At 31.0% G+C, this 60,091-nt stretch overlaps 2 protein-coding genes and 3 long non-coding RNA genes across 7 annotated transcripts; 3 read left to right on the top strand and 2 right to left on the bottom strand.

Moving 5' to 3' along the window:
- The first annotated feature begins 6,964 nt into the window (after window positions 1-6,964).
- LOC134256918 (putative ferric-chelate reductase 1) lies at window positions 6,965-11,818 on the top strand. Its single transcript, XM_062739593.1, has 6 exons — window positions 6,965-6,976; window positions 7,544-7,691; window positions 8,066-8,185; window positions 8,757-8,872; window positions 10,989-11,075; window positions 11,762-11,818. The coding sequence occupies exons 3-6, from the start codon at window positions 8,071-8,073 to the stop codon at window positions 11,816-11,818; spliced, it is 375 nt and encodes a 124-aa protein (XP_062595577.1). The 5' UTR covers window positions 6,965-6,976; window positions 7,544-7,691; window positions 8,066-8,070.
- Window positions 11,819-12,331: 513 nt separating this feature from the next.
- Window positions 12,332-13,033, top strand: LOC134256916 (uncharacterized). The gene is made up of 3 exons (XR_009989816.1): window positions 12,332-12,481; window positions 12,679-12,755; window positions 12,845-13,033. It is a non-coding gene; the product is annotated as an uncharacterized LOC134256916 (long non-coding RNA).
- A 2,382-nt stretch (window positions 13,034-15,415) lies between these two features.
- On the top strand, window positions 15,416-50,501 carry LOC134256915 (putative ferric-chelate reductase 1 homolog). 2 transcript variants are annotated; one of them, XM_062739592.1, is made up of 12 exons: window positions 15,416-15,769; window positions 17,287-17,484; window positions 24,914-25,009; window positions 25,469-25,616; window positions 26,103-26,222; window positions 26,583-26,698; window positions 26,864-26,950; window positions 27,178-27,258; window positions 27,545-27,644; window positions 27,828-27,974; window positions 28,122-28,195; window positions 50,320-50,501. In XM_062739592.1, the coding sequence occupies exons 1-12, from the start codon at window positions 15,719-15,721 to the stop codon at window positions 50,413-50,415; spliced, it is 1,314 nt and encodes a 437-aa protein (XP_062595576.1). In that variant the 5' UTR covers window positions 15,416-15,718; the 3' UTR covers window positions 50,416-50,501. The 2 variants fall into 2 exon arrangements, with proteins under 2 accessions (XP_062595576.1, XP_062595575.1); XM_062739591.1 differs by lacking the exon at window positions 50,320-50,501 and adding an exon at window positions 29,565-29,993.
- Window positions 35,974-39,340, bottom strand: LOC134256911 (uncharacterized). The gene is made up of 3 exons (XR_009989814.1): window positions 39,181-39,340; window positions 36,253-36,317; window positions 35,974-36,160 (listed from the first exon to the last, which is right to left on the bottom strand). It is a non-coding gene; the product is annotated as an uncharacterized LOC134256911 (long non-coding RNA).
- Window positions 42,225-56,108, bottom strand: LOC134256917 (uncharacterized). Of its 2 annotated transcripts, XR_009989818.1 has the most exons (3): window positions 42,973-43,048; window positions 42,739-42,882; window positions 42,225-42,636 (listed from the first exon to the last, which is right to left on the bottom strand). It is a non-coding gene; the product is annotated as an uncharacterized LOC134256917 (long non-coding RNA). The 2 variants fall into 2 exon arrangements; XR_009989819.1 differs by lacking the exons at window positions 42,739-42,882; window positions 42,973-43,048 and adding an exon at window positions 55,972-56,108.
- Window positions 56,109-60,091: the final 3,983 nt, after the last annotated feature.

Raw genomic sequence — 60,091 nt, 5'->3', positions numbered from 1 at the left:
TATAAATAAACTCTGGACTAGAAAATGGACAATGCCAAGGAATTTAAATATCTTCTTACAGCTGAAAACATTAAAGAGCGGTGAATGGATTTGTGTACGAGATTTCCTTTTTTGGTGAACAAAGGAATCCCTCGTGATACTCGTAAAATACCAATCAAGCAGTTTGTTAGGAGTCATTTGGTTTGGAAGGATGAATGAGGCTTGCAATTTAGGCATTGTTGCCCCCTTCCCCCCTTTTGGTGAAAAAAAAAATATTTTGAAATGCATTTTCGACTGTCAAGCTTTTAGGAAATACATGTACATGGAAATACATATATGTATATATCTCTAAATACATATAAAAGTTATATAATTATCACAGTGTCCGGCAATATATTTGTTTTAAAAGAGTAAAAACGAAAACACAAGTTGTAAAACGTTAGCGCTTTTGTTTTAAGTTCTCTAGACGCGTTTTACTTTAAACTTTTGGCGTTAAAACAATTGTGACAACCAATTTTGCAAATTTTAATATGATATCTTTTCAGCAAAACTCATCGAATTTTAATAATAAAAAAATTACAGGACACCTGAAGGTCTTTTTTTAAAGTCTAGGTTACCCCATGTGAGAGTTTCTCAAGAGTCTATTTTTGACTTTATTTTGTATACAAAGAAAAGTACCCGACGTCTAATTGTAATGAATGAAATAAAAATAGGTTAGTCATATGCATGCGATCTTACATCGAATGCTATCTATATCTTTATGAAAAGATGTCGTGCAGAAAGCTTAAGTTTACGATAATGTTCTACATTATGTTCTGTATTTAAATGTCATTAAAATCCATGATATGTATAGCAACCTATATATAGATAGAACGTGAAACAAAAATATCAGAACTTGAAGTTTTGATCTGTGAAAATGCGGGATGGAACTGCCTTCTTTCTTGCTTTAGTATCACTGTATTGCATTAAGGTAAGGGTTAGATATGTGAACCATTGGTTTTTATATTTTTTGAAATGAGTATGAATTCCAGTTTTCACCAGACTAGTGAGCTTCACATATAGGCGGTCATGTTATACTAGTATTTTTAAGTTACTATCTTTTCAATAGTTATTCAGTATATGTTGTGTTTAAGACCAGTATTCCTTTAAAATCAATATTTGAATCGTCTGCTCGATTCAAACATCTACGCATTAGTAAAAAAAAAACTACATTATAGAAATTTATACGAGTGTTAAAATCGTTTGTGTTATTTAGAAAATAGTTTTTTCCCCAATTGCTTAAAATCGTAAGACCAATGCAAAAATGTGCAGTTTTTAAAAAGTGTTTGCACGGCTCATAAAGAAATTTTAGTACTCTCTGAAGTTTTCGGGGTTTGAAACCTTTTTTACATATTGGAAAATTGTTTGCACAATTGTTTAATTTGTTTTTATGTTTAGAAAAGAAATATTTGTACAGTTTTTTAAAAATTGTTTTCACGGCTTTAAAATCGTGCAAAAAGTTCTCAAATTACAGTGTAATTGTAAAAGAAAAAAAATACCTAGCAAGACATGTAGATATTGATATCTAAGTAGTGGCTCATCCATCAATGAAAAAAAATTGGCGTAGATATCAATGAAAAACATTTAACGTATGAAAAATCATAAAACCCATTGAAGGTTATTTTTTTCTGCATCAGCTGCATCTTTAAACCTTATATTAATACGAAAGGATGCATGGAATTGTTTAACGAAAGTGGTAAAATGTAGTATGAAGTAAATTATTATATTGTTTTAGTTCAGATAAACATTGAAGACTACAACAGCTTTTAATTTGAAACAGTAATTATGCGTTCTAACTTGTATTCACCTTATACTTGATCATGGAATTTTGCTCTTTTCCCTTATTTTTACTTAAATTCTAATGAATTCTACACTAAAATTACACCCGAGATACAACGTTGTGCTTTACCGACATCAAAGGTCGTTGCCCTCTCATCTTATTCAGGTAGCACGTCAGTAAACTGAAGTTATTTGTCCTGTAAATATTTCTGAATTTACTTTTACTGAATTATCGATTGAAAGCAGTAGCCATGAAAAATTGAGATCTTTTAAAACTAATCGTCGCACGGTATATTCGGATTTTCAATTAAAAAAATCCGTATCCTTATGAAATAAAGATTGCATTTGGTTTGGAAAAGGTTTACCATGAATTAAATGGAGATAACGAACAGTGTTCAACCTCAAAAGTTCATTGAACAAAACAAAATACATGTAGGAGCAGAGCAAACACGGACCTCCAAAACACCCATGGGATTTACATTTTTTTTCTTTTTTTTTTTTTTTTTTACAATTCACCATATTGATAGAGCATTTCAGAGTAAAGCTTCCCGTACTCATAATGTAATAGCAGGTGCTCCTCTCTGTGGAACAGAATGTTCAACCAATAATCAAATACACACAGAACATTTATTTCCATTTTAAATAAAAATTAAAATAGACGCTGCGATTCACTATAATTTTTTTTTTGGCATTTGTTGAAAGGCAGGACTGTAAAAGTAGCGTAACATTGCAAAAATAGAAAATAGAAAAAAATGAGAGAAAATATAGAATTACCTGTACTTAAAATTTTCCTCCATTAGAATTTCTGAAATGGGCGACAACAGTGGCAGAAGTATAGACGGCATGTTATACTTTATTGTTTGTTTTCTTTTGGATATGTCGTTTTTTTTGTTTTTAACACTGTTCGTTTTAATTTGTTTTTATATGATTTTTATTCTTACAGTAGCTTTTATGTCTATGTAAAAAACAGAATTTTATTATTCTAAAAAGAAAAGAAAAGAAAAACAAATTTCTATGGTTTTAATGAAATGTGAATTTAGAATGCATTGTAAAATGAATGCTTTTTACTTAATATACATGTATTTGAATAAATACATATTCATGTTTCATTATTTATTATTTATTTTATCTTGAATGCCTAGTTCTTGTTTTAACATTTGCAGTGTGGGGTTGGTCACAGCACTGCCCTTGACTTATTTTAAATTAAAAAATCAATGATGGTACATTTTGATAAATACATATGGTGCAATGATCCTTGCATTTATTCTGCGAATGCTTTAAAATTATTCCTATCTCCATTTAATATGTTGTTGGTTTTATAAAATTAATACAAGGTAATCTTTTGTTGCTCTTAAAATTTTAATCAAGATTAAGATTGGTAATTGAATAATTCGCTGTTGACAATTTATATAAAAAAAATATATATATTGTAAGTTATCAGTATCTAGTACGGATATATAAAATATTGTTAGTAAAGTTGACCCACAAACTAGTGTTTAAAGCAGTATTTGATATTTTTCACGACTGTTTGAGACGCTAGATAATCATTTTGCAATAAAAATATCAAAACTGCAAGCTAGTTGAACTCCGAATGGAGTTCATTTTAAAGTAGACAGAGATCCCTGGTAATGTTACATTCAACAGACTATGCATGTAGGTGTCTTGAAAATAGCAATGTTTGAAGTAAATTTGTAAATATATTTAATTTACTTTAAGTATACATAAATATTTTAAGATGGTAGTTGTTAATAAAAATCAATCAAGTGGCAAGAAAAGTAAAATGACATCCACTATCAAAGAAGTCTTTCACTACGCACCTTTCAAGTTTGAAGGGTTGTTGTAAAAGTAATGTTACTGCTGCATTAATTTCTTTAAAAATCGAATGTTTTCAGCAAAAGTTTCAAACTAATGTTCCTATGCTTTTAAGTTTTTGTTTTAAAATCTCCTTTGCATAAAATGCTTTTTTTAAAATATGGAGATAATGATGGTGTTTTGCATATTGCCGCACGGTGAGAATTTTAATGAAATCGCTCTAACGTACTTTTCAATTCATCCACATTATTTTAACGTCTCATATTTATCTTTTTCAAAAAACTGTTTTTTGACTATAAAGCATATTGTTTTAAGTTGAAGTAAAATATTTTTAAACTCTCCAAATGTTATTTATAAATTCAGTCCTTGCACAAATCTTATTTATTGTCAGATTCATCGGTAAACGACGTTAAAGTTCACTGATCATCCACTCTGTTTGATTTCTAATGCATTTATTATTATACCTCATCCATGCGAGTCATTTGAAATGTTGGAAAGTTTGATTATCTGACTTTACGCCAGACATGACGTCCAAAAATGGAGGGGGAAATAATTATTATCGATATGTAAAAATGCATAAAATAACAAATGTTGGTTGAGATTTCAAGACAGCTGCTTGGAAGAATATTTGCATGGGGGATGAACTTTCACATTACCTTGACAGTAATTATTATATTGTGAAAAGTATTGCTTATAATAAATATGAAAAACAAACACTAATCAAGCTCAAAAACCCATTGAAACGATATAAATTTGGAGCAGAGAAAACCGAACCTCCAAAATTGGGTCCTCCTTGCCATGATGGGACAAAAAATGTAGACAATTTAATTAGTGTGTAAAAATCTAAATGAAAATCTAAAACAGTATTAAAAAATAGAGTATTCCATAACAAAAATGCTGTTAACTATTTTAAATTGTAGTTAGCTATAGTTAATTTCGGTTAACTAAAGTAAACACTTTGATACTTTGTAAATACTTTGACCTACTATGAAACTTAACTCGACAACATTTTAGAAGATTTAAGGCCTTCATGTTTATAAAAGTACATATAAAATCTGCAAATATACAATTACTTTTTCCTTTTGTTATTTGAAAGTTGCTGTAAAAAAAGAAAATTTAGCAATTCGAAAAGTATTGAAAAGATACCTGGTATTTTGATTTTCTATTTGCCAAAAAAAAAATTCTTGATTAAACTGTGATAAAAAAATTCGAAACTATAGTAAATTTTTATAAACTATAGTTTTATTCTGGTACAATTCTTTCTAGGAAGGGTTAAAAATCTGGTACATGTATATATCTTTAAGTTTAACAAATGTGTTTTAAATGATAAAATTGAGATAAACATGTAAATATCTGATCAACACATAAATGATCAAGTTAAAAACATTTAGTTTAAAAAAACTCCTCATCTGAACTATTTTTATCATCTGAAACAATAATGCTTTGTTGAATTGTTATGAAATATTTATGTTCAAATCAAACGTTTATTTACCCCAGAAATTCTTTGAATTAAATTTCTAATGGATTTGTTCATTTTATAAAATATAAAAATGAACCCTTCAAAAGAATGTAAATAAAAATATTCTCTGAAATTGTTGATTGGACAAATTCGAAACAAAAATTATTTCTTTTGACAAGCGAGATCATACTGTATCAACAGAATGATAGAGCTTACGGATTTACAGCTAAAGTGTGAAAAAAATTACTGAAATAATTAAAAAAAAGAAAAGAAACAACTAGCATTTAGGTGATATAAAGTAATCAGTCATGAAAAAAATTATACAATGAAAAGGATGAAATTTGGAATCCTCAATGTTTAAAAGTATTCATATGATATCTGCTCTATCATCATGGAATGGGAATATTTATAGGGGTTTCTTCACTAAGCCTAATATATACTGCAAATATAACATTTTTCTTTTACGAATTGTAATTTTTTAACATTTTTTTCTGTTCATTAGTCCATACACAGTTTTTCTCCGGATGCAGCATGCGGAGTAACAAAAGGCTGCTTCAAATCGTACGAGTGTGCGTCGGGAGATTGCACTTACCAGGTCGCTTGGTACAGAAACGGCGACCAGATGGTATTTGAGTACACTTCTACGATCACCGCAGCTAGTAAATACCTCTGCTTAGGTTTTTCTGATGATGACGAAATGGTTAGTATAAGAGCACAAACCTGAAAAAATAAGAATTTCCTAGGTCTATTATATACTTTGAGATTTGAGTTTATATTGGGACGATGATGCAGACTAATCTCCATTTACATAGCAAAAAGATAAACGATAGGGTACCATAGTGGATGTAAGGTTAATTTGATATGGATAAATGTTATAAATGAAAATATCTGCATTTATAGTTTTACCCTGCAACGTATTAAACTATTAGCTTTAATCGTCGGCTCCCTACTTTTCCATAAAACATTTTAAAACAATTTAATAAATTATCTTTATAAGACAAACAAGTTTCTAATCTCTTGTATAATTATTGAAGGAGACAACCAAAAGACAATGCATGTGAAAGCATTGGCTTCTTTCAACTTCATGGCGTTACGGCATGTATTTTGACAATAGCTACCTGAAAATACACGTTGAAGTAAACTGACAATCTAAAAAAGAAATGATTAAATTTGATTGATTGATTGATTTTATACTGTTTAACGTCCCTCTCCAGAATTTTTTCACTCATATGGAGACGCCACCACTTGCCGGTGGAGAAAAGTTACAAATTTTGTTAGTCCATATGCTTTTTCGGCACTCAGGGCCTTTGAGCATTGTGGTATCTTTTATCCAGCACGACACGAAATTACCATTGTTAATTGACAATACGGGGTCTATCTTGTTGCGTTGAAGGCCACAGCAAGTGTTTTCCGCGTCCCGCAGTGGGACTAATAACGGAGCGCAATTGACGTAAGGATTGTTTGACTCCTTATCAAAAACCATAGAGATATTGTCAATCAGCAGAGCATCTTTTTTAACCACTGCGCCACGTGTGTGCAATCAGATAAAATTTTTGCAAATGATGTTAACAGATTACGGTTCTTTTATTAAAAAGAACTATATAAAATTCAAAAATATTTAAAGCTTCATCTCTTTGTAAAAAAAAAAAATTCACAAAATGCCTAAAAAGCCTCATTAAGATTAGGATAAACCTAAATATTTTTAATAAAATGTAGTTAACACGACTCTCTTTTCATTTAATATATATTCATTGACCTAATTTATTGTATTGTTTCTGTATTTCAGGGCGAAACATATAAAATGGCGTGTAAATATGTATCTGTATTTAGTGTAACTGTTTAGTTAATGGGAGGTTTCAACATTGAAATATATAAATCAATATAGAAAGCTACACTGTTTTGTTCAATGTGAGTGCTTTTATTTTCAAATTAGCAATTTTAAAATTCAAATTAAAGAAACTTTTATGACCTTTAGATATAAATGTGTTTGGGGTTAAAGTACAACTGTAAAGTTCTTGTCTATTCCTTTATTACATTATCTGTCTGCAACTTTAAAGTTGTGGAAACCGTAACGTATAAATAACAACAACAACTTCAAAACCATTAGGTTGATGAAGTTGTAAATCTAATTAAATTCCAAGGGTTTTTCATGACTTTGAATGAAATTCACAGTCCTTGAAAACCATTGTCAGTTCATAACATTGAAATAGAAAAGCAATCAGATTTAGTATCCAGCGCATGTTACCCAATGCATAATATGTTTATTTTTCTCTATCTTAAATCAGATGAATAAAAGAAAATATTGCTTCGAAAAATAAAACCAGCAAATAAAAAATATTTGAATTAACAATTATTATTTATGATGTGAAAATACTTCAAATAAACTGATCAAAGTTTTATCAAAAAAAATATTTTTATAACGTTTATTAATCAAAAAAAAAATTCAAATTGTAATAAATATTTCGTTCTTTTTAGCCACTGGAGAAAATTACTAATGTGGTAACTTCTGCAACTGGATCCTTATTCACGTGTACATTTGACAGACAAATCAATTCAACCAACCCAAAAATATTCGACCTCAATTCAAAATGGTATCTTCTGATTGCAGAAGGATTTATCAGAGGTAAAAATATCATCATATAACATCCATCAGTATTAGTATTTAGCTTACTAAACCATCTGATGTACAACTAGTAAAATATGGAATGAACAAAGAGAATGATTATAAAACTTAAAACCCCCTCTTCTTTTTTTGGTTCAGTTATACTAATATCTTTTCAGTTATACTAATATCTTTTTAATCTAACAGGCTGGTATAATATAATATAATTTTAAAATGTATTGAGTTTCTGTGTTTTCTTTTGCACAATCATAGTAGAAGTAAACGAAAGTAAATGTTAAATGTAGTCACAGTGCTTTTCATTGTCGGTGTTACAATAGTCTATTTGCTACATGTACAATATTTCGAGTTTAAGAAATTTTGTAATTATATTGTAGACGGAATGATGCAGGAACATTATTTCGAACACACTCCCCATTCTGAGAATACTGTTGATATGTTTGGATTCGAAGTGATCACAGGAAAACGACTGAAGGAGCCAATTGTCAAGTTACACGGTTGGTGCAAATAGAATAATACCTTACTAGTGTTGCTCAGAAGAAATGTATAAAAAAAGCTTATTATGGAGCCCATAAATGCCAAAAATATTTATTTTTATTCATTTTCAAATGAAAAATTAATTATTGTTTTCTATTGCTTGATATCTATACAATATTGTTTAGTAAAGAACGATCATCTGACCATAGGAGTTGGATTTGATTTTACTTATGCTACGTATCTATTGGGAAATATGTAAAATTGAAATTTAATTAAAATAAGCGGACAAACTTTGAAACAAATTATTATGGATATATAAATTAAAAAAGAAACCATAAAAAGCCAAAAAGAGAGCTAACTCTCTATATGGAAAATAATACCTTGCTTAGTAAGATATAATCATATCAATAACATTTGAATAGAAAAAAAATCTTTGAAATAAAACATTTTCTCTAGACTACAGCGAAAATTGATGTAAATCATGACCACGGTTCATGAAGATTTTTTTAATCAGATAAATTAGTATACATATGAGACAGTTTTTGGGAATATATAAATCAAAATAGACGCCTCTTTCTTTAATTTTTGCAGGATTAATCATGGTCTTGGCTTGGATGGTTTTCTCCAGTGTAGGCTTACTTATTGCCAGGTACTTCAAATCTCAGTGGAGCGAAAGAACTATCTTAGGACAGAAAGTTTGGTTTCAGGTATCCATAATACACAAACTAAAAAAAATGCAAACGTACATATTCTACATCATTCACAAAAACCATGTACTTGTAGATATCTCATTGATAGAACTTTTTCTTTAAAAATCAAGTAAAATAATGCATGCTTAATACATAAAAGTTTGTAAAAACATATTTTTTTTTATTTTTAGCTCACCTGAGCCTAAGGCTTAAGTGAGCTTTTCTGATCAAAATTTGTCCATCGTCTGTCGTTGTTGTTGTCGTTGTCGTCGTCGTCGTAAACTTTTCACATTTTCATCTTCTTCTCTAGAACCACTGGGCCAATTTCATCCAAACTTGCTACAAAGTGTCCTTGTGTAAAGGGAATTTAAGATTGTTCAAATGAAGGGCCATGCCCTCTTCCAAGGGGAGATAATTATGAATTAGAGAAAAATTAATGGCATTTTAAAAAAAATCTTCTTCTCAAGAACCACTGGGCCAGGAAAGATGAAACTCATGTGGAATCATCCTCAGGTAGTGTAGATGCAAGTTTGTTCAAATCATGACCCCTGGGGGTAGGGTGGGGCCAAAATGGCCGATCAAAGTATTACATAGGAATATATAGGAAAAATCTTTAAAAATCTTCTTCTCAAGAACTACTGGGCCAGGAAAGATGAAACTCATGTGGAATCATCCTCAGGTAATGTAGATTCAAATTTGTTCAAATCATGACCCCCGGGGGTAGGGTGGGGCCAAAATGGCCGATCAAAGTTTTACATAGAAATATATAGGCAAAATCTTTAAAAATCTTCTTCTCAAGAACCACTGGGCCCGGAAAGATGAAACTCATGTGGAAGCATCCTCAGGTAGTGTAGACTCAAGTTTGTTCAAATCATGAATCCCCGGGGCTAGGGTGGGATCAAAATGGCTGATCAAAGTTTATATATAGGAAAAATCTTTTAAAATCTTCTTTTCAAGTACTTCAAAGCCATAATTAGTAATATTTATATGGAATCATCCTCAGGTAGTGTAGATTGAAGTTTGTTCAAATCATGATCCCCTTGGGGGTTAAAATTCAAGCCCCCCCCCCCCACCTCAGTAAACTTTCAGTTCTGATCTGATATGTGCTTTTTCCTAGCCGATGTGCTCAGGTGAGCGCTGTGGCCCCTGGGCCTCTTGTTAATATTATAACAAAAGAGCCATAGCTGCCTTACCGACGATTCGGCCTACTCAAGTATTTAAAAGGAAATCACCTGTTTCTATTTATAGATACATGTACTTTTTCAATGCAAAATCAAACTACATGTATGCAATCATTTGTGGACCAGTGTTATATTTTCATAGTTGCAAGTTTGTTGCATGACAGTATGTTTACTTGTCCAATACTCTTATTCTAAACAAAATCGTTGAAAATTTTAAAAAATAAAACAGGCTAGCAGCTATGACTTTGGGTCATTAAAATAGTTTGACTGTTTTTCCCCAAGATACTTTCAATGTGTAATGTTGTATTATATATCTCTTTTAAAAATCATTTATACATGTATGTATTATAAAATAATAAAAGAAAACATAGGAAAATGCACACAGATTGAGGAAAAAAAATAAAATCGTAGTTAAGTAACACGCACTGAGAGACTCGAACTCACGTTCATTATGTCTTCAATCCAGCAATCATACCACTACGCCACGAAGTCTTGGTAAACAATTGGATAAAATTAAGACATATTGTTGAAGTTTGAAATAATTTTAGAAGAAAAATTAAATACATATTTTCAACATTTTCAATATGAAGACCACCTTTAACCAAAATTATCTAAACGTAATGAAGTGCAGTCATATCCAAAAAAAATTATTCAGAAGTTGTTTTTCTGGTTAAGGGTGGTCTTTTCCTATAGTTTGTCATTGTTTAGGGGGGTACCTCAGTATTTACTATATTCTCCATATAAACTGAACGATTTTTATAACTATCATAAATATAATAATTGAGTATTATTTTTGTGTGAGTTGCTTTAAGGCATGTATAAACTAACATTGTATGACAAAATTTTGGTTAAACAAAGTATTTAAAAAATCACTACTAGGGTAGGCGAAAGTGACTATCAAATGCGCTGTGGCTCTTTGACAGTAAATAATTATATAATTTTGTAATTATCAGGTTCATCGTGGTTGTATGGTTTTAGTGCTTTTATTTACGGTGATTTCATTCTTCATCATTATACTCTCCGCGGGGAAGTACAGAGATGTAAGTTTATACAATATTGATGACTTATTAAAAGTCCCTTACTTATGCAGCAATGTACCTTCATCACCTGCATACGGAGTATATATATCTCAGTTGATTCGATACGCAAGAGCATGCTCTCTTGAACAATTTCTTAAACGAGGTAAATTATTGACAAGCAAGTTGATGAAACAAGAATATCAAAAGTCTATGTCAAATGATTTTTTAAATTCTATGGTCACACAAAACCTTGTCAGCAAATACAATTTGTCATTGAGTAATGTGCTACGTTTTTCAAAATTGTTAGTCCATTATTTATACACTGAATTGACATTTTTTCCGTTATTTCCTGATCATGACATCGAGCACATGGCGGGTGTGACCGGTACAATGTAACTGTTCCATGGCACCTGATACACCTCTGATGTGGACATCACGTGATGGCTCTTGTTTTGTATATTGTTTAATGGACGTTGAGATTGAATACTGTTCGTTATTTCCATATCCTTCATACATGTGCGTAATTGTTCTTTAATTATTTTTATACTGGTAAAAACGATATTAAAAATTTCTTTGCTCTGCTGTATTTTTTTTAATTTATCAAAACTCAGGTATTTGGATGAAGAATTTTATGAATGTATTATTGACTATAGTCCGGCACGAAAAGCTCTTGATTAATACAAGGTATTTATACACTTATTTTTTAGTTGACAATATACAACTACAATCTTGGGAATCGTCATACTGATCTTGACCTGCATTAACGTATGTATCGTATCATATAGAAATATACTAATTTAAATATTAAATATTTTCTTACTTTGATATACCAGTATATTTGTACCATCTGAAAATGACTTCATTACCTGTATGATTAAATTAAATAATTATTATAATTAATAGATTGGTTTTGATTATTTTTGAAGTTAAATGATAACATTTTTTAATTTTGTCCAATTAGGTCGATTTTTTCCTATTCCTAATTCAGTCAAACATGTTGATCGTTTTAAATTCCTATTTCAGCAAATCATTTCGGTTTGTTTCAATCCCTATTTCAGCCAATCAAAGCGTTCTTTTTCTAAAAAATCATGTCACTTTCCGGTGCTCTAACGACAACTTAAATTTAACTGGCATTTTTTTTTTTCTGCCCATATTTTAGCAGGTTGATATTATTTCTTCTAAATCAAACGTAACAAATGTAATCATAATTGAAAATGATTTGAAATGGTTGCTGTTTAAATTTGGTGGAATCAGAGGCAAAATTATATTATTTTTTGCAGTGATAAACATCATTTTTGGTCTACAGTTGACAAAATCTGTAGTAAAAATTGGAGCTACATACGTTATGTATGTTTATATAGCTCTGTATGTACTGTTCGAAGTTGTATTCGAAATTTTAAAGATGCAAGAGAATGGTCAAATTAAAGGTTAGTTATATATAACTTCATATCCCCTGCTCTTTCGCTTTCTCTCTCTCTTTCAAATAATTTTTTTACTCAAGTGCCACATGGGGGATACTACATGGATAACTAATTTAATTCTTATCGAATATGAGCGAAATACTTTTGTATTAATTTTTATTGAATAATGCATAATCATGATTAATTCTTTGTGTATTTCAAAGATAACAAGTCATATGATGTAAGCATGACGAATATAATCGATAGGAAAACAGCTGAAAAAGCGGAGACAACTAATAAGGTATACTGTGATGATTCATAAAGCAAGTAATGTTAAGTTATACAACAAGCGTAAAAAAAAATAAGACTTTTAATTTTTTATTTTTTCAGTTTTCTCGCATGAGGTTTTTTCTTCTGATCGCGCATCTGGTTACCATTGGTGTGTTGTCATTGACCGTTATTGTGTATATCTTCCTGGGCATATGAGAAAACAACATACAGCAAATTATTGGGCTAAATGAAATGATTTATAAAATCATTGATAGTCTATTGAACCTCAATACAATTGGAAGCGTACCAAAAAAAAAAGATAATTTCAAGCAAATTATTAGGCTAAATGAAATGATTTACAAAATCATTGACAGTATATTGAACCTCAATACAATTAGAAATGTACCTACAAAAAGAATATCAAGCAAATTATTGGGCTAAATGAAATGATTTACAAAATCATTGACAGTATATTGAACCTCAATACATTTAGAAATGTACCAGAAATATGTTATAGAAATGTATTTAATTTATACAATCACACAGTATAGAAGTATCATAATACTCATTTTTAACACAGGGAAAGTGTCAAGATAATGATTTTGACTGACAGTTTAAAACTGTTTATAAATCATTTACAGAGTTATTTAGTCTTGAACCCCAGTATTATATATTGAAGGAGGAAGGGTTATATTCATTATAATGTTCAATTTTTTTTACAAACAAATATCAAAATCTTATGTCATTTTGAATTATTCAACTTTAATGAAATGTACATTTTGGACAATTAAAATTATCTAAATCTAAGAAAAAAATATGTGAATGAATATTTTTACAAAATAATTTTGCCAAGTACATTAAAATTTTAATCCAATTGTTGTCAATGATACCAAAATGCCGCAAATTTATCTATTTATATAATGGTTGGTTTTTGAGCTGTTGAAACATATCCATCATGTCTCTAATTTTACGTAACATCTGATTTAGATCTGTATATTGTTGCACAATGCTTGACCTACTTTTTATTTGTCATAATTTTTATATAAAATGTTTGTATATTAAAACAGCATTGTTATGTATTGTATTGTAACTTTGAATTATTATTGATGTACTGTTTTTCAATATGAAATTATTACTATTGTATACTATAAACGAGTGGAGCTGTGATTTTTTATTGAAATATTAAATAACACTTGATTTCATTTTTCACGTTTCCATTATTCAATTTAACTCATTGAAAAAAAGTTATAGTACATGAGATATATGTTACTATTTGTTATTTAATAAATTGATAACCCAAAGTTATATTCTGAATAAACTATATAAATATATTATTTTAATTTTGTGAAATTAAAATTGCTATATATTGTGATTTATTAATATATATATAATTCACGATATATAATGAATTTTGCAAGATGATTTTTTTACGCTGTTTTTCAGTTAACAGGCCATTTTTTTTTATTTTAATTCATCCGTCACAAAGATGATTATGACCTCGAAAAATAGCTTGTTTCGATATTAAAAACACATTTTTTTTTATCACTTTCCATACAGATAATTAATAACCATGTCAGCTCATAAACAACAAAATACAGCATCTTCATATATTTGTAGCAATGCAGATCATTAACTTCAAGGTTCATGCTTACGTCTCCAATAGAATATCCGTTTTATATACAAAAAAAAAAAAAAAAAGATTAGAGGTTTCAGTTAACGCTAAAGTAATTCTTAAGGAAGTATATATGAGACATTATCATAAAGATAACGGAATTTTTCCTGTATATTTTACATCTTATCATTAAAATTCACCCCTTTGCAGATGTACATAAAATGACACAAGAATAGTAATTGATTTCTTGATCCTGCTGTCTTCTGTTGATTTGGAGAGTGTAGGATAGTGAGATGATTTCATCAGTGCTGTGTTTTGTTTCTAAAACAAATTCTAATCCCCTCGTACTGTCTCATGATCATTCCCTTCACATTGATCTGTTTTGGACAGCATTGAAAATTTGCCATATCTTTACACAACACTCTCTACAAACTTTCTTTATTAATTTTTTTATGACGAATGTCCTGAATGTTTCTGTTTTGATATGAGAATGACGAGAAGAATGAATAATATAAAGCAAATAGTACCATACGAAACTAGCTAATTACGTGCGTGTGTTGTAGGTGATCGTAGTTACTAAGCCATCAGTTTACTTTTACCTTGGTGAATTAACTATGCTTATTGGTCTCTGGTTATACTGTGACACAAAAAGTAAATTCAGAAAACGAACTGCACATTTACCATTTTCTCCTCAATGGTACTTGACTCACAATGGCGTTCTAATGTACACATTTAATAATTATATATTTAATATCCCCTAGGCTTGCATTAAAGAAATTAACAACAGATATGTACCACCAAAAAAATACTTTTTCTATCTATCATTTCTCTCATTGTTTCAAAACAAAGAATGAATAAACGAAGGTAATATTACCATGATGCGAAGTTTGAAAAATCATTACTTTTCCGAAACTTCATTCACTTAGCGAATGCGCACTGTACATGCACTTATCAGTCACCAACCAACTAAAAGTAAACATAAAAATCAATACTATGAAGCCGACGACCTTTTACCCGTATGTACTCAAATATTCATCAAGAAATTTAAAAATAAAAAATACCCGATTCACTGGCCAGGTTTTATCTGTTTCTAAGAGAAAGGTTCACCTGAGGATAGTGTAATTTTGTCTTTCATCGGAGACACTTGACTTACCGGGTTATATTGACCAAATCGACCTCAGTTGATTAGGTATCTGAATGTTTACATTGTGAATCATACAAGTTTTAATTTGAAGAGTTGTTGAAGTACTTTATACGTGAAAATATTAGTTGTGTTGAAATTGTCATCGAGAGGAATAATATAAAACTTCGGTTCCATTAAAAACTTACAATGAAGTGACCTCTGCGTACCTTGTCGAATATTACAAGTTCTGAGTGCTGGTATGATGTTCAAGACAGTTATTTTCATAACCATCGCTATAATTCGCATTGAGGTAAGTAAACTTCAACTATTATCCTTGATTTGGCTTAGATAGAGTTAAATGTACATATTATTAATTGTGTAATATGACAGAAATCGTATCAGCCGCATATATCATTCGTATACATATTAAGGAACATAGCATTAGGGAACATAGCATGTGAAATCGAGATTATTACTTTTTTGAACCCATAAGATTTAAGTGTCTGTGTACATTATGTTATTCTTTCTGCTTTAAGAAGTCTTTCGAAACGTTATTCTGACAAATCTTAAAAGTTAATGCATAACTTGAAGCACAATTCATCCTGGACTCCATGCCACTAAACCGGAATGATATCGCAGTATATATTTTACGTAGTTGAAGAAAAGAAACAAAAAAAAAATATGCATGTAAAACTTCATGTACATTATTATGTTACCATATCTGATCAATAAAAAACATTTTTTTTAATACGAAATAATGCCTGATAAGGTCGCTAAGTCTAGCTGTTTGGCTCTTTGTCGACTTGGCTTTTTAGTGATTTAAATTTGGCGCCTTGTAAAAACTTAATTATCTGTCCCAGGTACATATCGTCATATGAGTAAGAAAAAGAATTTTTAAAGTTCTTTTCAATATATTTGAAAAAAAAACTGAATCAAATTACGTTGAACAAATATTTATTTTATTTTATTTGAAAAAAAAACTTTTATAGACGTAAAATATATACTGCGATATCACTTCCAGTTTAGTGGCATGGAGTCCAGGATGAGCTGTCAAAGTGGAAAAATGGCCAGAAACGGCCCGTAGTCGTCAAGCAGATTGAATTTTTCGACTTGAATAAATAACACAAACGCTCCGAATACTGAATTTGTCGGAATTTTTTTCTGGCCAAGCCCAGATCTATTTGTTAAGGAGGGTCCCCCCAAAACACGTTGCCATCCTAGGGTTTTTTTAGTTAAGGGTGGGAATTTTTTTTTGGATTTTTTTGAACGATAACGATGAAGACTTCAGACTTACAAACTCATAACAAATCAAAGAATTTTAACTTATTTTAAGAATGTCAAACTATTGGCTTTAATCACAGATATACAAATGATAGATAAACTCATGTTACATGTCGTTATATTGAGATTGTGAAACAATTTTTAACCGAATATTGAGTGGTATTTTTGCTGTCTTATTTTCTGATTTGAATTTCAGATTTATAAAATTGCAGTACTAATTTATATTTTGGGATTAGTAAATATTAAAATGCATTTCCCGGCACAGAACACATTATTGTAACAGTTGAAGTTATGTCTATGTAATATATTAAGATCAGCTTTCCTTTGCTCAGTGAAGGTGGTGTCTGATAATCGACAATGTTTTGATGCTGTCGTTGTGAAAAATCAGAAAAAAGACAACATACTTCCAAAGAAAGGATATACATGTATATATCAAATTAAAAAAAAAATCATGGCACTTATCTTATTTCTTATGTATGGAAAGAACGTAGTCAAGTAACTAAAATATCAATTTTAATTACATGCGCAAAGGTTTGATATTTGTAGATTATAAAGGGGTTTTCTCCAGATACAACATGTGGAGTATCCAAAGGATGTTTCAAGTCGTACGAGTGTTCATCCGGGGATTGCACGTACTTGGTCACATGGTACAAGAACGGGGACAAGATTACATTTGAGTACACCTCTACCATTAAAGGATCCAGTAAATATCTGTGTTTAGGATTCTCCGATGATGACGACATGGTAACTATTCAAACTACATGTACACTGTATCTTAACATTGAAATACCGGTATTAAAACTATTACCTTCATTAAATTATTGAAAGTGTCTAGGAAATGAAATAAGTTCGATAATTTTTATCATATGACAAAATGTGCGATAGAATGTTTTTTTTTTTTTAAGTTATTCAATTTCTTTTTTTTAAAACAAAATTTGAATAATCTGCTGATGTATTAACAACTGTAAGCATAAATGAGCTTAAATGAAAGTACAGAAAACGTAAAAAGGTACGTGTAGAGTGTTAAAGTGTATTTGCATGACATTGGGAAGTTTTAAGGCATAATAGGACATGCACACAGGTCTAATTCTAGTAATCAATGTTAAATGGACTTGGATTGATATAAGAGTTATCAAAATCTCTGGTCATTTAAATAAAGCACGTACCAGCCAAAGACCACGGAATAATGTAACCTCAATAAGCGACACACTGAACTAGAAATAAATAAGCATTTGAAATACACGTGGAAAAAAAGTCCCATTAAGCAAAGCAGATTAGATTTTTTCTTATATCAGAGAATCTACTGTCAAGTGTTACAACAAGTTCTATAGAACCGAGTTATAGGTCCGACCACTCGATTATTACTTTATGTTTAAAGTTCAATGATTTTAAGAAAGACAAAGGATTATGGAAATTTAATAACTCGCTTTTATACGACGAACAATTTCTAAACTCAGTTAAGGGGGTGATACAAAGGGTTAAAGAGCAGTATGCAGCTCCAGTATACAATATAGATAACTTGCAATCTACTGAAGATGAAAATATTCTATTTTTAGTCAATGACCAGTTATTTTTAGAAACACTTCTTATGGAAATTAGAGGGAAATGTATTTCATATTCGTCTTTTAAAAAAAAAATCCAGACTTTTTTAAAGAAGAGAAACTTATAAAAGAAATAAGTTCCCTTGAGGAATTGGCACATGGATCTACAAGTAATAATGAAATTCTTGAAGATAAAAAAAATATTAGAAACGAAAAAATGGCTGGTGTATATATAAGGTCGAGGGCAAGATGGATAGAAGAAGGGGAGAAACCGACAAAATATTTCTGTAATCTCGAATCAAGAAATTTCTTAAGTAAAATTATTCCAAAAATTGAATTAGAAAGTGGAGAGACAGTTTATAATCAGTCAGATATCTTAAAAACTAGCAAACAAAATTATGAAAATTTGTATAGAAATGTAGATGATGTGGTTGAAGGAGGCAGGAGAAACACCTTTTAGAATAATAATAATAATAATAATAATAATAATAATAATAATGCTTTATTTAAAGAAGGTAACCCGATTAGTACAAAGTACTATTCTTCCCCGGGGCCTTCTACAATTCAAACAATATACATATTAAAATGGTACAATCAAACATATATACACAGTACATGAACAATGATAAGCTCATTTTATATCTTCATAATCGGATGTATATATAATGTACAAATTAAACTAATGGAAATATAGGACAATAAATAAGTCAATATACAGAATTTAAAAGACGTAGTAATAACAATAACAAGGACATCTATAATAATGAAAATTACAGACGTTGGCTGATTATAACTTTTTCCAAATTCTTTCTAAAAACAGGCAAAGATGGTGATAATTTAACATGTAATGGTAGATTATTCCATAAATGTACACCTGAATATTGTAAAGAGTTTGTTAATAGGATTGTTCGATGCTTTGGTAATCGAAGATTATAATTCAATTCTGAACGCAATGAGTAGGAATCGGAACTGTGAAAAATAAAAAGATCTTGGATATATTCTGGGCTCATACCACAAAAAGTTTTATACAATAAAATACATTTATAAAACGTAACTAACTCAAAAACATTTAACCATCCTAGTTTTTCAAACAAAGGCTTAGATGAATAGTCAGGTGCTGCATCAAGAATAATTCTAGCAGCACGTTTTTGAAGTTTATGAATTCTCTCGATGTTAGATTTTTATTCAAAAGTCACTTAATTTCTTTCATTTTGGAAAGTCTATCAGGAAATGGGTTAGTTTATTTTATTCAAACATTACTTCAGCAGTAAATCAGGGAGAAAATTTATCAGAAACATTCTCTTTGCATCGAGGATGCCGCCAGGGAGACCCATAATCCCCATACTTATTCTTAATATGTGAGGAAATTCTTGCTATTAAGATAAAAATGAAATCGAATAAATCGCCTGGCTCTGATGGCTTTACCTCAGAATTCTTCAGGGTCTTCTGGAAATTTATATGCGTTTTTGTTGTCAGATCAATTAATTATGCATATGATCACGATATTTTAAGTGTAACTCGGAGACATGGAATCACTATCTGCTTACCAAAAGGCGACAAACCTAAACATTTTTAAAACAATTGGAGAACTATCTCTCTTTTAACCCCTTCCATGGCAAAGATTTAGAGCATTTCTAGACAAATTGATATTAAGATTTCAATGCATTTTTGGGGGTATTTCTTGTAATTTTTGTATATACCAATTACATATATTCTGAAAGCAGGTATTGTGTGGTTTCTGAAAATGATTATAAAAATTTCATTTCAGTTGCCATCGCAACGAATTACACCATAATCATGCTGGAATTTCCATTTATTAAATAATGAGTTTCATTTTATTTTTTTGCTTAGTTAAATATATTTAAAAAATATTTTATTGTTGTGTTGAAAATTATGAACATGTTGTACATTTTTTTTACAAACCAATTTTAAGTATTTTGGGGGGATTGGATAGGGTTGGGATGTAAACACCAGAATTTAGTATTTTTACATATAACGTGTTACCCCCGCATTGATTTCGATTATGGCAAAATCGCTCAAATAGTGCACACAGTTTTACTCAAGCTAGTAAAAAACTGGTACATCAGATAAAAATATATTCTGTAAAATATTTTACCGTATTTATTCTCTCTTTCCAACAGTGCAAGATTTATTCTGAAATTTCAGGTATAAACGAAGTTATGAATGTTTTTTCAGACTGTTCTTGTTTTTCAAGTCAGATGAGTAGAAAAGCGTATATGCCATGTAAGGGGTTAAACACAGTTTATAAAATTGCATCTGGTTCAATTGCGAATGGAATTAAAAGGTTTCTAGATAAAATTATAAATCCTGATCAAACAGGCTTCATACAGGGTAGGAATATAGCTGAAAACATAAGACTAATCTATGACATTATGCAATATACAGAAGAAGAAAAAATACCAGGTCTTCTCCTTTTTGACTTTGAAAAGGCATTTGATTCTGTCTCTTGGGCTTTTATTCAAAAGTCACTTAATTTCTTTCATTTTGGAAAGTCTATCAGGAAATGGGTTAGTTTATTTTATTCAAACATTACTTCAGCAGTAAATCAGGGAGGAAATTTATCAGAAACATTCTCTTTGCATCGAGGATGCCGCCAGGGAGACCCATAATCCCCATACTTATTCTTAATATGTGAGGAAATTCTTGCTATTAAGATAAGAAATAATAAAAACATCAAAGGTATACATCTCCTTGAAGGGGAAAAGAAAATCTCAATGCTTGCTGATGACACTTCTCTTATATTGGATGGATGGCAGCGAGAAATCTTTACAATGAAGTTTACGTACCCTTAGAGAATTTGCAAAAATGTCCGGTCAAGTAATATGGATAGGTAGCAAAAAAGGTAGTGATGAGGTTTTATGTAGAAATCAATTTCTTGAGTGGGGAAAGAAAAACTTTAAGTTACTAGGTATTGAATTTGACATAGATTTGCAGAAGATACTTTCAAGGAATTTCAGTTCAAAGTTAGAAAACATAAAGAAAATGATTAGACATTGGAAACGTAGGAATTTCACACCACTAGGACGATACACAGTTTTGAAAACACTTTTATTGCCAACATTGAACCATATTTTTGTCTCGCTTCCAAATCCTACTGATTTAACTTTTCTATCGTCAGCTTCCCTTACTTATGCAGCAATATACCTTCATCACCTGCATACGGAGTATACATATCTCAGTTGATTCGATACGCAAGAGCATGCTCTACGTATGAACAATTTCTGAAACGAGGTAAATTATTGACAAGCAAGTTGATGAAACAAGAATATCAGCAGTCTCGTTTAAAGTCATCATTTCGTAAGTTCTATGGTCGATACAATGACCTTGTCAGCAAATACAATTTATCATTGAGTCAAATGCTGACTGACGTTTTTCATACCAATTGTTAGTCCATTATTTATACAATGAATTGACGACGGATTCTTTCTGTTATTTCCTGATCATGACAAGGAGCACACGGCGGGTGAGACCGGTCGGCAGGGGATGCTCACTCCTCCATGGCACCTGATCCCACCTCTGATGTTTCGGGGGTCCGTGTTTGCTCTGCTCTTATTTTGTATTGTTTTATGGACTTTGAGATTGAATACGGTTCGTTATCTCCATATCCTTCATGTAAAAGATTTAGAAAACACCTTTTATTATTCTTTTGTAATGGGAAGTAATACTTTTAGACTGTAAAAGGTTTTTGTATTAAAGATCTTAAAGATGGCGGTTTCAAGATGATTAGTATAAAAGAGTTTATTATTTCTCTGAAACTGGTATGGATGAAAAATGTTATACTGCAAGGTAAATATTCATATTTAGCCTTAGATTTAAATTAGATTTCAAAAAGAAATAGGTTTTTGTGGAGAAGAATACATCCTGAAGAAAATAAAAGATGAAAAAAAATATCTTTTGGAAAAATGTTTTATAAGCCTTGCTACTTTTTTCCAAAAAAAAAAAAAAAAAAATACCAGAACCAGAAGCAAGTGCCGCTATGGAACCACTATTTTTTAATAGAAATATTCTGATTTTTTATAAGAAATGGTTTGAAAATGATATTTTTTTGTAAATGATCTCTTAAGAGAGGACGGTTCCTTTATGGATGTAAATATGTTTAACTTGAAATATGGAATCTATACAAAGTTTCTTGAGTACAATGGACTTACAGCTGCTATTAAAGAATGGATGAAAATCAAAAATATTCCTTCTATGCCAACTGTTTATATGCCATATATTACACAAAAAATATCATATTTATTAAAGGCGAAGAAATCAAGAAATTGGTATGAAATTTCGAAAAGCAATGACATCAAGCCATTAGGTCAAACTAGCTGGAATAGAATTTTTAACTTGAATGATACTGAATGGGAGAAAAATTTTTCTTTTTCTTTTAAGCTCACAAAAGATACAAAACTTCAGTGGTTTCAGTTCCGAATTAATCATAAAATATTAGCAACAAACTCCTTTTTACATAAGATTAAGAAAATAGGTTCATATGGGTATTCTTTTTGTAAAACTGAAACAGAAACTATTGCACACATCTTCTGGGAATGTGAAGTAATACAAGACTTATTGAATAGTTTTGATAGTTATTGTTTTAGAAAGATTCATATTAATGTTGTATATTCAAAGAAAGAATTCATATTGGAATCTTTTGCAAAATTAGACAAAATTAAATATCTCATTGCTCTTATAATTAAATATTTTATCTATAGAATGAGATGTAGTGGTAAAAACCTCTCCTTGAATGGACTGATATCCTCCATCAAATATATGTTTGAAACAAACAAGTACATTGCATATAAGAACAATAATCAGTTGACTTTTGACGAAGCCTGGAACCCCTGGAAGAATCTATTTATGTAATTTTTGGTTATCTCACCATCCCTTCTCTCTCTCTCTCTCTCCTCTCTCTCTCTCCTCTCTCTCTCTGTCTTGCTCTATTTTCCCATTCTCTCATAAAAAATTACAGAAAATGTATATATGTATTGTAAATAATAATAAAAAAAGAAATCAATAAGCATTTTTCAAGGTAGAATACAAAACACCCGATCAGAATTAAAGTGATTTAATGAATCAGGCATCTGTTTGCTAGCTTCATTCGTATCTTACATGCTTTTGGCAGGGGATGCTAACTCCTTCATGGTACCTGATCCCATCTCTGATGTTTTAGAGGTCCTTAATTGCTTTGTTCCTGATTTGTATCGTTTAATAGACTTTTGAGCTTGCATACTATTCATTAAATGATGTCCTTGATGCTCGGAAAGAAGCAAAAGGCACTTTTCAATGATTTAGTCTTAATGATTTAACTTAAATATTCTTGAATTAAAACACATGTCCGTTACATTTTTATCCAATATCTGATTGTTTATTGAACTCATTTTTGAGTAAAGCCCTTCGTATACTGAATTATGACAGATCCTATGATTTCCTGAACTTGTTTCTTCTTTCTGAAAGTTTTTTTACAAGTTTGAACCACGTCAAAGGGTGACATTTCTGGCGAATAGTATTGTGTGACAAAATGTTACCTTTCTGTTTATCCCCAAACTCGTTTACTCTTCATGGCATGTTGGTTTGGACGCTGTCATGAAGAAAATTTAGTGGATTCCTGATTATAGGTCTTACTCTCAAAAGCCTTTCGATTTTTGCAAAATATTTGCTGTCTAGACTCCAACAGAAATTGAACTGCCTTCCCGAATAAGAATTTGAACAAGACCATTAATATTTGAGAAAATGGCATAAAGTCTGTCTTTTTCCTCTTGTAGTTCTTTGCTCTTTTCATACCTTTGCTGTTTTTATTCAGTGCATCTTATTGTAAAAATGTTTTGAGGGTAATAAAGCAATGGATTCATGTTTCATTATCTGTTTGAATTTCAGACAAACGTGGATAACTACAATTTCTGATTTTTAAAAATAATTGTTTAGATATTCTTACACGATGTCGTTTTCACTCATTTTTCAAAACATAGGGTGACCATTGAGTACTTAGCTTTTTTTACTGTCAAACGTTTCTTTAAAATAGTGTAAATTATCCCCAAATTGATTTCTTTTAAACTTGCTATGTGTTTTAGAGTCAATAAAAAATCATAAGTGATAATTTGTAGAATTTTGGCAAACAGAACATTGATTGTATTAAGTCCTTTTCGTCAAGGACAATACCCATTTTTGATGCCCATTATATCATTATTGTTCACTGAAATCCACCTGCTCATGTGTCTATAAAACAGGCATTGGTTGCTGTAACTTTCACAAATTTCAATGAATATTTTTTGGAATTCTTATCAAGTTTTACAGCAGCTTAAATGAAGCGTTTAATTTCGCTCTAGTTTACTGATTTTTTACCATTCATTTTAATTCAGTGCATCGAATAGCCCTTGTTTTCCAGCTTCTCACAATGAAAATATGAGATGAAAAGTGGTCACATTAACTGATATAAATAAATTAAAGATTAAATCATGAGAAAGTCAAGCGTAATGTCATATGTTTCTCTATTGTATGCCATAGAATTCAGGACATTATTTATTGAACACCCCTCGTATTTAAGAAAGAATGATAATAAAGTCTCTGAATAAATATTAAGATTGCAGAAGCAATCTGAAGAATTCTAATAATGTTCAGAACTGTTTTAGGGTGACGACAGCACAATAGCTTGTAAATATGTGTCCGGCAGCGTCTCAGTAGAAGAAGGGTACAATGTGGAGGAAACTTACACCAGATTGTCCAATGTAAGTCTAATGGCACTAATACTGGTAACACATAGAAGAGACAGAGCATATTGTACAACATTGACCACTGAAGCACAGTAGGAATTTAGAGCATTACAAGTCAAAGTTAGTATCGCCAACATCTGTTCGCATCCAAAGGTTTTCTTTACAATTTTGTGTTGCAAAACAAATTACACAACCGTTTGAAACAGTGAATATCTCAAAGTAAGTAAAAAGTTAATTCAATATTTCCTTAAGACTGGATAAATGTGATATAAATTACAAAGTATATGTTGTACTTTTTCCGTTCTGATGAATCTACCTTACTGGTATAATTTAACATTCAAATTAAAAAATCAATATGATTTCAAAATTTTTTAATGATAAAAAAATAAAAGCGTAACTATTAAATTTTGATATATCAATTTCATACAAAACTATTTTACTTTGTTTTTGAAATGCATTCCTTTTAATTTTCAGCCGCTGGAGAAAATTTCAAATATTGTAACTTCTGCGACTGGGTCCATATTTAAGTGTTCATTTGATAGGCAAATCAATTCAACAAATCCAAAAATCTTCGATTTGAATACAAAATGGTACCTTCTTATTGCAGAAGGATTCATAACAGGTAATTATCCAATAAACAGATGCCCCTTAAATAAGATCATGTAATCTTATCGAAATATGTAAGCAGTAGTCTAGAGGTACATGAGTTTGAGAGAATTGTGACTACCGGGGTATTTAATTTTACTCTCAGACAGCTTAATGGTATAAATGATTCTTTGTACAATATATACAAAGACACAGTGAAATGGCGGAAATCATTTAAATCAACAAAAGTGATTATTAGTCTAGATATGTAACTACACAATTTAATGTATAAAGTGAAGCAGTTGGCAATAATTTTGTCTTCTTGTAAAATTTTTTTACACCACGAACAATGTTTGTTCCATTGATTTTATAAGATATTTCATTTTACTGCTTTTCTCCATTGTTAGTGTGTGATAAATTTAAAATATCACATGAGCTATATCAACGGGATAAAGGTTAAACATGGGATAAATTCCTCTACATAAGTTTTTTTTCCAACAAGTCTGTTTTCTCCATATCTCAGATGGAGTTCTGCAGGAACATTATGCTCACAAACCTCCCAGAACAAAGCATGCTGTCGATTTATTTGGATTTGAGGTGATCACTGGGAAGAAACTGAAAGAGCCAACAGCAAAACTACACGGTATGTGTCGTCTTTGCATTTCTTGAAAGAAGTAAATATAAAATTATAATGAAATCAAAATGTAAAATTTAAAAAGCTTCGTGGTGCTTTATACCGTCATCCAAATAAACAAAAATTTTAAATATCACCAATTTATATAAATAAAATAATGTGTTTTCATTAACATGTGCTGGAAAGTAGTGTTATATTTCATATTAAGGACATTTTATTGTCCCAGTAACGAAATGAAATTCATATTCATGTGCTGCGAAGGTATCCTAGTAAATATATTTAGAATGATTTATAGATACATGTATAACTTACAAATTTGTTTGAGGTGCATGGATATTTTTTACTGCATGTTATGTATTTTACTTACAGGTCTAGTGATGGTTTTAGCTTGGATGGTCTTCTCGAGTGTGGGCTTGGTTATTGCCCGGTACTTCAAATCAGAATGGAGCGAAAGAGTTATTCTTGGGCAAAAAGTCTGGTTTCAGGTGCATTAACTTTTACACATATAAAGATGTACTTCTTTTTGTCATCAATATGCAGAATTTTGCAATTCGTGACCAAAAATTTGGTTCACAAAGTTTAAATGACATCTTTCAAAACATCTTAATGGTTACTCGATGGGTGATAGGATTTACAGCATTAACTTGTAGGTTCATCGTGCTTGTATGGTACTTGTATTGGTCCTAACGGTGACGTCTTTTATGATCATTATACTGGATGCAGAGAAATACAGAGATGTAAGCCAAAAGGAACTAAAATTGAATTTCAGTCAAGTATCATTGGACACATAAAAAAATAACAATCTTCATGTCAAGCTAATTTATGTTCTTAATTCACCTGATATTTTTAGTAAATACAAGTTTTCACACTGCTAAGTGAATATTTATTTAATAATGATAATAATCTATTTTGTGATGAATAAATGATTAATTGAAAAATATGAAATATGATTTTTTAATTTCAGAATTTAGAAGCATCAGACAGAAATTATTTGAATTCACATCCTATTTTAGGAATTGTAGTCTTGATTTTGACTTGTATCAACGTAAGTAAACAGACACTAATCATGAAGAACTTTTTTCCCCAATCAATTTCCAAGGCAAAAAGCAACAATAAGCACTATGTAAATTACATTGCATCCAGTTGTAAGTAAGAACTTTTATTCCGAATAATAAGGCAAAAATATTTAATCAGAGAAATACTAATTTTGAATTAGGGAATACTCAGTGTAGCGTATGAAATCCGAGGTTTCTTTAGCCAATCATTTCGTTCTTCTATTTTTTATTCAGCCTATCATGTTGAACGTTATTTTACATGTATTCCTGTTATAGCCAATCATGTCTTTCTTTCGGTGTTCCCCCGACGATGACAGACGAAAATACTTCAACTGGGCTCATTTTATTGTCGGGGTTTCTGCCCATATTTTAGCAGGTAATATCTCCAATAAAACTTTTCAGAATTTTGAGATTCTTATTATTTTTACATGTAAATTTATAGCTCAATAAAGTAAGTAAAAGAGATAAATTGGATTATATGGACTCGGGGAGGGGGGGGGGGGGAGGGGGGAGGGAGTTGTAGTAAAACTAATTTAATAAAATGTGGCATTCATTTCAGTGATAAACATAATTTTTGGTCTGCAATTGACGAAAGCTGGAGTAAAGATAGGAGCTACATATGTAATGTATGTGTACATTGCTGTATTTGTTCTATTCGAAGTTATGTTTGAAATTCTGAAGATGAGGGAACGCACTCAGACTGCAGGTAGTCTCTCTCTCTCTCTCTGTGTATGTGTTTGAAGGGTTTAAGGGCACATTTAAATTAAAAAAAAACTATTAAAAAGAATATTTTTGATATAAATATTTTGATAACCGTGCATAATTTGAATTTTTATTTAATTTTTTTTAATAGATGCAAAGAATACAATAAGCATGACAAATATGGATCACAATGGGAAGTCTGAAAAGCAGAGCGCAAATAGCAAGGTATCTTTATGTGATACATATAATAGGTTTATAATGACTGAAAATTTTAAGACACCCTAGACAATTGCTACATTGTCAGTTCCACTAGTATATAAACAGTGGCTTGAATATTTAAAGATATATATGCCGTATTAGTGTTTTATTGCTAAAGAAATAAATATATGTAGTGTCTCATCAAGTTACATAAGTTATGTAATTTCTGCAATTAAGACAATTCCACTCCATCACTTTTAAAATTTATAAAATATTATTTTGTTAAAATTACTTTCTCTCCGAGTCGGATATTAAACCGCCTCTTATTGAAATATTCATGAACACGTGGTCTTGCATGCTCACAGAAAGCGATCTCGTGAATTAGCCGAAAAGCATGATGGTCTACTACATTTTTACTACAAACACGTGGGCTATGGAACGATGCGATTTCAAATGACGGCTGGAAAGCCAATTTACATTTTTTGAAACCTGTTTTAGAAAAATAGGAAGAAGAGTTACAAATTTCACGGTTTAATTGAAAATTACCTCTATATTCATTCTCATGTGCATTGATCGTAGAACGTGTATTGAGTAGCATACTGTATGTTTCGAAGTTGTACACATTGTAAACATTGTCAATACGTGAGCACACCTCAAAGTTAGTTGCTTTTTGTACCGAAGAATATATAGTCACGTGAAATTGGCTTTTCACTGTCAGTACAGCACGGGGAAACTGTAAACAAACGGACCTGGGGGAAAACTCTTATTTTTATCATTGTTCATTTGTGTGCAAATGTTAGCATGGGATTAGTAGATGATAATGTACATAATGCATTAAGCGTGTAAATGCTTGGAAAAATGCACCACGTCTTTCCGAGAGCGATTTAAAAAACTAGCCTGTTCGAAAAACACATGTAGTATTTATGTACTGAATAGCAACCCATAAATGCATTTAATGCATTTGAGCTGATTGGTCGATTTGTCAGTCTTGTTGGTTCCTCGCTGAATAGACGTCACAAAAATAGTTTCCTCGACCTGATGATTCTCGTGATGCTTTTCCCATGCATATGCGCAGATCCAACACAAACGTCAGTCCTTTTTAAATATGCATGAGAATATCGTGTTCTTTTCCCGACCAGTACTTTGTTAATACCGAATAATATTTCGTCGAATTTGCGAGAATGCTTCATTTTTGATAGATTATCATACTCCAGAAATTTTTGTTTGGTTTCAGCTGTGCAAAAATACTGTTTAACACGGCATACATATCTTTAACTAATGCAGATTTGATGGTAAAAATGCAGATTTGATGGTAGGGGATTGTTTAAAACTTTGTCAAACATGATCTATTTTAAAATTTCTCGAAAGACTTAATTAACTCTTATTCTTTACTCAGTTTTCTAGGATGAGGATTTTTCTTCTTATCGCTCACTTGGTGTCCCTCGGAGTATTGTCATTGACTGTCATAGTCTATATATTACTGGACATATGAAGAGGATAAAATGAAATTATAAAAAAATATTAAGAGAACAGATTAAAAATCAATGGAACAAAGTTAAGGAGTGGTAACTTTTTTCAGGGAACACCATTTTACTTATTAGTTTCCAGTTTCAAAACTACATAAAGTACACATGCATGTAAAAATGTCAATTAGTTTATTATAACTGGGATGTAGTAATCATTAAATCTAGTCCAATATCCATTGATTAATGAAAATTCATTTCAGTACTGCTTAAGTGAAAATTAGAATAATATTTGGAAAAATATCAAGTTCACTTGTATGTTTCTTCTCAATTGCATGACAATTTTATGCTATGGTAGATCTGTATTATAAGATATGATCACAAAATATATAAATTGTACGAGGGGTGATCAAAAAGTTTGAATAGCTTCCATAACGGAAACAATATTTGGTTTCAGTGTTGATCATATTTTACATTAGTCCTCTCGAACTTAAATGAACATCAGCCACCGTTCTGCGCATGCGCGAATCACGTAATATTGGCGGTCACGTGACCCGCTTCGTAGCGTTCTGTCACAAAAGCTGAACGAATTTTCTGAGTTTTATATTTCTCTGCTTGTCAGTTAATTTTTATAACAAGAACAGTTCATTTGTCAGAAATGGTCAAATTTCGGCAACAGAATGGGTTGATAAGAATATCCTTTCCAAAAATAAGCATGGCAACCATTAAAACACGAATCTTTTGTCTCGGGAGAGACGTTTATTCAAGGTGGATAGCAAATAGGTGCTTCCTTTTTATCATATCTAATATGTTTAAAATCTAAAGTAAACGATATCTTGGGTATTTAATAATTATATTATTGTTAAAATATTCAACTATTTTTCAAACTGTAATTTGGAGGCCTTTGATAGCAAATTGCTTAATAAAAAACACATATCTTTTCAAACTTGCTTTCACTGGGCAACATGACAGGTATCATTTTTAACCATCTGCTTTCCCTCACTAAAATAATCAATCCAATCATTAGTTGAATTTATAGGAAGTAATTGGTCTTAATAAATTGTGTACAAATTTTTATTTGGTACGGCAAAGGGCTTTCTATGATATATAATAAGTTGTACAGTCGTTTGTTGAACGAGTAAGACTGAGACAACCATTTTTCGTCACAAGTGACCTACATAGTGACGTCATTTTCATATTGTGACGTCACAAACAAGGAACAAAACTTTATTCAACATATGCTATTAGAACTTGTGTATGACTATGTGTGTACAAAATTTTATTCAAATCTGAATTGTGGTTTTGAAGATATAGAGATAGATCGCGAACTTTTTGATCACCCCTCGTATGTATAAGATTGTGTAATTTATAATGTATGTTTTAGCAAGATTTACGTTTTGGTTATTTTTATGTATATGAATATAATTTTTGACCATAGAAATAAAATAAATTTTACAAACAGTATTGTTAACCCCCCTAGTAATGTAGAACCTTTTACTTTCAATTTGGGCATACATTATACATATTCCATTTATCGACGTCCATTTATGACGTAATAGTAGAGTGCCTCTTATAGCCAGACTCATTGGCCACAATACAATGAATAAAAAGTAAATATTTTATCTGTAACTTTTCTGTTTCAAATTTTACACAATCAAGTGCGAACATTTCAAATAATGATCTAAGTGCTGCCTTAAGATACCCTTGCACATGATATCGGTTTTTTTTTTTCAAGACTTGTATGTCATATTTGAGGATCAATTGACCTATAATTACTGAAGGGAAAAAGAAAACCTATAAAAGAAATGAAAAATTAACTAATTTGCCGAAAATTATGAAAACTGGTCAAAGGTATACCCTAGTAATTGTGTACTGAAATCAGTTTTCAAAATGTTGGATATTTAACCAAATGAATTCTATATTTAGTTCTAGTTTGGATAAAAATATAACTTAAGGGGGCCGACTGGGGTTTTATTTGCACAATATTTCGCGCAACATAGTAAGATGAAACATATTTACTGTTGTAAAGCAACTTTTTTCACTTAATTTATAAAATCAAACCAAATTAAGAAATTACAGTTTAAAAATTGGCACTCTCATATATAACCCTATAGTAAATCTGTCTGTATTTTGAGATGGTCTGTGGACGGTAGATTTCATCCAATCTTGGCATGTACGCTGTTAATGTTATATATGGTATAAAAATGAAGAATTTCATTATTTTAGTTTTCACACAATAAAACCCCAGTCAGCACCCCCAAGTAAATTTATATTGTAAATTAGATATATAGACTTTTACCTTATTTGAAATTTAATTTTGCTTCCTTTCCCCTTAACTCATCTTCATCTTTATTATGGATTTTGAAACGCATAATACCATGTTTATACAATTAAACAAAATATTTTGTAAGTTGAATTGTCTGGAACATTTTGTCTCTCTTCATCCAAGTTAATATGAAACTCGAATTCTGAAGAATTAATAGATATACTGTTAACGTTATTGTTCTTAACAATAAGATGTGATCTATTTTAATCTAGACGAGTAAATATTGAAACATTATTGTTCAAAATCAAAAATCCATTTAATAAGTTTCCGCAATTTCTCTAAAACATTAAGAATTTTTAGGAAATCTGATTTTTCCTTCCCATTCTTTAATGATATATATAAAATTATAACTATTTTTTAATTTCCTAGTAACCAGGAAGCTTGTGTCTCTGAATAAAGTATATTTAGGGAAATAAAAAAGAAACATACAAAGACTATTAGATTATAAATTCAAAGATAATTTAAACTGTTTAGAAAAAGTCATTAAAATTAGTAACAGACTATTTACCCATAGTTTTCAGGTTTTTACTTTTCAATGCAATTTGTTATACATACACTTAATCAAAAGACAAACAAAATTTTAAAAAATACAGTTACAATGTTATAGATCATAGCACTTTTTAGAAAACTATTGAAAAAAGACTTTAAAAGCATGTATTAAATTCTCTAAATTCTCTAAACTTTTATTTGATCGACAAAGAATGTAAACCATTTTGCCATTTTGTTTGAAAGATTTAAGGATATACTAATCTTTTTATCTATAATTCATGCACGAAGAAATTATGAGTGGAAAAAATGGATGTGCTCGGGAAAAGTATCAGAATGTTAAAGTTTGATAACAATACTGATTTCAAAGTAACGGAATCAAATCTCAGCCGCTGTTGATCTAAATATTAATAGAAGATACATGTAGTAACTGCTCTTTCGCCAAGCGCTCGGTACTTTGAAGTGATAGGTTCGGGATTTTCGAATGAGATTTTAAAAATTGAGCTCCCCTATAACGGTAAGCGATGACACGTAAATAATTACCATCAATGTATGCTTTCAAGTTTACTTTCTTTAAAATAGAAAATAGCAATGGAGAGCGGGGAAAAATCAGAAAATACGAAAAATCCAGTGAATTATTCACCATATGAGGAGGGATGAAATTTGTTATCAAAATTTTCTGGCTTGGGAAGCAAAATTCATGAAATGTGTAAATCGTTTGTCGTTTTCGAAACATCTTGTTTTTAATAAAGACGTCTTTGTAAAGAAAAGCCCGTTTAATTTGATAAATTTTTACTCATTTCTAATTGTGATGACACTGTATATAGGATCAAAACTTTGCTGATCATTTTGTAAATCTCCTTGGCAAAACTTTTTTCGAACGACAATGACACACTCACCAATGACAAGTTAATATCACACCACATATACATGTACTTACTAGTTAGTATAATTATATAAGGTATTCTACCCTCCTTATCAAGGCTAGTTTGATTCTTTGATAGAGTTGCATTTATAATGGTTGTTTTTCTGAAGAATGTTTGTAAGGCAGGCTCATAATATAAATTGCATTCTAGAAAAACTTGGATTTAATTCTACAAGTGGTAATCCTACTTATACTCATTCTTCCCTTTCTAAGGAAGAAATTCTTCAAAATCACCTGTCAGTTTTGAACACTTTCAATATTTCACAGAGCCAAATTGATTTTGAACTACCTTATATATATTGGATTCCAAAACTTCATAAAAATCCTCACAAAGACACATTGCAGGTTCCAGTAAATGTTCGATCAAGCCTCTTTCGTTACTCCTCACTAAGATATTGACAATAGTGAAGGAAAAACTTCAAGAGTACTGTGCAACTATACATTCAAGAAGTGGCGTGAATCAGATGTGGATGCTAAAAAATTCTAAAGAACTTTTGGACACTTTGAAATCACAAGACTTTACAGAAATCAACAGCTTAAAAACTTACGACTTTTCAACTTTATACACAACAATTCCCCACGACAAATTAAAATCCAGGCTTTTTGATATCATTGACAACTGCTTCTTCAATAAAAATGGAACTCGTAAATCTACTTACCTCGTCATTGGTCATTTGCAAAATTATTTTGTTGAAACAGATTCTGATTGCACACATAAGTACTCTGAAATTGACATCAAGAAAATGCTTGAGTTTCTGATTGACAACATCTATGTGGTTTTTGGAGATCAAGTATTCCAACAATCTATTGGAATTCCCATGGGTACAAATTGCGCTCCGTTATTAGCAGACTTATTTTTATAGTCATATGAAGCAGAATTTATGCAAAATCTTATGCGTGAAAAGAAGAAACACTTGCTGTGGCCTTCAACTCGACATTTAGATATATCAACGACGTATTGTCAATTAATAAATCTTTTGCGTGAAAAGAAGAAAACACTTGCTGTGGCCTTCAACTCGGCATTTAGATATATCAACAACGTATTGTCAATTAATAATGGTAATTTCCATTCCTACGTCGATACGATCCTGGTGAGCTTGAAATAAAAGATACCACAGAGTCCGACACTTCTGTTTCATACTTGGATATTTTACTTGAAAAAGACACTAATGGTAATCTAACAACCAAGCTATATGATAAACGTGATGACTTGAACTTCCCTTACTTATGCAGCAATATACCTTCATCACCTGCATACGGAGTATATATATCTCAGTTGATTCGATATGCAAGAGCATGCTCTACGTATGAACAATTTCTAAAACGAGCTAAATTATTGACAAGCAAGTTGACGAAACAAGAATATCAGCAGTCTCGTTTAACGTCATCATTTCGTAAGTTCTATGGTCGATACAATGACCTTGTCAGCAAATGCAGTTGATCATTGAGTCAAATGCTGACTGACGTTTCAGGGGCGTAGCTTGACCTAAAGTTCTAGTGAGGCAAAACTTTTGTGGCCGGGGGTCTGGGGGCCGCCTTAGGCCCCCAGCACGTCCAGGGCGGAGCCCGGGTAGGGGGTTCAGGGGGGGCGAAGCCCCCCGACGGAAATTGAATTTGGGGTTTTTAGAATATAAAAATTATACTGTTCTGGACAGAAATTTCGTGATTTTTCCGAATTATGACATTCAGCATTCATATGATTCTACATGTATACATACTGTATTTCAAAGTATTTAATAGTGTAAATAAAAATGTATATTCAAACTTCTAACACATTTTCGAAAAAAAGTGTATTTTATTTTTTTTACTTATTTTTTTAAATATACCGGTATATTTAAATATAATTGAATTTGGATTAATAGGGAAAGATAATATTTAATTATTCACTAGTTTACCGGGATTTGTGAAATACTTGACGCCGATTCCAGATTTTATTCCGATTTGATTCTCCCTTTTCCATAGAAAGGTTGTTAACTTTGTCTTCTCCTTGCTGTTGTGGTCCATAAATGTTTTTCAAAAAAAAAAAAAAAAACTTTTAGATTTTAGAACTATATATAGAGCCCGATCTCATGAATTTTGACCCAGAACCAGTAAAATAATTTATAGAATTATTTAAATGATAAATAAAAACAATAAGGTTTTAAGAAATTATATACTAAATATTTTCTGCTATATGTATTATTTATTAATGGGAAAGGGAATATTGTTGAAAAATCTAGTGAGGCAGTTGCCTCATTGCCACAATGGAAGCTACGCCCCTGCGTTTTTCATACCAATTGTTAATCCATTATTTATACACTGAATTGACGACGGTCGGCAGGGGACGCTCACTCCTCCATGGCACCTGATCCCACCTCTGATGTTAGGGGGGTCCGTGTTTGCTCTGCTTTTATTTTGTATTGTTTTATGGACTTTGAGATTCAATACTGTTCGTTATTTCCATATTCTTCTTCAGTCGACGAATTGTAGAACATCATACTGGAAATCTGTTGCGTCATTTAACTTGGATATGGATTTGTTCTTTCTAAAGCTTTTTCCGAGACTGGTTTTTAAATATAGAAATTAAAAAAAAATCATTTTGTGAGTTTCATTCTCAATAGAAATACGAAACTATCTAATTACAGAAAAAATATTTAAGCACATTTTACCGGGCAATGTTAAACATTCCCTAGATTTCCTTATTTTACAAATGACACGGTTGCATGTACACTTCCCTGATGAACATCTATATCCATACTCCGGAACATTGCACAGTAAAGTACAATTTTCTCCAAAATATCCCTAGGGACACTCTGTACAAAAGAAAATGAAAAGTAAATAATTTTTCATAAAATGATAAAAAAAATGAGCATCTTTTCAGTATGACAATTCCAACTTTGCTCACGCATGCATTTATTCTCTGTTGAATTCCACATCTCTCCGACACAACAAGGTTTGTAGTTGAAAATTCTGAAACAATTCGAAAATGTCTTTAAGCGATCATTGAATAATTAACAAAATTGTAATTCTGTTAATTTATAATTTGAAAGATCAGCAACAAACAAACAAGATAACTGGTACCATCTTTCGCGAAAGACATTTCTAGCACATCTATTTACTGTCTTAGAAAATACAGATTTACAAAAAAATGTTTTCCATCTCCAATCTATATATTCAGTAAACAAGAAAATATGGTTGAAATACAGTATTGGAAATATACATAAATGTAATCTTTCCAGCGTACATTTTAAGATGTGGTATCAATACAAGACCGGCTAAGCTAAATTTTCTACTTATTTGTCAATGGACCTGCTTCAGAAATCATCCCTCTGATAATACATCAAGAAAATATTGATTTAATGCATGCAGGATCTCAAAGTCCCGATGTAGTAAATCATTAGTGCTTACAGATTAATAAAATTTGAGAAATAAATTCCTTTCATGATTCCTTCAAATTTAGCTTGGTTAGATAAGGTGTTTGGGGGTATGATTTGTAGATAAACAAGATGAAAAATCATATTTTAAAAATGTCATTTACAATGAAAAATTAAGAAAACTGGTTACGAATATGGAAGTTTTTTTCCGTAGCAGACAAAAGTAATATATCCAGATTGCCTACAGTCTCTCAGAAAACGATAGTTTATATGTTCTGGCCTTTTCTATAAAATAATATCAAATTTTATATAGGTATCGGGATTTCTTTTCTAATGATTTCAAATTGAATTCCATGTAAATACCTTTTTTATATTATTCTATTAAAGTCATAAAGTATGGGAGAAGAAAGTTTAATTTGAGATTGCGTCACAATGAATCTTGCACTAAAAAGGTTAATCTAAAGTCATTTACTAGATCTTGACCTTTATTATAAATTGTTAATTTGAATACAATATTGAATAAAAAGCTAGAACTTTCTGTTTCAAATTAATTATCAAAAAAATTATCACCAGCATAATTATTAGTAAATACAATGAGAAACATCTATGCCGGAAGGTTAAGGATGGCTTTGTAGTTATCTGTTAAATCACGTTAGCTGCAAGAATTTTGTTTCAATGACTGAGAAAAAGTATATCTTGTATTATAAAAAATATAACAAAAGAATGTGATTTGGTTGCTTTTTTGTAGATGACTAAAAAGAATTAAAACTGATGATGCAACCATATCTTTTTAGCTCGAGTTGAAAGCTCAAGTGAGCTTTTCTGATGATCGTTGTCCGGCTGTCTAGCTGTCCATCCGTCCGCAAACTTCTCGAATTTTCAACTTCTTCTGTAGAACCACATGGCCATTTTTTTTTTTTTTTACAAAACTTGGTACAAAGCCTCATTGGGAAAAGGAGAATTTTTAAAAATTGTTAAAATTAATGGCCAAGTCTCCTTCCAAGGGGAGATAATCAACAAAATGCAAAAATAGGGTGGGGTCATTAAAAAGTCTTCTCAACACCCACTGCGCCAGAAAAGCTGAAACTTATTTGGAAGCATCCTAGGGTAATGTACATTCTAAATTATTCAAATCATGACCTCTGGGGGTTAGGCGGAGCCACAATAGGGAATTAAAGTTTTATATAGAAATATATAGGAAATACTTTCAAAATCTTTTTCTCAAGAACCACTGGGCCACTCCACTGGGCCAGAAAAGCGGAAACTTATGTGGAAGCATCTTTGGGAAGTGTAGATTCTAAATTGTTCAAATCATGACCCCCCCCCCCCCCCGGGGGGTAGGGCGGGGCCACAATAGGGAATTCAAGTTTTACATAAAAATATATAGTAAAAATCTTTTCCAAAATCTTCTTCTCAAGAACCACTTGACCAGAAAAGCTGAAACTTATTTGGAAGCATCCTAGGGTAGTGTAAACTCTAAATTATTCAAATAATGATCCCGGGGGTAGGGCAGGGCCATAATAGGGAATCCAAGTTTTACATAGGAATATATAGGAAAAAACATTCAGATTCTTCTCCTCAAGAACCATTGGGCCAGAAAAGCTGAAACTTATGTGGAAGCAGCTGAAACTGATGTGGAAGCATCCTTATGTAGTGTAGATTCTAAATTGTTCAAATAATTACTCCGGGGGAAGGGCGGGGCCACAATAGGGAATTCAAGTTTTATATAGAAATATATAGGATAAACTTTCAAAATCTTCTTCTCAAGACCCACTGGGCCAGAAAAGCTGAAACTTAATTATGTGGAAGCATCTTTGGAAAGTGTAGATTTTAAATTGTTTTAATCATGACCCCTGGGGGTGGGGCGGGGCCACAATAGGAAGTCCAAGTTTTACATAGAAAAATAAAGGAAAAACTTTCAAAATCTTCTTCTCAAGACCCACTGGGCCAGAAAAGCTGAAACTTGTGTGGAAGCATCCTTGGATAGTTTAGTTTTTCAATTGTTCAAATCATGATCCCTGGGTGTAGGGCGGGGCACAATAGGGAATAGAAGTTTTATATAGAAATGTATAGAAATTTTTTTAAAATCTTCTTAGGAATTTATGTGGAACCTTCCTGGGGTAGTGTAGATTCTGAATTATTCAAATTTTGACCATTTAGAGTTGTCAAGATCAAGATAGCTATTACAAAGGGGGAAATCTGTTAAATGACAGCGTGGCAAAAGTCACTCAGGTAACCGATGAGGCCCAAGGGCCTCTTGTTTGCATTTGGATAGCCTTGGGGCGGATATGAAAATGTAAAGCTTCCTTCTATGCTCATGCTCTTATGACAAAAGCAATCATAAACACTCTTCTCAGATACCACATAAAACATTATTCGGTGAATATTTTCATTTGAAAATATATGTTTCAAATACTGACTTAAAAATATTGTAGACAATAAGATGAAAAAATACATACCCTTCGCACAGCGCATAGGAAAGTCGATAGTGCCATAAGAAAAGATAAACTGTGCAAAAATACTGCTCCAACTCTAGTTTCATATTGTAAAGGAAGGTACACAATTGCCAGATTAAAACGGTTTCATCTTAGCTACAGCATTTGTGTGTTGTTGAAATATGGAAAACATGGGCATACGGGGTTTGTCTAGCGACAGCGTTACGTATCTTTGAATGCGATGCGCAGATTGATTGGATTACCTTACAGCCAAAAATAGTGGTTGCTTCACAAAACCCTCTGCTCTCTCGTCTGTGTCTCCAAATAAAATCGAGAGAGTCCTCAACTTTTGGACAAAGTACAAAGGACTGATAAGTAGAATACTACAACTTAGTACAAGATCATATATCATTTCTGAGTGCATAAATGCTCTTATTAATTTAACAAATATTGAGGAAATTGTTAAATTTTTCATGCCTTCAATTTCTATTTCATCAGAATTTATGCGTAAACATTCCCAAACAAAAATAATCTAAATCTTTCCAAGCCAAGGGTTTTCAGTTCAGTTTACTCCCCTGGCTTGAAAAAATGGCAAACAAGTGAGATTATATTCTCTTTTATATAGATGTACATAATATACGAGGGTTGATCCAAAAGTATTGTCAGAGCGTCCATATGTTATGTATATGGCGTCATATTATCAAATATATACGAAAGCCCAGAAGGCTCATTCGAGATTCAAGTTTCGAAATACGAGATTCAAAATTCGAAATTCGAGTTTCGAGATTCAAGATCCAGATTAACTAATCAAATACGGGTTCAACATTTGATTACTTCCCTTTATTATGTTTTATCTATCAATAAATCGTTTAATATATTTATAACAAATGAGTCATTTGATAAAATTACAATACAAGAAAGAGTGTTATATATATTAGAAGGAAAGTTAAATAATCATTTGATTTTTGATCAGCAAGATATACTTCAATTAATATTATGACTTCTTAAATATTAAATAGAATACATATATCAGGAATATATATATTTTTGCATTGTCTACTGTATATAAAGGGTTGCTGACATAATAATACAGTTATAAATAGTGCCTAAGGATTAACAAAATCCCCACCCCTACCGGCAACACATGCCAATTTTTCCCGACACTGAAAATGTTACTTTAAAAATTTGAAAGGCAAGGTAGCCTTGATAAATAAAAACCGCGCTCGTTTTCCTAGTAGAGGAAATGCATTAAAATAAAGTATTCAATTACTTATCTTCATCTAAGGCTTTGATTTCTTGAACTAATTAACAATTATATAGATTGCAAATATGAATTAGAATAAATGCAGCATTCATTTTGTCTGATATCAAACAGTAGATTAGTCTAAATTAGCTGCAGAACTATAGCGTTATGGTTTTATATTTTAGTCTCTGACCATAGCGTTATGGTCAAAGACTAAAATATACTCGGTTTTTATTTATCAAGGCTACAAGGATTTTGTTAATCTTTAGTCACTATTTATAACTTTATTATTATGTCAACAATCCATTGTATTCTATTTAATATTTAAGAAGTCATAATATAAATTGAAGTATATCTTGCTGACCAAAAATCAAATGACTATTTAACTTTCTTTCTAATATATATAACACTCTTTCTTGCATTGTAATTTCTTCAAATGACTCATTTGTTATAAATATATTAAACGATTTATTGATATATTAAACATAATAAAGGGGAGTAATCAATGTTAAACCCGCATTTGATTGGTTAATCTGGATTTTGAATCTCGAAACTCGAAATTCGAATCTCGAATTTCGAACCTCGAATCTCGAATGAGCCTTTTGATTGGTTAGTCTGGATCTTGAATCTCGAAACTCGAATTTCGAATCTCGAATTTTGAATCTCGTATTTCGAAACTTGAATCTCGAATGAGCCTTCTGGGCTTTCGTAAATATATTATACCAAAAGATGCACATGTATAAATCTAATAAAATTGAAAATTTCATTTAAGGACCCTCTCTACACCAGTACAAAATGTTTTTGGACTTTGAAAAAATTATATTGAACAAAGGTAAATATAAAGAGCTTATCCTTGTAGTTTTCAATATGTGGTACGTGGCATATACCCCAGAAAAGATGTTCAAACTCAGCTTGGTATCAATGAACATGGTGAACAGAAATCACTGTTATTTACTTCCATGTAGAAATAATCATGAAGCTTGTGTCTCTACATAAAGTATATTTAGGGAAATAATAAAAGAAACATACAAAGACTATTAGATTATAAATTCAAAGATAATTTAAACTGTTTAGAAAAAGTCACTAAAATTAGTAACAGAGTATTTACCCATAGTTTTCAGGTTTTTACTTTTCAATGCAATTTGTTATACATACACTTAATCAAAAGACAAACAAAATTTTAAAAAATACAGATACAATGTTATAGATCATTGCACTTGAACCAAAAGACTTTGAAAGCATGTATTAAATTCTCTACACTTTGTGTCCTTTGCCTTTAATCTAATCGTACAAACAGTGTAAACCATTTTGGCATTTTGTTTGAAAGATCTAAGGATATACTAATCTTTTAATTTATTTATACATTCACGCACGAAGAAATTATGAGTGGAAAAAATGGATGTGCTCGGGAAAAGTATCAGAATGTTAAAGTTTGATAACAAGACTGATTTCAAAGTAACGGAATCAAATGTCAGCTGCTTTTGACCTAAATATTAATAGAATATAGTTACAGTAACTGTTTATTCGCCAAGCGCTCGGTACTTTAAAGTGATAGGTTCGGGATTTTCGAATGAGATTTTAAAAATTGAGCTCCCCTATAACAGTAAGGGATGACACATAAATAGTTACCATTAATGTATGCTTTCAGATCCATGGGAAATTCTGTCAAGTTTACTTTCTTTAAAATAGAAAATGGCAATGGAGAGCGGGAAACAATACAGAAAATACGAAAAATCCAGTGAATTATTCATCATCTGAGGAGGGATGAAATTTGTTATCAAAATGTTCTGGCTTGGGAAGCAAAATTCATGAAATGTGTAAATCGTTTGTCGTTTTCGAAACATCTTTTTTTTAAAAATGAAGACGTCTTTGTAAAGAAAAGCCCGTTTAATTTGATAAATTTTTACTCATTTCTAATTGTGACGACACTGTACATAGGATCAAAACTTTGCTGATCATTTTGTAAATCTCCTTGGCAAAATTTTTTCGAACGACAATGACACACTCACCAATGACAACACACAATAATATCACACCACATATACTTAGTATAATTATATAAGGTATTTTACCCTCCTTATCAAGGCTTGTTTGATTCTTTGATAGAGTTGCATTTATAATGGTTGTTTTTCTGAAGAATATTTCTGTCGACGAATTGTTGAACATCATACTTGAAATATGTTGCGTCTTATAACTTGGATATGGATTTGTTGTTCTTTCTAAAGCTTTTTTCGTGACTGGTTTTTAAAAGTAAAAATTAAAAAAAAATCATTTTGTGAGTTTCATTCTCAATAAAAATACGAAACTCATTACAGGAAAAATATTTAAGCACATTTTACCGGGCAATGTTGAACATTCCCTAGATTTTCATATTTTACAAGTGACACGGTTGCATGTACACTTCCCTGATGAACATCTATATCCATATTCCGGAACATTGCACAGTGAAGTACAATTTTCTCCAAAATATCCCGAGGGACACTCTGTACAAATGAAAATAAAAAGTAAATAATTTTTCATAAAATGATAAAAAATGAGTATTTTTATAGTATGAAAATTCCAACTTTGCTCACGCATGCATTTATTCTCTGTTGAATTCCATATCTCTCCGACACAACAAGGTTTATAGTTGAAAATCCTGAAACAATTCGAAAATGTCTTTAAGCGGTCATTGAATAATTAACAAAATTGTAATTCTGTTGATTTATAATATGAATGATCAACAACAAACAAACAAGATAACTGGTACGATCTTTCACGAAAGACATTTCTAGCACATCTATTTACTGACTTAGAAAATACAGATTTACAAGGAAATGTTTTCCAACTCCAATCTACATATTCAGTAAACAAAAAATATAGTTGAAATACAGTATTGAAAATATACATAAATGTAGTCTTTCCAGCATACATTTTAAGATGAGGTATCAATACAAGACCAGCTTAGCTAAATTTTCTACTCATTTGTCAACGGAGGTGCTTCAGAATTCATCCCTCTGATAATACATCAAGAAAATATTGATTTAATGCATGCAGGATCTTAAGCTTGAACTTTCTGTTTCTTAATAATTATCCCAAAAAAATCATCACCAGTACAATTATTAGTAAATACAATGAGAAACATCTATGCAGGAAGGTTATAGATGGCTTTGTAGTTATCACGTTAGCTGCAAGAAGATTGAGAAAATGTATATCTTTTATTATAAAAAATATAACAAAAGAATGTGATTTGTATGCTTTTTTTGTAGATGACTAAAAAGAATTGAAACTGCAAAGGGAACCATATCCTTTCAGCTCATATGAGCTGAAAGCTCAAGTGAGCTTTTTTGATCACCCATTGTCCGTCTGTCTAACTGTCCGTCCGTCCGTAACCTTTTCGAATTTTCAACTTCTTCTCTAGAACAACTGGGCCATTTTTTTCTCTCCCAAACTTGGTACAATGCATTATTGGGAAAAGGAGAATTTAAATTGTTAAAATAAAGGACCAAGTCTCAAGAAAATACAAAAATCGGGTGGGGTCATTAAAAAGTCTTATTCTCAAGACCCACTGGGCCACAAAAGCTGACACTTATGTGGAGGCATCCTTGGGTAATGTAGATTCCAAATTGTTCAAATCATGACCTCCGGGGGTAGGGCGGAGCCACAATAGGGAATTCAATATTTACATAGGAATATATAGGAAAAAACTTTCAAAATATTCTTCTCTAGAACCACTGGGCCAGAAAAGCTGAAATTTATGCGGAAGCATCTTTGGGTAGTGTAGATTCTAAATTGATCAAATAATGACCCCGGGGGTAGGGCGGGGCCACAATAGGTTTTCCAAGTTTTATATAGAAATATATAGGAAAAACTTTGAAAATCTTCTTCTCAAGAACTTACGTGGAACCTTCCTGGGGGTAGTGTAGATCCTAAATTATTCATATCTTGACCATTTAGGATTGTAAAGGTCAAGATAAGATATTACAAAGGGGGAAATCTATTAAATGACAGCGTGGCCAAAGTTACTCAGGTGAGCAATGTGGCCCATTTGCCTCTTGTTTACTTTTGGACAGCCTTGGGGCGGATATGAAAATGTAAAGCTTTTTGCTATGCTCATCCTCTTATGAGCAATCATTAACACTTTTCTCAGGTACCACATAAAACATTCTTCAGAGAATGTTTTCAATTGTAAAAATATGTTTCAAATACTGATTTAAAAATATTTTAGACAATAAGATGAAAAAATACATACCATTTGCACAGCGCATAGGAAAGTCGAAAGTGCCATAAGAAAAGATACACTGTGCAAAAATAATGCTTCAACTCTAGTTTCATATTGTACAGGAAGGTACACGACTGCGAGATTAAAACGGCTTCATCTTAGCTACAACATTTGTGTGTTGTTGAAACATGGAAAAACATGGGCATACGAGGTATGTCTAGCGACAGCTTTACATATCTTTGAATGTGATGCGCAGATTGATTGGATTACTTTTCAGCCAAAAATGGTGGTTGCTTCAAAAAACCTTCCGCTCTCTCGTCTGTGTCTCCAAATAAAATCGAGAGAGTCCTCAACTTTTGGACAAAGTACAAAGGACTGATAAGTAGAATACTACGACCTAGTACAATATTATAAATCATTTCTGAGTGCATAAATGCTCTCATTACTTTAACAAATATTGAGGAAATTATTAAATTTTTCATGCCTTCAATTTCTATTTCATCAGAATTTATGCGTAAACTTTCGCAAACAAAAATAATCTAAATTTTTCCAAGCCAAGGGTTTTCAGTTCAGTTTACTCCCCTGGCTTGAAAAGATGGCAATCAAGTGAGATTATATTCTATTTTATATACTCGTACATAATATACAAGGGTTGATCCAAAAATAATGTCACAGTGTCCATATCTTTTTTATATAGCGTCATATTATCAAATGTAATGTACCAAAAGATGCACATATATAATTGTAATAGAATTGAAATTTTCATTTAAGGACCCTCTCTACACTAGTACAAAATATTTTTTGGACTTTGACAAAATTATATTGAACAAAGGTAAAAATAGAGAGCTTATCCATGTAGTTTTCAATGTATGGTAGGTGGCATTTACCCCAGAAAAAATGTTCAAACTCAGCATGGTATCAATGAACATGGTGAACAGAAATCACTGTTATTTACTTCCATGTAGAAAATACGAGTACGTGTAAATAACATGTTTAGTTAATCTATCTTGGCTTTTTAAAATGTTAAGAATACTTGAATTGACAACAAATTGAGTAATATACGAGGGTTGTTCGAAAATTATTGAGACATTGTGGATATTTTGCTTTCTAATGAACGTCTTTCGGTGAAAATTTGCATGTACGTTTGACATACACTAAAAATTAATAAAAGCAAAAAATATATTACAAATATTAAATATTTTCTGTACAATGATATATAAATGCTTCAATAGTAGAGGTACCCGGAGCAGTCACGAAATCAGATATTGAAAATATGTAACATCAACGTTCTAACTCTTCGTGGACCTATAATAAGAGCGAAAATTATTCAGTTTATGTGCATAATTTTTCAGCTTTATTTCAAATTCATGTTGTGCAACTTTGTTACAATTTTGATCAGAAATACGGAGATCATAAAAAAATTAAGCGCGGGAGAGAAATCTGCTGAGAACGAAAAAAATGGATTTTGACGTCAAGAGCGGAGCAGCCAGCAAACCTTAAATTTTGTAATATGCTTTGTAAAACACTTTTCCAGACTAAACGACCCGCTAAAACAATAACAACGAGAAAAAATATTGTGATAGGGTTTGTTATTTCATTGGTATATTATACATTTATTGCATGATAGTGAGGGAAATATGAAGACTTATTCAGCCAAGAAAATCATATTCCCCGAGGGCTTCGCCCGAGGGGAATATGATATTTCTTGGCTGAATAAGTCTTCATGTTTCCCGAACATTCATGCAATGAATTGTTTATTATACCGAAACAAGCAAGCCTTTGAAATAAACATAAACTTTCAAATTCGGCACCGCTCTCAAATTCACTTTCATTCTTAACGTAAAGAACTTGTACTATAAAACCCTTTGTTCAACACATTGTCATCAGTTTTGTGACGTCAACCAGGCTATTGTGACGTCTACTACTCTCGGGAGTTTTCGTTCAACGAAAGAGAACTATATTGCGGGAAAATTCACTAGGTGTTCCGAAGAGGTGGAATATGATGAAAAGCGTGCCGACGACGGGAAATATGAAGTTTTACGGCCCGATCACGTGATAACCTAGAACCAATCAGATAACGCGTTGTGTAGAATATTTATAATGAGGTATAATAATACATTTTGTTTTACAATTAGTTTATCCAGAATAAAATCAAAAGCTATGGACGACCATCAGTTATTACGTACGTTATTAATATCTTTACGGTATTGATATCGTTGACCCGCGTTGCATAAATCGGCACTGCATGATTCTAAGTCATCCTTTCCCACAAATGAAAATTTTACATTGGGGTAGCAGTAGCATATATTTAAAAAAAAAATAGTTTAAGAAAAGAGAATTATTTTTGTAATGTTATACATGTAATAACAAAGAAGGAAATATGAAACGCGATCGTTTCACATGAGAAACCATCTCTGGCTGACGTGACGTTAAATGACGTAGCGTTGCTGCTCCGTGTCGATAGAAATATGCATGTTTATCATCTCACCAAAACTTTTCTTATTATCTTGGGAATTAAAAATTTTGCGGAAGTGTTTTATTCGTTCTTTATAAAATGTTGATGAATTTTCATGAAATTATCTCCGTCCTTTATGGAGTAAATGTAATTGTCTCAATATTTTCCGAACAGCCCTCGTACTGTATATTTCTATCACTCTTTAGTGTGCTTGTAAAGAGGCTTCTTAATAATGTTAACTTGACTATTTTATAGATGTTTAAAACAAAAAGCAGAGGGGATGTCGCCGCGTCACATCTAACAGTTTTTACAAAGTGTTTTTAGAATGAAAAAAGAGACACATTTAAATGATTAATCGCCCAATATTTTGATTAAGATAAAATTTACGTCACTTTCTAGTCCTTAGTTGAAAGCTAAATTGACGTCATTAGCACTTTTGATTATAGACATTGTTGTTTTACTCTGATGCATAAAATATAGGAAATGGAAAAAAAAACAACGCCGCAACGAGCTGTTATGCATTTTTGCTTCAAAATGAGGAAATCGCCAGTAGAGACAGTTGCGTTGATTAATCACTCACAGAGAAAAGCATGTAATAAGAAACATGTTTATAGCTGGTTTCAGCAATTTTTGGCGGGTGATTTAATTTAAGCAATTTAATTTACATCATTAATTTGTAGGTTCACTGTGCTTGTATGGTACTTATGTTGGTCCTAACGGTGACGTCTTTTATGATCATTATACTGGATTCAGAGAAATACGAAGATGTAAGCCAAAAGGAACTAAAACTGAATATCAGTCCAGTATCATTGGACACGATAAACATAATCTTCATGTAAAACTGATTGATTTGCTTCAATTTACCATATATTTTTAGCGAATATCTGTTAAATAATAATAATAATAATAATAATCTATTTTGTGATGAATAAATGATTAATTGAAAATTATGAAATATGATTTTTTGATTTCAGAATTTAGAAGCATCAGACAGAAATCAGTTGAATTCTCATCCTATTTTAGGAATTGTAGTCTTGATTTTGACTTGTATCAACGTAAGTAAACAGAAACTGTTTATGAGGAAACATTTTTTTCCAATCAATTTCCAAGGCAAAAAGCAAAAATAAGCATTATGTAAATTACATTGCATTCAGTTGTACGAGGGTCATTCAAAAAGTTCGTAGACTTTTGTCCTAACTTTTTTATTTAACGTCATATCATATCCAAATTTGGTACAAATATTTTAACAATAGGTTCAAATAATTTGAGAAAAAAATTTGGAATGCATCCTCATATTTATTAAAATTACCAAGGATTTAGAACAGCAAAAATGGGGTCACGGAGCACCGTCAAAATTGAGTAATTTTCTAATTTTCAATTTATAGTATTTACAGCTATACCTCTAAAAAATGGAGCTGAAACGAAATAAAATTTATGTGTTTAAATAAAGTATTGCTGTATTAATTAAAATGAAATCAGGTTATGTAATATCTCGTTCCATTTAAAAGATATCAGCTTCTAAATACATATGAACTTGATTAAAAAAGGCAAAAAACCATGACGTTGGAGGACGTCACGGAGCAGCAAGTAGCAATAAAATTAGACTTTACATTCGGAAAACTTTTTCTACAAGCTTAAAAAATCCTTATAAATCAGGACCTGTATGAAAAGAAATCTGTGTATTTGTATTAAGTTGAAAATACAATTTTTGAGTGGTAGCGAGTTTGAATCGGACGATGGATTGTCTGCAAAGAAACAGGTTAAAGTTAAAAATATTGTCAAAAGAGTTAGGAACGTCATTGAACGTGATGTGTGCTTCAATGTTGCAGAAATAATAAAAGTTGCATGGTAAATCAAAGAATTTGAAAACAATAACATTCTAATTCAAGCTATATTTGTACAATTGTTAGCAAACCAGGTGTTAAGTATTGTGAATATGTGTTTCGAATGGAGAAGACGCAACAAACCGTGTTTGAAATAACAAAAATGTGTATACTTTTGACAAACTTTCTCGGCGTTGTTTTTGACGTGACAATATTGGTTAACCGTGCTCCGTGGTAGCAAAACATGTTGCTTTTAATTTTGGCTAACGTGAGTTCTGTTTAATAAAATGGAATGAAACTTTACACTTCGACAAAACAAATGTTTATGTTTACGAAAATGTGTTGATCTATAATCTTGTAATAATCATATGACGATGAGAAGCATTGTCTACGTATTTTTTGAATGACCCTCGTAAGTTACCACTTTTATTTAGAACAATAAGGCAAAAAAGTGTAATCAGAGAAATACTAAATTTAGATTAGGGAATACTGAGTATAGCTTGTGAAATCTGATGTTTTCTTTAGCCAGTCATTTCGTTCTTTTTCTATTTTGTATTCAGCCTATCGTGTTGAATTTTATTTCACATGTATTCCTGTTACAGCCAATCATGTCTTTTTTTCGGTGTTCCCCCGACGATGACAGACGAAAATACTTCAACTGGGCTCATTTTATTGTCGGTGTTTCTGCCCATATTTTAGCAGGTAATATTTCTAATAAAACTTTTCAGAATTTTGAGATTCTTATCATTTTTACATGTAAATTTATAGCTCAATAAAGTAAGTAAATAGAGATAAATAGGATTATATGGACTCGGGCAGTTTTTGTAGAATAAAACTAATTTAATAAAATTTTGCATTCATTTCAGTGATTAACATAATTTTTGGTCTGCAATTGACAAAAGCTGGAGTAAAGATAGGAGCAACATACGTAATGTATGTGTATATTGCTGTATTTGTACTATTCGAAGTTATGTTTGAAATTCTGAAGATGAGGGAACGTACTCAAACTGCAGGTAATATCTCTCTCTTTCTCTCTCTCTCTGTATGTGTTTGAAGGGTTTAAATAAAAAAACCTACTGAAAAGAATATTTTTTTGTATAAATATTTTTATAACCGTGCATAATTTGAAATTTAATTTAATATTTTTTAAATAGATGCTAAGAATACAATAAGCATGACAAACATGGATCACAATGGAAAGTCTGAAAAGCAGAGCGCAAATAGCAAGGTATCTTTATGTGATAAAAGGTCTTTAATGACTGAAAATTTTAAGACACTCTAGTCAATTGCTACATTGTCAGTTCCATAAGTATATAAACAGTGGCTTCAATATTTAACTAATGCAGATTTGATGGTAAAAGATTTTTTGAAACTTTGTCAAACATGATTTATTTTAAAACTTCACGAAAGATTTCATTAACTCTTTTTATTCTTTTATCAGTTTTCTAGGATGAGGATTTTTCTTCTTATTGCTCACTTGGTGTCCATCGGAGTATTGTCATTGACTGTCATAGTCTATATATTACTGGACTTATGAAGAGAATAAAATGAAATTATGAAAAAAGTTAAAAGGATAGATTAAAAATCATTGGAACAAAGTTAAGGAGTGGTAATTTTTTTTCTGTGAACAACATTTTACTTATTAGATACAGTTTCTACTTTCAAAAGTACAAACTACACACATACATGTATATGCATGTAAAAATGTCAATTAGTATATCATAACCGGAATCTAGTAATCATTACATCTAGTCCATTATCCATTGATCAATGAAAATTCATTTAAGTACTGCTTAAGTGAAAATTAGAATAACAGTCGGATAAATTTCAACTTAACCTGTATGTTTCTTCCCAATTGCATGATAAATTTATGCTATGGTAGATCTGTATTATAAGGTATTATCACAAAATATATTAATTGTATGTATAAGATTGTGTAATTTATAATGTATGTTTTAGCAAGATTTGCGTTTTGGCTATTTTTATGTGTATGAATATAATTTTTGATTATTGAAATAAAATAAATTTTACAAACAGATATGAGTTAAACCCCGAGGTTGTCGAATCTTTTACTTTTAATTAGGGCATGCATGTATATATATTCCATTTATAGACGTCCTTTAATGACGTCATGGTGGAGTGCTTCTTATAGCCTGACTCATTGGCCTCAATACAATGAATAAAAAAGTAAATATTTCATCCGTAACTTTCTGTTTTAAATTTACACGACCAAATGCGACCATTTCGAATAATGATCTAAATACTACCTTAAGATACCCTTGCACACAATATTAAATACTACGTCGGCATTATTTTCAAGATTTGTATGTCATAACTGTCTTATTTTTCGATTTCATGACGATGGTCAATCGATTAGCTCGCGTGATAATTAAATTATAATAAAATTATCACGCAAGCCAATCGATTGAAAAATCAGACAGTTATTCCTTATATTTTCATGTTCTTGATTCCGCCAATCCACGTGATGCAAGTCCCGCTTCTGTCTCTATTTGTCTCGCCCTGCACGTGATTTTTTTTAACCGTGCTTATCGATGAACTAAATAAAGTACATTAACTATTTGTAATTTTATCTCAGACAAAGGCATTGTAAATGTAAATATCTAAGGATCAATTGGCCTATAAGAAACTGAAGAGGAAGGAAAACCTATATAAGATAATATGAAGAATTTCATTTGCCGAATATTATAAAATTATAAAAACTGGTCAAAGTTCTGGGTAATTGTGTACTAAAATCAGTTTTCAAAATGATAGATATTTAACCAACTGAACTCTATATTTTGTTCTAATTTATGTAAAAATTTAACTTAAAGGGTCTGACAAGGGTTTTCATTGCGTGATAATTCGGGCATCATAGTAAGATCATAGTAAGATGAAGCATATTTAATGTTTCAAAGCAACTTTTTTCACTTAATTAATAAATTAAACAAAATTAAGAAATTGTAGGTTTAAAATGTAATTACCTTTTTATACAACTGATTTTAGGACCGATTTTGAGACTAATAGGTAGGTTGACGTCGTTATAGTTTGTTAACTGACGGTATGATAAACTGAAGCTCTTTAAAAAAGGAGTTTAAAATGTTATGAAAGAAAAGATAATAAACATATGCTCTTGAAATTTGAAACATAGTAATATGAGAATCTCTCCATTATTTTATTGTTTTCATATAAATCCTTTGTACCCGTCATATTTTGTAGTACTCTATAAAAACTGGAAAATTCTTTAATTTTTGGCATTTTGAGATGCCCCTTCTGGTAACAAGATGGTAGAATATTGTGTTTCTTACATATAATGTACAATAAAGTATTACTCATCATATAATATAGTATGAACAAATAGTCCATTTTAGTATTTGAATGATTTGCTTTAAGGTACTCCGATCCTCATGTTCTGAAAAGAAAGCATTGACTAATTAAAATGCTCACAAAAATGTCCCTGAATTTTCAAAGTAATGTGTTTTTACCCATAATTATTCTTCAAACTTGATCTTTCAAATTAATCATATCATATACAGAAAATTAGTAAATCTCAAATATATTTTCAGAAATTGCGAATAAAAACACCTGCTATGCATTTTCCAATTCAAATTTGATCAATTAACACATTTTAAAAATAAAAAAAATCATAGGTATCCAGGCTTTTAAAGAAATTCCGCAATTCACATACATGCATTTGTATTCTATTTTCTAATATTTACTTCGATCATTTTACAATGCAAAGTGTATAAAGATTCTAATTTCATATCATGTTATTGTCCCCCGCTTTCGCGAAAGCGAGGGGACATTAAATCTCATTCGTCTGTCCGTCAGTCTGTCAGTCTGTCCGTCTGTCAGTCCGTCACAAAAACTTTAACCTTGCCCATAACTTTTGATTTAGCTGAGCTCATATTTCACAGGTATATTCCTTGTGACAAGAACTTTCTTTGGGTACCAAGTAATTGACTTTCTGACCTTGACCTTGGAGTTTGACCCACTTTTATACAAAAAATCCTAACTTTTCCTTTGGGCATATCTTTTGAATGGCAGAAACTAGGACTTTCATATTTCACATATATATTCTTTGTGGCAAGACCTTTCATTGGATACTAACAACTTTGACCTTTTGACCTTGCCCATGGAGATTTCTGTACTTATAAAAAACTTTAACCTTGACCATAACTTCTGAACGTTAAGTGCTAGGGCTTTCATACTTCACGTATGTAATCCTTGTAAGAAGTCCTTTCATTAGATACCATGAACTTTTACCCTTTGACCTTGACCTTTGAGTAAGTATTTTTTTCATGAACTTTGACCTTGGTCACAACTTTTGAACTGCCAATGCTAGGGCTTTCATTTTTCACATATGTATTCTCTGTGGCAAGACCTTTCTTTGGGTACCACCAATTTTGACATATTGACCTTGACCTTGGAGTTTGACCCCTTTTTACACAAAAATTCCAAACTCTTACTTTGGCCATAACTTTTCAATGGTAGATACTTGGACTTTCATATTTCACAAATATATTCTTTGTGATAAGACCTTTCATTGGATACCAACGACATTGACCTTTTTACCTTGGAAATTTTTCGTACTTATAAAAAACTTTAGCCTTGGCCATAACTTTTGAATGGTAAGGGCTAGGTTTTCATACTTTACATACGTAATGCTTCTGAGAAGATCTTTCATTGAATACCAAAATCTTTGACCCTTTGACCTTGACCTTGGAGTTCAGTGATGATTTCTAAATAAATGACATATGATAGGATGTTCATATTACGCACAATATGTCATAAAAAATGACATCTCACCCACAAAGACACCGAAAGCGGGGGACCACAATTCCTTGAATTTGCTTGTTTAACATTGGTATCTATGGTTAGATTGAACATCAATTTTTTGATACATGTAATTTTCAAATGCTTTTACGGGGTGAGAATTTCGATTTTTAATTAGACATTGATGAGAACTTCAAAGAACCTTGAAGCACATTAGGAGGTATATAATGAAAATTGTTGCATGAAAAGATTTAATTTTCAAGGCTTCTTTCGAGACTTTTTAAATTGAATTATAAATCAAAGAATCGTCCTTCCTGGCTGAGGATCGGAGTCCCTTAAAGTGCTAATAATTGTCACTTTCCTATATAATCCTAAAGTAAATGTGCCTGTATTTTGTGACGGTCCCTTATGGATACCTGGCCGGTAGATATCCCCTAAACTTGGCATGTACACTGAAGTTAATGTAAGCTATATATGGTATAAAAATGAAGAGATTTGTTATTGTAGTTTTCACACAATAAAACCTTAGGCGGCCCCCTCAAGTAAATTTTATAGTGTAAATTAGATATATGTAGAATCATCTTATTCAAAAATTTATTATTGCGTCCTTTCCCCTCAACTCATCTACATCTTTATTATGGATTTTGAAACGCATAATACCATGTTTATATAATCAAACAAAAGATTTTGTAAGTTGAATTGTCTGAAACATTTTGTCTCTCTTCATCCAAGTTAATATGAAACTCGAATTCTGAAGAGAATAAGATTAATAGATACATTGTAATTGTTATTACCAATAAGTTGTGATCTGTTTTAATCTAGACGAGTAAATATTGAAACATTATTGTTCAAAATCAAAATTCATTTCCGTATTTTCTCTAAAGCATTAAGAATTATCAGGAAAACTAATTTTCCCTCCCCGTTCTTAACTAAAACTAAAATTATAACTATGTTTATTTTTAATTTCCTAGTATCCATGAAGCTTGTGTCTCTACATAAAGTATATTTAGGGAAATAATTAAAGAAATATACAAAGACATTCAGATTATAAATTCACAGATAATTTAAACTGTTTAGAAAAAGTCACTGACAATAGTAACAGACTATTTACCCATACTAGTATTCAGGTTTTTACTTTTCAATGCAATTTGTTATACATACATTTCATCAAAAGACAAACAAAATTAAAAAAAAATACAGATACAGTGTTATAGATCATTGCACTTTAACCAAGACTTTGAGAGCATGTATTAAATTCTCTAAACTTTGTGTTCTTTGCCTTTAATCTAATCGTACAAAGAGTGTAAAACAACTTTGCCATTTTGTTTGAAAGATCTAAGGATATAATAATATTTTTATTATACATTCATGCACAAAGCAATTATGAGTAGAAAAAATGGATGTACTCGGGAAAAGTATCAGAATGTTAAAATTTGATAACAAGACTGATTTCAAAGTAACGGAATCATATCTTAGCCGCTATTGGCCTAAATATCAAAAGAAGAAAGTGACTGTTCTTTCGCCAAGAACTCGGTACTTTGACGTGATAGTTTCGGTATTTTTGAATGAGATTTGAAAAAATTGAGCTCCCATATAATGGTAGGCGATGACACGTAAATAATTATCATTAATGTATGCTTTCAGCTCTATGGGAAATTGTGTCGAGTTTACTGTCATAAAAATAGAAAATAGCGATGGAGAAAATACAAAAAAGCAAGTGAATTATTCATCATCTGAGGAGGGATGGAATTCGTACTGAAAATTATCTGGTTTGGGAAGCAAAATTCATCAACTATGTAATTTTTTTGTCGTTTTCGAAACATTTTTTTTTTAAAAATCAAGACGTCTTAAAAAGAAAAGCCCGTTTAATTTGATAATTTTTATTCATTTCTAATTGTGATGACACTGTAAAAAGGCTCAGAAATCTGCTGACCGTTTTCTAAATCTCCTTGGTAAATCTTTTTACGAACGACAATGACACACTCACCAATGACAACACACAATAATATTACACCACATATACTTAGTATAATTATATAAGGTATTTTACCCTCCTTATCAAGGCTTGTTTGATTCTTTGATAGACTTGCATTTATAATGGTTGATTTTCTGAAGAATATTTCTGTCGACGAATTGTAGAACATCATACTTGAAATCTGTTCCGTCATATAACTTGGATATGGATATGTTGTTCTTTTTAACGCTTTTTTCTTGACTGGTTTTTAAAATAGAAATTAAAAAAATCATTTGGTAAGATTCATTCTTAGTAAAAATACGAAAATATCTCATTACAGAAAAAACATATTTAAGTACACATTACCGGCCAATGTTAAACATTCCCCAGATTTTCTTATGTTACAAGTGATACGGTTGCATGTACACTTCCCTGATAAACATCTATATCCATATTCCGGAACGTTGCACAGTGAAGTACAATTTTCTCCTAAATATCCCAAGGGACACTCTAAACAAATGAAAATAAAAAGGAAATAATTTTTCATTAAATGATTAAAAAAAAATAAGCATTTTTACAGTATAAAAATTCCAACTTTGCTTACGCATGCATTTGTCCTCTGTTGAATTCCACATCTCTCCGACACAACAAGGTTTGTGGTTGAAAATCCTGAAACAATTCGAAATTGTCTTAAAGCGATCATTGAATAATTAACAAAATTGTAATTCTGTTAATTTAGAATATGAACAATCAACAACAAACAAACAAGATAACTGGAACCATCTTTCACGAGAGACATTTCTAGCACGACAGTTTACTAACTTATAGAAAATACAGATTACAAGAAAATATTTTCCAACTCCAATCTTTATATTCAGTAAACAAGAAAATATGGCTGAAATACAGTTTTGGAAATATACATTACTGTAGTCTCTACAGCGTACATTTCAAGATGAGGTATCAATACAAGACCAGCTAAGCTAAATTTTCTACTCATTTGTCAACGGACCTGCTTCAGAATTCATCCCTCTGATAAAACATCAAGAAAATGTTGATCTAATGCAAGCAGGATCTTTAGGTCACGATCTAGTAAAATACGGGTGCCTACAGATTGATAAAATTTGAGAAATAAATTCCTTGCATGATTGGTTTAAATTTAGCTCGGTCAAATAAGGTGTTTTGGGGCATCATTTGTAGATAAACAAGATGAAAAAAATCACATTTTGAAAATGTCATGATCATTTACAATGAAAATTTAAGAAAATTTAAGTTATGAATATGAAAGTTTTTTTTCATATCAGACAAAAGAAATATATATATCCAGATTGCCTACAGTCTCCCAGAAAACGATAGTTTATATGTTCTTGGCCTTCTATAAAATAATATTAAATTTTATATAGGTATTACTTTTTAAATGATTTGATATTGAATTCCATGAAAATACCTTTTTTATATTATTCTTATAAAGCCATAGAAAACGACAAAAGAAAGTTTATTTTGAGATGGCGTCAAAATGGATCTAGCACAAATGTTGATCTTGACCTTTAACATGAATTGTTAATTTGAATACAATATTGAATAAGCTAGAACTTTCTGTTTCTCAATAATTATCAAAAAAAAAAAAAATTACCACCAGCACAATTATTAGTAATTACAATGAGAAACATCTATGCAGGTAGGTTAAGGATGGCTTTGTAGTTATCTGGGAACATCACGTTAGCTGCAAGAATTTCGTTTCAATGATTGAGAAAATGTATATCTTGTATTACAGAAAATACAACAAAAGAATGTGATTTGGTTACTTTTTTGTAGATGACTAAAAAGAATTAAAACTGATAAGGGAACCATATCTTTTAGCTCACCTGAGCTGAAAGCTCAATTTCTATGCTCATGCTCTTATGACAAAAGAAATTATTAACACTCTTCTCAGGTACCAAATCAAACATTCGTGAGAGAATGTTTTCAATTGTAAAAATATAATTCAAATACTGATTTAAAAATATTGTAGACAATAAGATGAAAAGATACATACCCTTTGCACAGCGCATAAGAAAGTCGATAGTGCCATAAGAAAAGAAACAATGTGCAAAAATAATGCTTCAACTCTAGTTTCATAATGTAAAGGAAGGTACACAATTGCCAGATTAAAACGGTTTCATCTTAGCAACAGCATTTGTGTGTTGTTGAAACATGGAAAAACATGGGCATACGGGGTTTGTCTAGTGACAGCTTTACATATCTTTGAATGCGATGCGCAGATTAATTGGATTAATTTTTCAGCCAAAAACATAGTTTGTTTCAGAAAACCTTCCGCTCTCTCGTCTGTGTCTCCAAATAAAATCAAGAGAGTCCTCAACTTTTGGACAAAGTACAAAGGACTGATAAGTAGAATACTACGACCTAGTATAATATTATATTACTTTAACAAATATTGAGGAAATTATAAAATTTTTCATGCCTTCAATTTCTATTTCATCAGAATTTATACGTAAACATTCCCAAACAAAATTAATCTAAATCTTTCCAAACCAAGGGTTTTCAGTTCAGTTTACTCCTCTGGCTTGAAAAGATGGCAAACAAGTGAGATTATATTCTCTTTTATATACATGTACATAATACATGAGGGTTGATCCAAAAGTAATGTCACAGTGTCCGTATCTTTTTTATATGGCGTCATATTATCAAATATAATATACCAAAAGATAAACATATATAATTCTAATAAAATTTAAATTTTCATTTAAGGACCCTCTGTACACTACTACAAAATGTTTTTGGACTTTGCAAAATTATATTGAACAAAGGTAAAAATAGAGAGCTTATCCATGTAGTTTTCAATGTATGGTACGTGGCATGTACTCCAGAAAAGATGTTCAAACTCAGCATGGTATTAATGAACATGGTGAACAGAAGTCACTGTTAATTAATTCCATGTAGAAATTACGAGTACGTGTAAATAATATGTTCAATCAATTTATTTTGACTTTTTAAAATGTTAAGAATACTTGAATTGACAACAAATTGAGTAATACACTTATTAGAGACAGCTTCAAACTTCACTCTGCACACACATGATCATGTTAAAACTGCATTTAGTATATTATATTCGGAATGTAGCCAATATCTATTGATCAATGAAAATTTATTTATGTACTGCTGAAGTGAAAATTACAATAATATATGGATAAATTCATGTTCACTTGTATGTTTCTTCTCAATTACATGATAATCTTATGTTATAGTAGATCTGTTTTGTAGGGTATTATTAAAATATATATATGTATTTTCAAATAAAATTTTAGTCAGCATTGTTTACAGAAAATGACGAGCTTTATTTCAGAACACAACAATCAGACACAAATGTATGTCTAACTGAAATAAAATCAAGAGAGTCCTCAACTTTTGGACAAAGTACAAAGGACTGATAAGTAGAATACTACGACCTAGTATAATATTATATTACTTTAACAAATATTGAGGAAATTATAAAATTTTTCATGCCTTCAATTTCTATTTCATCAGAATTTATACGTAAACATTCCCAAACAAAATTAATCTAAATCTTTCCAAACCAAGGGTTTTAAGTTCAGTATACTCCTCTGGCTTGAAAAGATGGCAAACAAGTGAGATTATATTCTCTTTTATATACATGTACATAATACATGAGGGTTGATCCAAAAGTAATGTCACAGTGTCCGTATCTTTTTTATATGGCGTCATATTATCAAATATAATATACCAAAAGATAAACATATATAATTCTAATAAAATTTAAATTTTCATTTAAGGACCCTCTGTACATTACTACAAAATGTTTTTGGACTTTGCAAAATTATATTGAACAAAGGTAAAAATAGAGAGCTTATCCATGTAGTTTTCAATGTATGGTACGTGGCATGTACTCCAGAAAAGATGTTCAAACTCAGCATGGTATTAATGAACATGGTGAACAGAAGTCACTGTTAATTAATTCCATGTAGAAATTACGAGTACGTGTAAATAATATGTTCAATCAATTTATTTTGACTTTTTAAAATGTTAAGAATACTTGAATTGACAACAAATTGAGTAATACACTTATTAGAGACAGCTTCAAACTTCACTCTGCACACACATGATCATGTTAAAACTGCATTTAGTATATTATATTCGGAATGTAGCCAATATCTATTGATCAATGAAAATTTATTTATGTACTGCTGAAGTGAAAATTACAATAATATATGGATAAATTCATGTTCACTTGTATGTTTCTTCTCAATTACATGATAATCTTATGTTATAGTAGATCTGTTTTGTAGGGTATTATTAAAATATATATATGTATTTTCAAATAAAATTTTAGTCAGCATTGTTTACAGAAAATGACGAGCTTTATTTCAGAACACAACAATCAGACACAAATGTATGTCTAACTGATAAATTCTATTTTTACTTTGATCAATGCGCTATTCTGACTCATACACATGCACTAGTATCATATCAG

The sequence above is a fragment of the Saccostrea cucullata genome, unplaced genomic scaffold (assembly GCF_032062105.1).
Source record: "Saccostrea cucullata isolate Sc308-1 unplaced genomic scaffold, CSIRO_AGI_Scuc_v1 ctg804, whole genome shotgun sequence".
NCBI lineage: Eukaryota > Metazoa > Mollusca > Bivalvia > Ostreida > Ostreidae > Saccostrea > Saccostrea cuccullata.
This window is presented reverse-complemented; position numbering and strand designations above follow the sequence as displayed.

Excerpts from the sequence above, each read along its gene's own strand:
- LOC134256915 (XM_062739592.1), top strand. The coding sequence starts at position 15,719 with ATGATGTTCAAGACAGTTATTTTCATAACCATCGCTATAATTCGCATT. Across the intron at positions 26,223-26,582 it reads GCCAACAGCAAAACTACACG|GTCTAGTGATGGTTTTAGCT; the intron begins GTATGTGTCGTC and ends TTTTACTTACAG. Across the intron at positions 26,699-26,863 it reads GGCAAAAAGTCTGGTTTCAG|GTTCATCGTGCTTGTATGGT; the intron begins GTGCATTAACTT and ends ATTAACTTGTAG.
- LOC134256918 (XM_062739593.1), top strand. The coding sequence starts at position 8,071 with ATGATGCAGGAACATTATTTCGAACACACTCCCCATTCTGAGAATACT. Across the intron at positions 8,873-10,988 it reads GACAGAAAGTTTGGTTTCAG|GTTCATCGTGGTTGTATGGT; the intron begins GTATCCATAATA and ends TGTAATTATCAG. Across the intron at positions 11,076-11,761 it reads CCGCGGGGAAGTACAGAGAT|TTGACAATATACAACTACAA; the intron begins GTAAGTTTATAC and ends CTTATTTTTTAG.